The sequence below is a fragment of the Globicephala melas genome, chromosome 9 (assembly GCF_963455315.2).
Source record: "Globicephala melas chromosome 9, mGloMel1.2, whole genome shotgun sequence".
Classification (NCBI taxonomy): Eukaryota; Metazoa; Chordata; class Mammalia; order Artiodactyla; family Delphinidae; genus Globicephala; species Globicephala melas.
The window spans coordinates 1,662,205-1,734,123 of NC_083322.1; the positions used below are offsets into that span (position 1 = coordinate 1,662,205).

The following is a 71,919-nucleotide window of genomic DNA, read 5'->3' on the forward strand; positions in this document are numbered from 1 at the left end:
AATAAGCTATGGTAGGAAGTATTATGTAATCATACTTCTCTGACAGTTTATGTGTATATAATTCAATATTACCTCTCATAACATAGTTGCCAGTGTTGAATACACTTGTAACTTAGATTTTGCCTTATAGGCTATATGTACACTCAGTTTTTTTTAAACATTTTTTTCAGAAATCCCTTAATTCCCTGTGTCCATTATGAACTATAAATGCTCTGTGGTAGACACCCCTTCTGTCGCCACAGTCTTCAGGCTTTGATCACTTCTGTACATGCCAATTTAAACATCAGACTTACGAATGTTACCATTTAACACCCAAAACACACAGCATCAGCATTCATGATGTAAGAAAAGTTTTGCCGTGTATCATGGTCTGATGATCATTCAGTTATTAAATTGTAAATAATTCTTGGGATGGGTTCTTGACTTAAGTCCACTGAATAAAAGCTATAACATTATACTCCGTGTTACCATCCACTAGGATCAAGTACCAGAAATTGTGCATGCAAAAATAGCAGATGGGTCCACTTGCACACAGTTCATATCATGCAGCCTCTATAAACACATATGTTCATATGCGCTGTGTGTTTGGCAACAGGTTGTGTTCAGACAAAAGGAAAAGAACAGTTTTCTCAAATTGTTGAATTTAAAGGGTTTTTTTGGGAGAAATTTATGAAAAACAGGCTATATATATTTTGACATCAAAAATTTCCACTTAGATCCAATATAATAAGAGAAAGTAACCCAAAGCTCCATTGTGTATACTTCTCCTTTATTTATACCTCTGCATTTCCTTCTGAGCTTCTCTTCCTGTTAAAATGCAGCTTAGTTTTAAAATAAAAGAACATTTTGTGATTCTAAACAACACTCAGTAAATACCACCAGTCTAGTATGGGTGAATTTCTCAGCATAAGATCCACATACTGAGAAAATGAATAAAAATTGGCTGCTTTCTAATTTTACTGGTAATTATACCTATTTAAGTGTTAATTGCAAGTTTTGATTTTTACTGAAACTTGCTTGCTTTGAGCAGACCAGGTCAAGGGGAGAAGAGAAAAGAATTCCTTTAAATAAAAGAATATCACTTTTAACTGACACCAATTTCAGGGCAGACATCCAGAGGAAGAGCTTCTGGGTATTTGTAAGATGTCTGAAAATTTTTGAGTAAAATATTAAACTTTTCAATGTCTATATCAACTCTTTGTTCATTTGAAAGTTTCTTTTCATCAGAGGACTTAAGCCAGGTTTGGATTAGTAAGGAGTGAAATGTATTATAAATTCCTGAAGCTCTTAGTGGATGCTTCTTCACTGCTGTGTGGAGCAGAGGGACGGTTTTGAACCTTGGGTGCCAGATGCCTTCTGTGGAAGCAAATATAGGTTGTCACATCCTCGGTCTGCACGTAATGACAACCACCTGAGGCTCTAGCAACACCTGGTGCATTCCTGGTCACAAGCGCAGTCTTCCTCTTGAGTGAGACACTTACTCTAAATGCAGGCGCTTCTCCTGCATGCACGCTGGAGGCTGGCATGTGCACCTGTGGCAGAAGTGGCTGCGGCGCACTGAGGCCGAGCACTGGAGGACCGGTAAGGACAGACAGGCACCCGTGAGCTTACTGTTACTGCAGTTGTGCGTGCAGTGGAGGGCGAGCACGAGGCCTCAGGTCCGAGGTCCCGGTGCCGGCGGTCGGACGGGCCTGAAACTGCCTTCCTTCTAAGTGGGTGGGGTACATCACTGACTGCATTAAATCAAATGCTCCTTTTATTTTTTCTCACCACTAGGATCTATTTTAAAAGGGCATTAGGCACTGCAATCACAGAGTTTCTTGAGGAGACTGAGCCAATTCTTATCATTCATTGGTTCTACAGTATGTAAATAAATTATTTTGAAGTTATAAATTTTACAGATTATAATGTTTGTAATGATTTTTACTGATTTTCCAAGATATTTCTTAGATTTAAAATCTGTTTAGCTTTATATACATTCTGTGTAAAAATAGACCTGCTGTAAATATGAGACTTTATGTGAAAATTACACACACACACACACACACAGGTGGCACCTTCAGTGCCACGCTGAGGGGTTGACAGTGGATGAGAATGAAAGCTTCCTGGTGGTTCTCAGTCTCGGGTGCGTCAAAGGTGCATATATACCTGACCTTCGGGGCACCGGCTTCTGCCTGGTTTTCTGGAGCAGTCGGCCTCCCTGTGGCCTCTGTAACCGCCTTATTTGCCAGCAACACAGGCTTACGTCGCGTGAAAGCCCTAGGTGGCTTTCTATGTTGTTAGCAGTATTTAGTATATAAAGGCAGAGTTCTTAAAATAATTTTTTTTAAGTATGAGGATACATGCAGTACTGACTTCTTAAACTTTTAAAAAATTGGTATGATGTTACTTTAAAAATAATGTTTGGATGCACTGGCAAATTATTTTTGTTTACAGAGTGTTTTGTTTACAGGTTATCAGGCTTGTTTCTGTGAGATACTTTTAGTGTGACTTTTTAAATGTCTCAGAAATTAAAGTTTTACAAAAAGTGATTTCATATTTTGGTTTACAAGTACTCAAATGTGTTTTTTATTTTTAATCTTAAATACCATCATGGCTAAAACTTAAGAGTGTATGTAGGTTATTTTCATTTCAGTTTTATAAAGGGCAATAACTATTCTTATGGAATGTTGAACTGAGGGAGGAGTGGATATTTTCTCTCCTTTTTGTTGGGGAGTTTTTGATCAATTTCTTGCAACCTAAAATGTAGCATCAATAATTGAAATCATGTATGTTATTTCTTTGACTTATTTAGGTTTGATGTCTCTAATTTCTTCCATTGAAGGACTGAGCCATATACCTGATTGTGGTGTGAGCAGCTTAATCCAGAGTGCTTGGAAGGCAAAGGCCTTTAGCATGTGGTTCATTCACTGACAAACAGAAGCCTCTACGGCAGTGGCTTTCAGACTTCTGACCAGAGTAAGAAATCCAGTCTACATTGTAACTCACACACACATACATACTGCTATACACAAACAAAAATTTAACAAAACAGTACCTACTTTTACTGTGTGTGATGCATGCTGGCTTTTTCTATTCTGTTTTATTGGTTTTTAAAAAAAAATACTTGACACAAACCACCAAGTCATTTCCTGGCTGAAAGAATACAAAGCATTTTTTTGGCTTTTGAATATTGTTCAGGTAAAATTCATTATTGCAAATACCACTGAAACAAAAGGATTGCATATGCAAATTACTTGTTCCACTGAAAAGAATGTAATAAAAATCAGTAGAAATCGCTCAGACTCTAAAAAGTGGATTATAAAATTTCAAAACTAAGTGATTGATCCGTATGTCTTAAAGGAGTAGTGCTGGGAGCTAGTTTTCAAGATAAGTTATTTAACTTCCAATTCTTTGCAGTTCAATTAGGAAACATTTTTTCAAATGTAATCAAACAAGAAATTCACACAAAACCCAGTCATCCTGGATATGACTTTGGTGCTGTGCTCTTCTAAAGGTGTGAAGAAGTCAGGTTCTCACAAGCGTGGATTACAGAAAGCAGGGCAGCAGCAGCTGCTGTGCATGTCTTCTGAGGACCAGAGAGAAACAAGGATCTTCAGTGTCTCAGTGTGAGGACGCTGAGATTCAAATGTGGGCTGTGAATCTGAGGAAGAAAGTTTTTTCAGTTTCTAAGAATACTATGTGAAGGATGTAATGTCTTTCCCTTTGAAAAGCTATTATTAAAAGAATGTACTGCTTACAAACAGTGACACTGAGGAGCGAGGATTTGGGACCCTTCTGGAGCTAGCGTATTGGTTCTGCAGCCTTCCCTTCACAGCCCTCTGGAAATCTTCTAGTTTTTCTCTGTCGGCTTAACAGTGGGCTTGAGGACGGGGCGACAGAGGTATTATTGCTGATGCTAGCACCTGTCCCTCCCCGGCCTGTGCCTGTTCAGAGAGTTTCTCATCACCTCCACTCTCATCCTCTCTCGACTTCAGTCTCAGCAGTGATTCACTTCTTTTCTCTTTTTAGTCCTCACTGTGGCATCTCATCAGACCTCGAGGTCAAGGAGGCGAAGGGGGCATCGGGGGAGGGGGGAGGCGGTGTGGTGTTCTTGCTGTCAGCAGCCCGGAGACCTGGGAAATGGGGAAATGCACGCCTCCATTCTACAGAGAAGGGGCCCAAACACACGAAGGGTGAGGTTTGCTGAAGTCACACAACTAGGGAGTTGAAGAGCTGTCTGTGAACGCAGGTCGGTATCACTGAGTCTCACCTCTTCCTGGTTTGGGGGTTTTGATCTCATAGTGACTCCAGTCGGGTGGTTCAGAATTTTCCAACGCCAGGATATTGAGTCAAGTGTTTGAACATTGTCTGTCTTTCTGCTTGTCTTAGTGCTGGTGGGGAGTTGCAGAAGTGTGGCAGAGTCCCAGGGTCCATATTTCTAGGCCTTAGAAACTCAAGCAGACTGGATTCTTTCTCAGTTATGCAGCTAAACATTTAGTAATGCAGATAACATAAGCAGATATCTAAGATGTGGTTCTAAAATGAGACCAATTTTATGTATATAGCTTGCAAAAGGGACTTAACTACTTTAAATTGGTAATAACAGCAATAATAATAATAGCAGTAGCCACTTCAATAGTGCTTTCCTGTGCCAGGTATTGTTCTAAGCATTTTATATGTGTGTGTATGTGCATGTTTATTTAAATATGTAACTTACTTAATCCTCCTGACAATCCTGTGAAGTGGGTACTGTTAATATTCCCACTTTGCAGATGAGGAAGCTAAAGCACAGAGAGGTTAAGTAACCTGCCCGGGGACCCACAGGACAAAGGATTCGAATCCCGTGCCAGCTGGCTCCTGAGTCCTTACGCTTAACCACTTTATAAACATTGCTTCTCAGATAGACTTTACTTACCACTTACAGCCGATGGAAAGAAGGCACCTGTTTTCACACAGGAGGCCCTGAGCCTAGTTGACAGAGCTCTGTCTAAGATCAGAGCCTCTGAGACCGAACAAAGGGACTTGTTTAAAATTGTTACCTCTCTTCGTGGTGCTTGGTGAGGACACTGAACCAGGTAGGGAGCGCGTGTGAGACACTTGGGCTTTAAGAATGCGGCTTGATTGCCTTGGAAGGAAGAAAACGGTTCGGGAAAAGTTTTTTAAAGATGATGGCTCTGCTCCACGTGTCACAGATCGCAGCCCTGCAGGTTTCCCGCAGTCCAGCGAGCTCTGCATTTGGGAGGGGTTTAGGCAGAGCCGCTGTGAGCCACTGGTGCTCAGCGAGCACAAGCCTGGAACTGGCGGCCTTGAGCCCCAGTGTGGGCCGACCAGAGCTTCGGTTTCCTCATGATTTCTGCATTCCTTTCCTCAACAGGTAAAAGGGGCAGGACCTGCGGTTGTGAAAAAGCGCGAGGAAACAGTAGCCATAGTTATCTACCAATCTGAAAGGGGGGGAATCACACCTGTGTACCATGTAGTGGAAAACGCCAGGTGGCTTCTGTATCTGTGTATGTGTTATCTGTGTATGTGTATCTGTGTATCAGTGTATGTGTGTCTGTGCATGTGTATCAGTGCATGTGTATCTGTGTATCAGTGCGTGTGTATCTGTGTATATGTATCTGTATGTGTATCAGTGCATGTGTATCTGTGCATGTGTATCAGTGCATGTGTATCTGTGCATGTGTATCTGTGTGTATCTGTGCATGTTTATCTGTGTATGTGTATCAGTGCATGTGTATCTGTGCATGTGTATCAGTGTATGTGTATCGGTGCACGTGTATCAATGCATGTGTATCTGTGCATGTGTATCTGTGTATCTGTGCGTGTGTATCTGTGCATGTGTATCTGTGCATGTTTATCTGTGCATGTATATCAGTGCATGTGTATCTGTGCATATGTATCTGTGTATGTGTATCTATGTATGTGTTACATGTGCACCAGGCTGTGGCCGACATGCCACAGCCACTGACACAGGGCCTGAAATGTTAGGTACTTGATAAGTATTAGCTGTTATTTTAAATAATTTATTTAAATGTTCTCTTATAGTCGCTTGACACTTTTAAGATAATGTCACAATTAGTTGTAGCAGATCCTATAAAGGAGTAAAATAAGATTTTAAAATTTTTGCTAGTGGGGGCTGTATGGGAACAACTGAGACCAGCTCCGTAAAGGCCATTCAGCATTTATCTGGTCCATATGGGGCTTTTCTAAGTGAGTCCTCACTTATCCTTGTGGAAATTTTTCATCTACTGGAGTTGCCTAAAATCATCATTTCTTAAATTATGATGAGGATTTTGGAATCGTACAGGCTATGTTAAAAACTTGTAACAAACAAGAAAGCATTTTTGAGTCTCCACATCCTCATGTTTATTTGGATAAGCTTGAAAGTCTAGATGTATCAAACATTAAATTAATTACAGTTTCCTTATGAGGCTTTGTCTTTGAAATAGAAGCCAAGTCTGTCTACAAAAGGCAGTGAGGAATTCCCTGGCGGTCCAGTGGTTAGGACACAGTGCTTTCCCTGCCGAGGCCTGGTGGGTTCAATCCCTGGTCGGGGATCTGAGGTCCCACAAGCCTCGCAGCTCAGCCAGAAAAGGTGGGGAGTTGCGCAATGATATTGGACCGTTACGGTGTTTCTGCTGATTTGCCTGATAGAAGTCAAGTTCCAGCGTTTAAATTGTCACTGTAATTCCATGTGGTTGCTCTGTGACGAACCATATGCCACCACAGGATTGTCGTATGTATATGGAAACACCTTTGTTCATGAGCATTTTTTCCTACCAATAGATGTAGGTTTACGTCATTCCATTGAATGGCTATATAGTATTCCTCTTGATGTGTATGACCATATATATATATATTTTTGCGGTACGCGGGCCTGTCACTGTTGTGGCCTCTCCCGTTGCAGAGCACAGCCTCCGGACGCGCAGGCTCAGCGGCCGTGGCTCACGGGCCCAGCCGCTCCGCGGCATGTGGGATCTTCCCGGACCGGGGCACGAACCCGTGTCCCCTGCCTCGGCAGGCGGACTCTCCACCACTGCACCACCAGGGAAGCCCCATGGACCATATTTTAATCAACTCCTTAGGGATGGGTGTCTAGATTATTTCCAATTTCTAACTACTGTAAATACTAACAAATAGCTTTCTACATGTATCTTAGCACACTGTTTTATTATCTTCTTAGACGTTTCTAATGAAAAACTCCTCCTCCTCGTACTCGCCCTGTTTGGCCACCAAATGTGGGCCCACACCAAGTATTTCTGCAGTTCTCTGTGGGCAGCTACGTGGGTGCCCTACAGTTCAATTCAGTTCTGACACTGTCTTCAGGAGATTAGTGCACACCCACATGTTAGGGCCTCAGTCCCAATAAGACTGGCTGCCTGCCCGCCCCGTCCCCCCACTTCAGATGCTGATCCCAAGCCCAGGCTGCCCCGGTGCTTCTGAACAACCCGCTTTACATCAGAGGGTCCCAGGACCCCCTCCTCCAGTTCGGTAGTTTGCTAGAGCAGGTCACAGAATGCTGGAAAACAGTTGACTTGCTAGATTACCTGTTTCCCATAAAGGATACAAGTCAGGAACAGCCGGATGGAAGAGAGGCACAGGCCAGATTCGGGGAAGGGGCACTGAGCTTCCCCACCCTGTCGGGGTGCCCCACTCTCCTAGAGCCTCCATGCGTTCACCGACCCGTAAGCTCTCGGAGTCCCTTCAATTAGCGGTTTTCGTGTGTATGGAGGCTTCACTATATAGGTGTGATGGATTAAATGATTGGCCACTAGCGATGAGCTCACCCTCCAGCCCCTTTCCACTCCCCAGAGGTCAGGAGGGTGGGTCTGACCCCTAATTAGTTGGTTGGTTCCCCTGACCATCCTTGGGGAGTTTCCAGAAGTCACCTCATTCAGTGTGGAGAAAAGGGAACCCTCCTACACAGTGGTGGGAATTGGTGCAGCCACTGTGGAAAACAGTGTGGAGGTTCCTTAAAAAATCTAAAGATAGAGTTACCGTATGATCCTGCAATCCCACTCCTGGGCATGTATGTGGAGAAAACTCTAATTAGAAAATTTACATGCACCCCAATGTTCATAGCAGCACTAGTTACAATAGCCAAGACATGGAAACAACCTAAATGTCCATTGACAGATGAATGCATAAAGAACATGTACACAACGGAATGTTACTCAGCCATAAAAAAGAATGAAATAATGCAGTAAGTCAGACAGAGAAAGGCAAGTATCATATGATACCACTTATATGTGGAATCTAAAAAGTGGTACAAATGAACTTATTTATAAAACAAATTCAGACATAGAAAACAAACTTATGGGTACCAAAGAGGAAGAGTGGGGAGACAAATTGGGAGTATGGGATTAACAGATACACACTACCATATATAAAATAAATAAACAGCAAGGATCTACTGTACAGCACAGAGAAGTATATTCAATATCTTGTAGCAAACTATAATGGAAAAGAATCAGAAAAAAAAGAATATAGATAAATACATACATGTATAACCGAATCACTGTACACCTGAAACTAACACAATATTGTAAATGAACTCTACTTCAATTAGAAAAAAAAGTCACCTCATTCACATAAGCCCAGGTGTGGTTGAAAGGGGCTTGTTACGAATATAAAAAGATACCCTTATCCTCTTATCACTTAGGAAATTCCAAGGGTCTTCAGAGCTCTGTTCCAGAAATGGAGGAGGACCACATGTGTATTTTTTATTATAAGTCACAATGTCACATAGTTCCTAGAAATGAAAGTGGATCAAAGGGAATGCACACTTCCAAGAGAAAGACCACATCAACATGCTCTCAGCAGCAGCCTGTGTGTGTCTAGCTAACACTGGATTTTGCCGGTCTTTTACATTAGTGGCAACTTGATGGGGAAATACCGTTTTTCTCACACTTTTAATAACTAGTGGGGGAAACTTTAAGAAGAATTTTAGCAACTATTTGTATTTCTGCTTTTATGAGTTACTAAATATACTTAGCCCACTTTTGGTATTTCTTATTGTTTTATAAAACCTTTCCATTACAGCAGTAAATATTTGTCTTTCTGTTGTGTTGTAAATATTTTTCCAAGTTATTTGTTTTTTTTAACTTGTTCACATTGTTTTCTGCTACATGGAAATCTAAAATTTTGAAGTAGTCAAAATTGACAATTTCCCATAAGTTTTTTGATATCGTACTTAGGACTTCCCTACTCCAAGAGTCCCTACTCCAAGGGAAAAAAATTTACCCGTTTTTGTCTCTAACTCCTTTAATTAAGATGTAGCTCACATATCACGTGTTGGGCTGCATCCTACAGGCCTGCAAGCCCTGTAATTGCCCAGTCGCGAGACCAAAGAAAGAGCCTGGTGGTGGCAAGAGAGACATCAGTGGTTTATTGGACCCAGGATCTTACCTCTGAAGCAAAGTCCTGCAGCGGCACCTCTGGCTGTGGGGCGGGGCAGGGGTGATGGTTACGGGGGATGGACGTCAGGTTGGCTGGTTACCAGGGAGACTATCCTAGTGGAAGGTCCACTATCCTAGTGGACGGGAAGATTAGGACGGTCAGTAGCTAGGGCCAGGGACAAGCGTGTAGGCAGTTACTGATCAGGTTCTGTGATGAAGAGGGTAGATCAGCCAGGTGAGTAGGGTGTAGGTGAGGCAGGGACTGGTCCAGCAGGGGATGTCCAGAGAGCAAGAGTGCAGCCATCCTGGGGGACTTGACCATGCACCATAAAATTCACTCTCAGTATACAGTTCACTGGTGCTAGTGTTCAAAACACAAAATTCAACCAAGTAATTGAGGATCTACTTGGCCTTATTAGGTGGCTTATGATAGGGCAGCATCCCATCTAGCACCTAGAAGGAGCTCCCAGGGGTTGTACAAAGCAGAAGGTTTTTACAGGGAGGAGGGTGGGACAAGGGAGCTATTAGCCAAAGAAAAGGAAGGAACATTTTTAGTTCAAGACATCATTTGGGGGGAAGGGAACAGCAAGGGTTTCATCATGCAGATTGCCTCTTCTTCTTCTGGGGGTGGAGAGGGCCCACGTGGCAGACTACCTCCTTGGTGAAGACTAGAAGATTCCAGACTGGTTGATCAAGATTACATTTCTGGTGAAGGCTGAAACTGCAGTTAGGTCAGGTATCATGGGCTTTAGCACAAGTGACACAAGTGACCATTCTGGGCCTGTGGTTTTTCTCTTTTAACATTAAGTATATTCACAAACATCACCACCATCTAATTCCAGAACATTTTCATCACCTCAAACATAACTACTTTTAAGCCTTTGTTTTTTGATAATCAGGCATTCCTTTATCTGGAGTTTATTTTGATGAAAGGAATGAGATAGTGGCTGTGCAGACTGTCACTGGCACACAACTGTTCTCCTTCATGCTAAGCAACACAAGTCCGGTTTTCTGTAAGGTGGCAGTGCACCCAGCCCCCCACGGCAGGTAGCTGTGGCCACATGGCTCAGGGGTGATTAGGGAGATTGCTGTGTAGGGCCCCCGGAAAGGTGACTCCAAGAAGTGAGTCCACCAGGAGAAGCACCGTGGATGTGACAGGGAATTATGACTGGGACTCTGAGCCACTTCCCACCATGAACTTACTTCCCTGGAAGATGGGCAGTCACAAGAGCTTGGGTGCCCGTGGGGTGCACAGCTGCCCTGCCTGCCCTCCTGGGGCTCCCTAGGAGGTGGCAACTCGTCTTGCACTCAGGCCACCGCAGTCAGGTCCGCCGTGAGCACCTGAATGCAGTTCCAGCTGATCCTTGAGCAGCTGTATTGTTTCCCCAGATGACGAGTCAGTTGTGGCAATACAGTGAACATGTGTGATTTCAGTGCCTTTTCTATAAACCAGTGTCCATAAAATCAAGCTTATTTCTAAATTCTGTAACCTGAAACTAATTAGTATGTCGCATAAACTGTTTTGAAGATTATTCCCCTCTTTTAATGTAGCAAACACTAACCTTGTGTTCGGAATTATGAATACTTAGACGTACTCTTCATTTCATGGGGCTCTTGTATACACTTGGCTTATACTTTGGAAGGTACATTCTTTTAGACATTAGCATTCTTGTTGGCAAAGAAAATTCTTGTTCACAAAACAACTCAGAGACGATCAAGTTTGTAGATTAGTTGACACTGTTGTATCAATGTTAGTTTCTGGTTTAGACAATTTTACTATGGCATGTTAACACGAGGGGAAGCTGGGTGAAGGCTACATGGGAATTCTATTGTTATAACTTTTTTGTACATCTAGATTATTTCAAAATTTCAGAAATATCATGTAACAAAGAATTTTGCCAAAGTGTAATCTTTAATCTTCTTAGGCCTTTCACTCTCTGGGCAGAGATAGGTTATTGGCCTGGGCTCATGAATTCAATATTACAACTGGGTATTGGGGCTTACAGAAAACTTCATCCCCTAACACTACCATGAGAACCAGGGATAAAGTTTTTAAAAAGTCTTACACCATTTTAGGTAAGTTAGATGTACATCCACACTCCCTGCAGAAAGCATAAAGTAAGCATTTGATGGTTCCAGTAGAGTGTTGTTAACCCTCGTCCCCATGCTGCACGTTACATCCCCAGGACTTATTTTATAACTGTGAGTTTGTACCTTTTGACCCCCTTCACCCATTTTGCTCACCACCTCCACCCCCCTTCCACTGGCCACCGCCAATTTGTCCTCTGTATCTATGAGTTCGGTTTTTGGTTTTTTAGATTCCACATACGAGTGAGATCATATGGTATTTGTCTTTCTCTTATTTCACTTAGTGTGATGGCTTTAAGTTCCATCCATGTTGTCACAAATGGCAGAATTTCCTTTTTACAGAGGAATAATATTTTACATACCACATGTTCTCTAACCATCCAGTGATGGACGCTTAAAATTGTCTTCATGACTTGGTTATTGGAAATAATGCTGCAGTGAATATGGGGATGCAGACATCTCTTGGAGATCCTGATTTCATTTCTTCTGGATACATACCCGGAAGTGGAATTGCTAAATCATTTGGTAGTTCTATTTTTAGTTTTTTGAGGAACCATCATACTGCTCTCCATGGTGGCTATGCCAATTTACATTCCCACCAACAGTGCAGGAGGGCTCCCTTTTCTCCACCCCCTCACCAGCACTTGTTTCTTGTCTTTTTGATAGTAGTCGTTCTAGCAGTTGTGAGGTGATATCTCATTGTGGTTTTGATTTGTATTTTCCTGTTGATTACTGATGTTGAGCATCTTTTCACGTACCTGTTGGCCACCTGTATGTCTTATTTGGAAAAATGTTTATTCAGATCTTCTGTCTGTTTTCTAATCAGATTATTTGGGATTTTTTTTTGCTATTGAGCTGTATAAGTTCTTTGTGTATTTTTGGATATTAACCCCTTAACAGATATATGATTTGCAGATATTTTCTCCCATTCTGTAGGTTGTTGCCTTTTCATTTTGTTGATTATTTGTTTTGCAGAAGCTTGTTTATTTTATATTTTTTGTTTATTTATTTTTGCTTTTGTTGTATTGCTTTTGGTGTCAGATCCAAAAAATAATTTATGTCAAGGAGCTTACCACCTGTGTATTCTACAAGTTTTATGGTTTCAGGTCTTACGTTCAAGTCCTTAAGTACATTTTGAGTTGATTTTTGTATATAGTTTAAGACTGGGGTCCAGCATCACTCTTTTGCGTGTAGCTGTCCAGTTTTCCCAGCACCATTTATTAAAGAGACTTTCCTTTCTTCACTGTATATCCTTCGCTCTCCATCATATATGCGTGGGTTTATTGCTGGGCTCTCTGTTCTGCTCCACTGATCTATTTGTCTTTTTATGCCAGTACCATATTGTCATCAGAGTCAAAAGCCTCAATGTCTTTTGAGTGAGAGATAGTGTCTTTAAAAATGAGATAATCTGGCAACGTTAAGTCCCATGTTTCAGGATCATGGATCCTAATCAATAACCAGCTGCTTTCCCGCTTATCTGTCATCGCTTGGCCGCAGAAGGCATCTGAGTTTGCGCCACTAGAATAAGAGCTGAGATCCCCATGGCACTCTGGAGCTGTTAGTGCTCACTTCAGGGCAGACTCGGGGCCTCGTCTTCGCGTGTCCTCTGCAGGCTCTCAGCTTCCCCGGGAGGAAGTTACCTGTCCACACCCTGTTGTCCGTTGAGGTGTATCAGTACACGTTGACCTCGGTGTGAGGTCATCAGCCTGTATGAGGAATACTTTACAAGATCTGTCCCATGAAACTCACCACCGCATCTTGGGACCTCAAAGTGAACACCATCTGTTTATGATGTCATACAGCCGCCTTTTTGTGGGACAAGTCCTGTCTGAGGCGAGCATGGGGAGTGGTGGTCTGTGAGATGGGAGGACTGTTGGTGTGGGTTGTCTGGACCCCAAGTGCTCGGGAGCAGCCTGGGGGGCGGCGTGGCCTTGGCTTGAGCTCCGAGTCTGACGTCGAGGGGCAGTGGCTGGAGAACGTCAGCCAGCTGGCTCCCCACGGCCGGTGTTCTTGAAAGGAGCTCCGAGCCGTACTCCACAGCCACCCCAGTTACCAAGTCAAAAAATGAGAGAGAGGAGGCATTTTTCCTAAAGAGAGAGAGAGGGCAGCCATTTTCTGGCTGAACTCTCTTGAACTCCCGGATGGGAGGAATCGCATAACACATGGTTTTTCTGTTTGGGGCCACTGCTAGCTCAGGTGTGCGGGGTGCTCCTCCAGTGGAGCTCACCCTCCTTCTTGCCTTCTTTTGCTACCGCTCGTTTCTTTCTTTCTTTTTTTTTTGGCTGCACCACGCGGCATGCAGGACGCTAGCTCCCCGACCAGGGATCGAACCTGTGCCCCCTGCAGTGGAAGCAAGGAGTCTCGAGCACTGGACCGCCAGGGAAGTCCTCTTGTTTCCTTCTCTTCTCTGGTTCCACCTTAGTTTGTGCTATCTTGTGCTCATCAGAGCTCTTTGGTTGCAGGTACCAGAAGCCAAGTTCACCAAGCTCAGGGAACACATCTGGATCTAGGGCCCAGTTTGCAGCCAAGCCCAGCTGAGCCACCACAGAGCAGGCGGCCCCCATCCAACAGATAAGTAATAAACGCTGCTTGTCCTAAGCATTTTTACAGCAGTGGGACGATAAAATCATACTCCCTGATAAAATGTGCTGTCGTCTTCAAACCGTCCAGAGAAGCAGCTACTCCACTGAAGTGCTTTTTTTTTTTTTTTTTTTTTTTTTACTGTTCTGTGCTTGTAACTTGGTCTCCCCAAGGCTTTGTTGGGCATGCTGTTCCAGAAGACTTGTCAATAAGAGAATTACCTGATGTGCCATTGACTTTCGCAGCTGTGTGAGACTCACCCCTGAACACTCATGGGGTTTTCACTGCCATGTTCCCCAGTGTTGACCAATCCCAGATTTCCATCCTCACTGATTTTCCCTGTGCGCCCGCTTTCTACAGTTAACTAAGGCCTAGTCAGTAGAGTACTTGCTTGCAAAGAGCAGAGACGGGCTGTGCTCACTTAAGCAGGAAAAGAGTTTGCTGGAAGGACTTTTGACAGCTCACAGATTCAGTGGGAAGGCTTGAGAAATGGGTTCCGAAAGCAGGCAGGACTGCCGGGCGTCTGGGCAGCCACACCCAGCCATCGTGCCCAGGGACAGGAGTGCAGGGACATGGTCACACATGGCCCTGAGGGGCCTCTTACTATCACTGAGTGACCTGGGCATCCCTGGGCTCTCCCCACAGATTCCAGTTTGGGGCCTGGAATCAGCCTGACCCAGCCTTCACCGCATGGCTGTGCTCTGCCTCGTGGGCCTTCTGAACGGAAAAGTGAGGTCTGGGATCCAGCCTCCCTCTGCTGTCTCACAACAGAAGTGTTTGCTCACTCTTTAAATCATTCTCCAAGTTAGTCTCCAAATTTTGTAAAAGTCACATCAGATCAGAACAGCTCCTCTGTGATAGTTTCCCTGATAACCAGCCAGCCTGACGTCCATGCCCCCTATAACTCCACCGTTGAAAAGTGAGCACACGCCAATATATGTGGATTTACTCATTTCAATGATGTACATGTGTATGGCTATATATAAGTAAAACATATCAGATGAGTGTTTTAAAAGGATGGGGTAAAAAATAAATAGGAACATACATTTAGTATTTCCTCCCACACGACACTGGGGCTGTTCTGCACCCTTGGCAGGCCTGCTCCTGGCCTTGGCAACCTGTCTGTCTTTTCCCTCCCAGGCCGGGCTTCCTGTCTCCTTGCCTGCAGTTAGCTGTGGCTGCAGTCTTGTGTGCCAGGTGCCCCGGCGTGGCCACAAACGTCTCTGCCTCAGCACATGGGAGAGTCACTGGGGAGCCCGGGCAGAGCCACAAGCCATGGGCCACGAGCCAGGGTCCACTTAGAGAAGCCCCTCAGCCCTCACCCGCTGCCGAAGGGCTGCGGTTCAAAAGAACAGGCCGCTTTGTCCGTCCCTGAGGCTTGGGCCTCATCTGTTCCAGCAGCTGGGGCACCTCACCATCACAGCTGCGCTTCATTCTTGTAAGTGACCAGGCTCCCAGGAAGATTTCGTGGATTTCTTCACGTATGAACTAAAACAGTGTATGTGGCTCTAAGTCATTACTATGTGATTTACTATTTTCTCATGTTGAAACCACTGAATATTTTATTTTCATATCTTGGGTTTATATATTCAAAGTGCTGAAGTACAACAGTAAAGCAAGAGTTAGGAGCGGCAGAGGACCTTTAGGTTACTAGCTTGTGGTCGACACTAGCTGTAGGTAAGTACCCAGCCGCGTGTGGGCCAGGCCTGGGAAGACAGAGTATTGTAACCCTACCGGCAGCCCCCCTGCGGGCCAATCAGAACCGCTGTGGAAATGGGCCAGTGAGCCAGGCTACTGTGTCAGAAGGGAGTCCCTTTACTGTTACGAGCAATTCCAGCTGGCCCACTAGACGCAGAGCAAATCAGCAAATTACAGAACCTCTGAGACAGAAGGTTTTAGTCCGTGCCTCACTTACTTCAACTGATTAAACTCATGAATCTGAAGTTTTCTTTTTATAAAGACTAAAATTGGATGGGTTGTCAGCTTTTAAAATATCGTTAGCTTTCCTAAGTACAACCACCAAAATTAAGGTAAACCTTTCCCCCCGAATTATATAATTTTATTCCTGTGAATTCAACATTCAGGAATTTTCTTTGGATAGCAAGAGTGGCAGAGAGGACACACGTGGAACGGAGAACTGTCCCCCAAGGAGAACTCCTCCAGAGCAAGGAGACACGTGTGGTGAAACACGTGTGAGCAGGACAGGAGGACTGTGTGCTGTGACGAGGGCGCCGGGTGAGCCTGGCTGCCCACGGAGAGCGGGCTGAGGCAGACGAGCGCTCGGGGCTGTCCCCGGCAGGGCCTGCAACACAGAAGGACGCGGGAGTTGGTCACGCAGGTTGTTAGTTTCATCATAATAGGAAGTTCCGGAAATTTGAGTGAGAGCTGTATACTGACAGACGTGGATCTTCTAAAAATGAAGACACTTCATTCTGTGTTAAAATGGCATTGATTATATACGTACTCTGCTAGTCTTATGAAAAATGGAAAGGGTAGAAACCCACCTGGGATAACCCATTTTGAAACACAAATAGTTTATAAAATGCTGAACATTAATAATATAGATTTTTCTTTTAATTAGGCAAGGAAGAGTAGTCTTTTTCAAAATTCTTGATACTGTGTAGCTGCTAAACTTCTTTATACATTTTCCTCTTTTTGTGATTTTCTAAGCAAGTGTTTCCTCTGTGGGATTTGGAGTGTCGTTCTTTCACGGCTCCTACAGATGCAAGAGGAGGGCAGGCTGGGACCTGCGGGGAAGCTCCGGGGGGCGGGGGAGGAGCATGTGGGGAGGCCTTTTCCCTCGGCGCTTTCACAAAATGCCATCATCAAAGCGGAATTTCACACTCAAGGGCCTTGGCGCTCACCCCAGAGTGGGTGGTGAAGGTCCTGGGGCCCCACTGCCCCACGTGCTGTGGGCACAGGCCGGGCCCCCCCCCCGGTGGGTGCCCCCCCAAGCAGCACTGCAGAGCCGCTGGCTGCCCTGTCCCGGGCACAGCCTACCTGTGTCTGGATCTTCCCCCAGTCCTCTTCCATGAGCTCGTGGCCACATGTGTACTCCAGCTGCTGCAGCACGCTGTGGTTGAGGGCCAGGCAGCGGTCGATCTCTGAGAAGAGCTCGTCTATGTCCGTGTGGTAAGAGCACAGCAGGCGGTGGCTGATTTCTGTGAACTGGGGACACGGCGGGGGCACACTTACTCACAGGCAGTGAGAAGTTCTGGAGGTAGGTTGAAGGGAAGCCCCTTCTTGAGTCCCGACCACCTTCCTGCTAATTTCCCTAAGGCCCTGCCTCTGAATAGTATTTCTTGGGGAAATAGACACACGGCGATTTCCTTAATCACTCCAAGTCCAGAGAATTGGTGCAGAGATTTTACCAGAACGGGGCACCTGGTTGTAAGCCTTGCTTGTTAGCAGGGAATACATTGATGAGAAGTTGAGAGGAGAAAGGATTAGAATTTTGCACAAGTAGTCACATGGCCATCCTGGTCTGGTACCAGTTACTCTAGTCTTCACAGGGATGGTCACTGCACAGTGCCGCTTTCCTGGGGCCACCACCAGGCCATCGCTAATGAGAGCTGCTTCGCTTCCCCTTGCTCCACAGCATCTTCCCCTGTGGTTGCAGATTGTGAATGATCATTTTAGTGTGAACGTTTGAAAATATGTTTTTTAAAAAACATTTAGAAAGTTAGAAAAAAAAAGTTTTAAAAAACTTTAAAAAAAGTTTTAAAAAACATTTAGAAAATCTTTCCAAGAGAAAGATTATCTCTTTCTTTCAAACCGGTTACTCATTCTGCTTTTCTCACCAAGCTCTAAAATCATAACTTTGAACCCCACCCCTTGCCTAAGGACCTTAAAAAATAAGCTGAGTTAATCAGTTTGTGGACAATTGTTTGTCCCCTTGCTACAGAACACGCCTTCAGGATTTACCTTAAAATCCTGTTTTCACTGCGAGCGTCAATATGGAGACGGCGCGTTACATTTTATCTCAAACTTCGGTTCTGCTTTAGAAGTATTAGCCTTAAATACAGTCTCCAATGTTCCAAGCTCAGTCCTTTTATAAAAGTCTGTATTTTGATACAAAACGATTTAGAAAAGCACAGTGCTCGCAGGACAAATGAGTGAGTTGCTGGCTGCGGCCTCCCGACGGCAGCGAACCAGAGTGGCCAGGGGGATGCACGCATTCGCAGTGCAAGTTCCCTCACCTGTGATTCGTAAAATGCAACACGCCTAGATCACGTGGGAGGCACGTGGACTCGCGTGACTTCCCCCAGATGGACCAAAGTGTGTGCATTTTTGGTCCGTTCAGTGGTAACAGTTGCTCACTGCAAAGTAGTGAAACTGTGATAGCCTCCAGCCTCCCTACTCTGGACTCAGTCTGGCCTTTGGAAATATTTACTGTGTGAGTCTCTCTGATCTCTGTGAATTGTAATCTCCCAAATTAGGAATCTTTAAGTCTTCTGTGTATACCCTTCCATCAAGATGCCATCCACTCCTTTTTAAAAGAGACAAGGTCGTATAGTTATTGGTTTATTAGAAATTTAACGTCTTAAACCTTTTAGGGTTTTTGTTAGTGTTTTGGTTACAGTTGCGCAGGTTTTAGATGGCTTGCCCATTTTCGCATAAGTCCTGCATGATTTTTCAGGAACATACACATTAGCAGGGATGCCTAGATGGGTGAGTGATATTGTGATTCCAAAGGGCTTCAAGATTCCAGAAGTTGGTCTCCTTAGATGGGCTGGGAAGGAAAAAGAGTTTCATGGATTTCAGTTACATTGTAAAGACCTGGATTATCACTGTGGGTTCAAATCCAGATTCTCAGTTACTAGCTGAGTGACCTTGGGCAAGTTACGTTCGCTGTTGAGGGAATCTTATGAGAAAAGACTGGGCAAGTTCATTTGTACCCCCTCCCTTTTCTTTTTAATTCCACATACAAGCGCTATCATATGATATTTGTCTTTCTCTGCCTGACTTACTTCACTCAGTATGAATTTATCTACAAAACGGAAATAGTCACAGATTTAGAAAACAAACTTACGGTTACCGGGGGTGAGGGGAGAGGGATAAATTGGAAGACTGGGATTGACATATACACACTACTACATATAAAATAGGTAACTAATAAGGACCTACTGTATAGCAAGGGAACTCTACTCAGTACTCTGTAATGACCCATATGGGAGAAGAACCTAAAAAAGAGTGGATGTATGTATATGTATAACTGATTCACTTTGCTTTACACCTGAAACTAACACAACATTGTAAATCAACTATACTCCAATAAAAAGTTAAAGAAAAGAAAAAGGCCTGTGAACAGCTGGGGCACCAGAGTAAATGGTTTTTATTAAAGAGATTTGGGGATAGGGATGTATTTGGTCTTATTTTTTTTCTCTCCCTGGTCTTCTCAAAGTGCTGTATGATATACTTGGAAAAAACCCTTTTAGTATAATCGTTTTTAGAACTTTCTGAAATGTAAGACTTCACCAGCTAGTCTAGATCAACACCGTCCGCAAGAAATGTCACGTGAGCCATGTCTAATCTTAAAATTTATAGGAGCCACATTAAGAAAAGTTTCTAAATAGGTGGAATTAAATTTAATATTTTACGTAACCCAACGTATCCAAAATATTTATCACTTCAAAATGTATCAGTTGAATAAGCTACTGAGATCTTTATATTCTTTCCTTCCTGAAAGGCTTTGAAATCCGAGCGTGTTGTGCACGCGCATCACATCTCCATCTGGACTGGTCGGCCACAGGTGGCTTGTGGCTCCCTGCACTGGACGGCGTGGCCTGGTGGCTCAGAAAGACATACACTAGAAAGGAGTGACCGTCATGTCTGGGCACGGAGAGGTAGCCAAGCCAGGGCCACTCCGATAGCTCCTTTGTTAAACGTTTGAAGACTGATGTAAGTGGTAGGGGTGATCTGTTGTTTAAAGGGTGTGGCAGTGGTGGCTGTCACCTGATGGCTGTCTTGCTCGTCCTTCCCCAGCACAGAGCAGTCTGCAGAAGTTGGCGTCCCATCCAGAAACCACATTCCCCATTCCCCCTGTGCTAGGTGGGGCCACGTGACACAGCGTTTCCAATGGGAATGGGGTCTCTGGGCTGGACACACAGGTCTCTGAGGCCCAGGGGATGGTAGGGCGAAAGGATGGTGGGGGGACAGTATCTGTGTCTCACAGGGTGGCATGCTGTGACTCAGGTCACTGAAGCTCTATTTTCAGTCGCTGAAATTAGGGGTTTATTTGTTGCAGCAATTAGCAGTGTCCTGGTTGAGAGATTGTGGCTCTTTCACGGAACTGGGCGGGATGAAAGGAACTCAGCCCATCGAACCTCGCAGTCATTTAGGAGCGTGATGCGTGGAACGTGTTCTCCGTGGACGTGGGGGACTTTCCCATTTCAAGTATCCTACTCTATTGGACATCCCGTGTGCGTGGTTTGTCTGTTCATTTGTTTTTATGTGGATAACCTGGCGGGATGCCATGTCTGTGTAAGTCACCTCCATTAGAAGTTGCCTTCACGGCCCTGGTATTCCCTTCCAATTCCCATCTGTCCTGCAAGAAGACTCGAGCCTGCGCGGGCAGCGGCTGTGGTGAGTGAGCCTGCCCAGCCTTGGTCCCTGGGTGTTAACCAGGATGCGTGCTGGGTTTCAGGGAAAGGCCGTGCTGTAACACGGCAGGCGGCCCACGGGCTTTGAATCCAGGCACCTGTGTTTTGGGGTTTTGCATGCAGTTGATTTTCAGCCATACCTGGAGGTCTGGAGGAAGAAGCTTTTCCATCTATGAATCCAGTTCTGTTTCTTACTGATTCTAATTACGCTTGCCTGGCAGCTGGACCCTAGCTTATGGGCTCCAGCTGGCAGTGTTTCATTTTCTCTGTTCCTCAGCCTTTCAAATACCTGATAATCTCCAAATAAATTATTGAAAGTAGAAGAGTTCCCTATACTTTATAAAAGGAAGAATTACTTGGAAATGCATACAGCTGCCTTCCAATTAATGTTTTATAACTCAGGTTTTCTGTAAATTGGGTTTTCTTGAAGTGTGAGATATTTCCCATTTAGACCTGTAAGGTGAGGTCTTTTCTTCCTCCAAAATGATACCTCAGAATAAAAAGGATCACGTTCTGTTCCAGAGTGTCTCAGATTATGAGGTATGTTCTCAAATTAGTTCTGAACAGAAGTGCTACTTGGAGCAGACAGGTTGGTGTGAAAGGATCGCAATGCTGCTTCTCAGGTGAGCTCCCTGGACCCGCAGCATCTGCATCACCTGGTAACTTGTTAGCAATGCCAACTCCCGGGCCAGCCCAGCCCTCCTGGGTCAGAACCTGCAGATAGGAAGCAGCCGTCTGTGGTTTAACAACACCCACGGGGTTCTGATGCTCACTCATGCTTGAGAACTGCCATCATAGAAGTTTCCCAATTAATTTTTGAGTCAAAGTTATTTAACACAGCTTTAGTCATCATTCCTGGAGACGTAACCACCCAACTCCCAAGTGTGAGGTGTCCCCGTGAGCTTTCAAAGGTCACTTAAGAGAGCAACGGAGTAAATGTGGAGGCCACGAGTATTTATATATCCCTCTCTGTATATATATGTTAATGTTGTCACGTGTGTGGTGAGGTATCTCTGTGGTGCTCTTCCTACACGTTGAGTGAGTTCTCACGGCTTGAGTTGGAGCTGGTGTGCACGCCGCTGGGTCCCACGTGGCCCCAGTGGGGACAGTCCCTGTTGTCGCCTCCCTGCGCTGCAGGCCGCCTCCATTCCTTCTCACTGTCAGCTCAGGCGATGGGAGTGCTGCGCTCAACGCTAGCCCACCGTGCAGAATTCTCCCTGGGTCCCCGGGTTCCCGCCTCTGTTTGTCTGTGGGTCGGTCTGTGGGTCAGTCTGCAGAATTCTCCCTGGGTCCCCGGGTTCCCGCCTCTGTTTGTCTGTGGGTCGGTCTGTGGGTCGGTCTGTATGCCAACTACGGGGGACACAGCAGAAACACTTGCTGAAGAAACGGGCTCGTCAGTTTCGCAGATGCAGCTAGTGCCTCTGTGGAGGGCGGGTCTTAATGCGCCCGGCCGGCCACGCTGGCCTCCGACCTTAGTCTGCTCCCTGCCCCTTCGTCTCTTCGGGGTTTCTCCATGACACGGCTGGTTGAAACTGATACCGTTGTCAAAGTGTTTCCTGCCTCTTTCCCTCCAGGAAGGTGGGGCGCACCCAGAGGAGGCCGTGAGTCTGGTGGGGAAGCAGGCAGGGGCTCCGGGATGATGCTCGGGTCTGCAGAGGCCGCTTGAAAACAGCCGCTCCCCACCTGGAACCACGTTCTGAACGGGCGAGGTGCAGGGTCAGTGCCGGACGCAGGTGTGCTCGTTTGTATTTTCCTGTCCGCCACACCTGGCATCACTTTCACACTCGTTAACGACCATGCTTTCTTCCTCGGCTTAAATGGAAAGCATGTCGTAAATGAGAAAAATAACAATCCCCTTTATATGCAGTGGTGGTTAAAGACTTAAAATGCAGGTTATTCAACCTAAGCTAAGTAATTTTGCCTTTACCCTGCCGTTTAGCTGTGGCAGGGTGAGGGATAGAAAGCATAGATGGGTCCCAGAGGAGCCTGGGCCGGGCCGGGCTGGGGCACATCTTGTTCCTTTAACGACAGGGCGCCCAACCCAGCAGGAAGGCGGGGTGGGGCCGGGAGAGGGTGCGGAAGAGAGGGTCTGACAGCGAGGTGCAGGGGCAGAGGAGGAGCGGGCAGGCGTAGGCCAGGCGCCCCCAGCTGCTGCCTCACCCTCACCGCCTGCAGGGGACACTGCCGTCCCCACCTCGCCCTCCATCGCTGATGCCAGCTTCTCCCCAGCCTCGCCCCCGCCTCTCCTCAGGAAAGGCACTACTTTGCCGTAGGGATCTTCCGGTCTGGCGAGACTCACTCAGCCCACGAATGACCGTCATGCTCCTCCGTCTCTGCGACCTCTGCACGGCCGTGCGTCCCCCGCGCCTGGGCTGGACGTGCGCTCTCTCCGGACGCCCAGAGAGCACTTTTGGCCCCTTCGCTTGACACTTGTCACCGGCTGGATGCTCATACCTTTTTCCTGTGTGTATTTCTTATCTCCTCGTTCCTTAGATTCATCTTGGCGAGGCCCTTAGCGTTCAATAAAAAATGTCGACTTTAAGTTTGCAATAGATTAGAAATGGAGACACATACATGCCCTAATGTGCATATTCTAAAGGACTGCAGTACAGGTTCCTTTGTGGGGATTAAAAAAAAGGACAGTGTCTGCGTGGAATGATGCTGAAGGAACCTGCCGTGTCAAGATTCAGTGAGGCATCAACGTTTGGCTTCTAATTATAACATTGACGTTAGCTTGTTAATAAACATACCGAAAATCCTTCAGTTTATATTTATGGCAAATTTCTAAAAGTGAACTGATGTGACTGTCTTTATTCTTGTGCTTCAAGTATTGGAAAGTTAGCAAGGGTAATATTTTAAAAACTTAAATCATTATATATTTACGGACTACCTATCGTGGCCAGGTCAGAGCAGTGTCCTAAGTGTAGCTATTATGAAATATTTCTTAAATGTCGAATTCCTGTGTGATTAGCATCCTTCTTCTCCTGTTTACTGCCTCACTGTCACACGGGTCAGAGGCCTTCCCTGATTGAAAAGGCAAGCACCACACATGCAAAGACGATCGAGGTCTAGTTTTCAAACTAGGGGTTAATATTAATTCTATGGACAAAATACATACATTTTTCAATTAAAAAAATGAATATCTTCTTATATTTTTCTTTTTAAGTCTCACATTTCAGATATTTGATAAATTAAGTCATTACAAATTCAGGTTATTGATATATAAAGCAATTACTGGTCATTTACAAGTACATCCTGGCTAAACAGTAAAAAAAAAATCCTAACAAAAGTGCCCAGGTGAACTCTGTCTGCCCAGGAGGCCCCTCTCAGCATCCATCTTGATGTCAGCAATTGCTTACTAATGTGTTGACTTACGGCCGCCCTCAAAAGCCAAGTGAAAAGCCTGGAATTTACAGCATATCAATGAATCAGTTGATAAGCTTTTACTGGTTTAATATCCTCCCCGTCTTGCTGCTTGGAGCCACTTCAAGTTAGCAACAGAATGTTTGCCATCTCTATGTGATAAAGGAAGCCAAAGGACTAAACAAACTTTAAGACCATTATGCTGTTTGGCGAGATGTAAATGAAAAAAAGTAAGAGAAATCTCCTGCGGGAGGGTGTGGGAGCGGCAGCCCCTAAAGTCAACCACAGCATCTGACAAATCCCTAACCTCACTTTTTAAACAATGGTCAGGACTTTTAGCTTGGGTTGAGATAGTATAATGCATTTGAAAAGTTTTAATTGCAGCAATAAAAGGCCATACCTCAATTATATGACATATGCTAGCAGAATTTCTAGATAAGGATCAAAGGCATTCAAGGACCAACCACTGCATTCTGGGCAACACTTGGGCTTTCTGTACACACTGGTGACAGGTATGAGCACAGCAGCTCTAGTGACCTCTCCAGGCGGCTTTGATCTGAGTTCACCAGACGACGCAAGAGCGCACCAGGCCTCCTGGATCATCCCTACGGCCCCAGCGCCCTCCATGACAAAGGCGCTGCTGACTCAAGGTTACTTTCTGACACTTACTTGTGGGTACAAAACGCAACATTTGACCCGCACAGTTCTTACCACGGGACTGCCATCTATTTAAAAGAACCTACAGTGTGACACAACTTCACTTTGCTCTGTTTCAGTCTTGTTAGGAATGTGCCAGTGATATTTCAGAGCAAGGCAGATCTGCGGAGAGAAATCCTCAGCATATGGAAGCATGACTATTTGTAGAAAGATGACCTCTGTATTCTACTAATTAGTTAAGACCCAGTAGATGCAGGAAGACTAAGGTAAAAAAAGACTTCATTAATCCCCTCTGCAACAGAAGAGTGAAAATGCAAGGCCACAGTTCTTTTGCAAGTAAGATAGATTAATTTATAAAAATAGAATGGCCTGAGCTAATCTAATCTAGAGTATTAAAAACATATCCATCTTGGTGAGATCTTGAAACTTTAAAGGAAACAAGCACTTCCTCATTCATTGTGCCTAAAAATATCACATTATTATCCCTCTTTGCCTTTCTTTTCTGTTGATTAGACTTCTTTTCCCTGAAGGTAATTAAACCAGTGGTTCCCAAGTATGACAAAGAAGTTTTCACCCATCTGCCAGAAAAGAAAATAAGTGAATTCAGTGGAGTGAAATTTCTTAAAGCTAAACGGTTCAGTGTAAAGGCATATCCTTTAGTGTGTGGTCAAGTATTTCCAACTTTCCTGGTGTTGAAAAATAGTCCTCCTTTTATGAGATGATTCTGATGGTGTATGATGCTTGGTTTTAACTCTTACTTGGCAAAATAGAAAGGTTTTGAAAGTTGGCAGTGACCTTGTTGGAGCCCCGAGTCTCTCTTTGACCATCGGTAGACTCCAAAGGTCTGGAGACCGCTGGGGTACAGAATTGCAGCAGGCTGCGGGGGGAGAAGGCAGAAGCTGCTGCAGTGTCTTGGTCTCACTGACCAATGAGGTGGTAGACCCGACATTTATCTGTCTGCCTTGGGCAGCGGGATGTATCGCATGAAATTTGCAATTTCAATTGTGTAGAGTAAACATAAGACGAATTTGCATTACTGTAACTGTCACCAGTGGTGAGTATGGAAATTCAGCTTAGAAATGTGGCTGTTGGTTGCACGACACCCCAGATTCAAGAACTGTTGTTCCACAGGTAATGAAGAATTTTACCGTATCTGATCCTGTGGTCACTGCACATTTTGCTTTGTAAACGCTCCAATTTCTAAAATTCAAACACTGGATCCCTCATAGCACACTGATCTAAAGTTCTGTGCACATTTAGGTTGTGAGGAGGGTGACGGGGTGAAGACACGGATGTCAAACTGCAGAGCTGAAAGGCAGGCCTGTGCAGGAAACCTGGCACTCCTGGAATGTCCCTGTCACAGAGCTAGTCTCCGGCCCCAAGGAGCCTTGATGAACTCACTGTTCACTTTGGCTTTGGAATTTATCTTTCACTGCATCTATTACTAGGAAACCTACAGACCCCAATTCTTCTGAGGCTGGGCTTCAGGGTACATGTTTAGCTCTGAAAAACTGTAAAGATGAATATAATGAGAATCCAGGACCAAGAGTTATATTTTTATTTTAAATATCTTCACCTGTGATTTCTAGACTTTAAAGCCTCATTATACTGACAAGCTTAAGTTAAAGTATTTTTACAGGTATTTAAAGGAAAATGATCAGTTCAAACTTATTTTGTTACTGAAACACACGTTTGTTCCTTGATGAACTGAATAAATTTAGTTTCTATCATTAGAAAAATGCTATTTAATTCTTTTGTAAAATGGGGTACACTATTAAACTAAGATAAAAGTCTTTCCTAAAGGCACCTCTGGATGATGATTTCTCTCTTTACTAACTCAGGGTGCATGGTTGTTTCATGTCTAACATTCTTTGTCATCAGGCTGTTCTAGTATTGCACTGTGAAATACTTATTCTACTCACAGGATTACATCTTTTAAAAACCACAAGAAAATAGCCGAAACCCCTAAAGAATATATGTGTCTTAATGTATGTATAAGCCAATGCTCCACTGTTACTAAAAATCCAAGTGAAGGCGGTCACTTTGCCTTGTCGACTGTCAGTGTGTCCAGTGCTTTTCTGCACAGCGGCCTGGCGAGGTGGGGGCCGCTGACCTCTCGCTCCACCTGCAGCGTCAGCGTCGAAGCTTCTACCTCACACTGGGGTCACCAGGCCGTTCCCCCTGCCAGAGTGCGGGCAGAGCTCAGTGCCCAGTATGACATCTATGTTGTATTCTACTAATTTTATTTATTCACTTAAAAAGTATTTACATAATTAATCCATGTGGAACTTTTTTGAGGATAAGGTATGAAGTAATGTCTATTTTTCTCCTTCACATGAATGCATAAATTAATTGATTTTCTCAATCTTTTTCTTCACTGATCTCATATGTGTCCTTTACTGTAGACTTAGAATCCCTGTGCACTGAGGTGGGTGACTTTCTGCTGGTTCATCACCTGTTCATCTAACATTTCACAAGAATCTTAGTTACCAAAATTTTATATATCTTTTGATATTTAACAAGGATGTTCTACCTCATTACAGCCTTATTGGGATATAACTGATGTACAGCATGGTGTAAGTTTAAGGTGTACAGTGTGATGATGTGATGCATTTATATGTTGGGAAGCGATGACCACCGGAAGGTCAGTTAACACCCCCATCATCTCACACAGTTACCATTTCTTTTTTGTGGTGAGAACGTTTCAGATCTCTTGGCAACTTTCAAGGCTCTAATACCATACTGGCAACTGTAGGCACCATGCTGTGCATTAGGACATCTAACTGGAAGCTTGCTCTCTGACCGGCATCTCCCCATTCCCCCCACCCCTCTCCCCAAGCCCCTGGCCACCACCATCTGCACTGTTTCTTTGAGTTCGACTTTTTTAGATTCTACACATAAGCGGAATCATACCATATTTGTCTTTCTCTGCCTGATTTATTTCATTTAGCATAACGTCCTCAAGGTTCATTCATGTTGTTGCAAATGGTAGGATTTCTTTCTTTCTCCTGGCTGAATTCCATTGTAGATGTACCACATCTTCTTATCCATTTATCTGTTGACGGACACTTAGGTTGTTTCTGTGTCTTGGCTGCTGTGCCTAATGCTGCCATGAACAGGGAAGTGCAGAGATCTCTGTGAGATCTCGGTTTCATCTCCTTTGGAAGGACAGATGCCCAGGAGTGGGATTGCTGGGTCATATGGTAGTCCTACTTTTAATTTTTTGAGGAACCTCCATACTGTTCTCCATAGAGGCTGCACCAATTTACATTCCCACCAACAGTGCAGGAGGGCTCCCTTTTCTCCACATCACCAACACTTGGTATTTGTTGTCTTTTTGATGACAGTCATTCTAAGAGGTGTGAGGTGATATCTCATTGTGGTGTTGATTTGCATTTCCCTGATGATTAGTGATACTGAAGACCTTTTTCATGTACCTGTTGGCCATTTGTTATGTCTTCAGAAAAATGCCTATTCACCTCCTCTGCCCAGTTTTTTAATCAGACATTTGGGTTTTTTGGCTATTGAGTTGTATGTGTTCTTTATATATTTTGGATAAAAACCCCTTATGAGATATATGATTTGCAAATATTTTCTCCCAATTTGTAAGTTGTCTTTTTTCATTTTGTAGACTGTTTCCAGTGATGTGCAGAAGCTATTAAGTTTGATGTAGTCCCTTTATTTATTTTTGCTTTTGTTGCTTGTGTTTTTGGTGTTATATCCAAAAAATCATTGCCGAGACCATTGTCAAGATTTTCCCCTGTGCTTTCTTTCTTTTTTTGAATATTTATTTAATTTAATTAATTTATTTTTCTTTTTTTGGCTGCATCGGGTCTTAGTTGTAGCACGGAGGCTCTTAGTTGTGGTGCGCAAGTTTCTCTCTAGTTGTGGCACGAGGGCTCCAGAGCACGTGGGCTCTGTAGTTTGCGGCACACGGGCTCTCTCGTTGAGGCGTGTGAGCTCAGCAGTTGTGGCACGTGGGCTTATTTGCCCCGTGGTGTGGGATCTTAGTTCCCTGACCAGGAATCGAACCCACGGCCCCTGCACTGGAAGGCGAAGTCTTAACCACTGGACTGGCAGGGAATTCCCTGCCCCTGTGCTTTCTTCTAGGAGTTTTGTGGTTTCAGGCTTTAGGTTTAAGTCTTTAATGCATTTTGAGTTAATTTTTGTTATATCCTCTTGATGAATTAATCACTTTATAATTATATAATGACCTTTTCTGTCTGTTACAGCTTTAAAGTCCATTTTGTCTAACAGAAGCATAGCTACCCCTGCTCTCTTTTGGGTTCCACGTGAGTAGAATATCTTTTTCTGTCCCTGCACTTTGAGCCTATTTGTGCCCTTAATGGTGGAGTGAGTCTCTTGTCGGCAGCATATGAGTTTTGTTTTTTATCTATCCAGTCATTCTATGCCTTTTGATTGGAGAAATTAATTCATTTGCATTAAGAGTAATTACTGATAGGTGAGGACTTACTAATGCCACCTGATTGTCTTCTGGCTGTTTTGTAGTTCCCTTGTTCCTTTCTTCCTCACTTGCTGCATTCCACTGTGAACTGATGACTTTCCAGGGTGGTACACACTCATCCTTTCTCTTGATCTTAGCGTATCTACTGTAGGGTTTTGCTTTGTGGTTACCGTGAGGCTTATATAAAACATCGTACAGGTATAAGTGTATTTCACACTGATAACTCTGATTGCATACAAAAACTTTACCCTCTTACTCCCCCCTTTTGTGTTTTTGATGTCACAATTTACATCTTTTTTATAGTGTATATTCATTAACGAATTATTGTAGCTGTAGTTATTTTTAATACTTTTGTCCTTTAACCTTTATAAGAGAGTTAAGTGGTTAATACACCATAATACTACAATATTAGAATATTCTGAATTTGACTATGTACTTTCTTTTACAAGTGTGATATATATATTCATATGTTTTCATGTTACTAATTAGCCTCCTTTCTTTTAAGCTTGAAAAACTCCTTTCAGCGTTTCTCGTGAGGCAGGTCTAGTGATGAACTCCCTCAGCTTTTGTTTGTCTGTGAAAGTCTTTAATCTCTCCTTCATTTCTGAAGGACATCTTTGCCAGATAGAGTATTCTTGGTTGGCAGTGTTTTCCTTTTAGCACTTGGGCATCTTCTGAGGTTTCTGCTGAGAAATCCAGTTAGCCTATGGGCATTTTCTTGTTAAGTTAGTTACAAGCTTATTGTCTCTTGCTGCTTTTAAGATTCTCTCTTTGTCTTTGATTTTTGAGTTTTATTGTAATGTGTCTTGGAGAAGATCTCTTTAAGTTGAGTTTGTTTGGTGACCTATGAGCTTCATACACTTGGATATCTAAATCTCTCCCCCATCTGGGAAGTTCTCAGCCATTATTTCTTTATATCCTTTCTGCCTCCTTCTTCCTCTCTTCTCCTGGGACTCTAATAATTTACAAATTGTTTCTTCTGCTGTATCCCAAAGATCACATATGCTTTCTTCACTCTTTTTCTTTCTTTTTTCTTTGTTCTCCTCCTACTGAATAATTTCAAAGGTTTTGTCTTCTAATTCACAGGCTTATTCTTCTGGTTGATCCCTTCTAATGTTGATGCTTTCTACTGAATTTTCCATTTCATTCATTGTATACTTCAGCTCCAGAATTTGCTTGGTTCTTTTTAATTTTTTTCTGTCCCTCTGTTAAACTTCTCATTTTGTTCCTGTATTGTTTTCCTGATTTCGTTGAGTGGTTTTTCTGTATTTTCTTGTAGCTCATCGAGCTTCCTCAAAACATTTATTTTGAATTCTTTATCACGTAAATCACAGATCTCCATGTCTTTGAAGTCAGTTATTGGAAGATTAGTGTGATCCTTTGGTGTGGTCATATTTCCTTGATTTTCATGTTCCTTGAAGTCTTGTGTTGCTGTCTTTGCATCTGAGGAAGCAGTCACCTCCCCCAGTCGTTACTGACTGGCTTCAGGAGAGAAATCCCTTCCACCAGCCCTGCTGGGATACTGAGGCTTCTCAGACGGTCTGTGGATATGCCTGCTCCACGCTCCTTGCTCCCTCTGTGGCAGAATTCCAAGCATGTGTGCCTTCTCTCAATCCTGCAACACATCAGGCTAGGTGCTGACAGCCTCCTTTGCTTTCCCAAGGTGAGGCTGGAGCTCGAGTCGGTGGTGCCTCCCTGCCTGCAGACCCGGGCTGGCTTTCTGCACATGCTCACTAGCTATCTGCCAAAGCTGGCTCTCACTATCAGGGGTGCACCCAGGGAGCCAGCCACGTGGTGTGGGCGAGGCATGTGGAGTGCTGGGGCCAGGAGAGGGAGCTACAGGAGAGGCATCCCCAGTGGCTCCTGAGGGGGCTTCTTGATGGAGTCCTCAACACTGTTGGTAGGATCCATATCCCTTTAATGTCCTCTGAGAGTCCTATTTACTGCTTCCCCAGTCTTTTCCATCCCCAGTCATGTGGCTCATAATTCAGTACTCTGGATGGGGTGAGGGAAAGATGAGCCTCTTTGGCAGTGTCCCACATGGCTGGGGAAGCCAGGCACTTACTCACATGCCCTCATTTTCCCCTGTGGGGGAAATCACTTGGCCCTGAGCTGTGCTTCCTTGGGGGGAGGGTGACGTGGGTAAAGTCAGGCTATTCTTTCCCTCTCCAATGTGTCCAAACTTGTATTTCTTTTTGTTGTTCCAACAGTGTGCTGGAACTTTGCCTTTGGAAACGTGGGCTTCCACAAAGGCTTTCTTGTTGGTAGGTGATTGTCTAAGGCAGTGCTCTCCAGGGGCACCCAGGCTGCAGGTGAGAGGGGCTGCGGCAGCCTGGAGCAGGTTCAAGGGCCACTTCAGGGTCCACAGCCTGGACCAAGGTGTGTGTGCCTGTGACTCGACGCTTGGGTGGGTGAGACTCCTCCCGGGTCCCTTGGCTTATGGAGCTGGATCCCACAGCTCCCATTAAGGCAGTTTTGTCCGTGGATGAATGCCAAGCTATGTTGCTGGTTAGGGGGAATACAAGTGAGGGACAACTTATTTGGCCATATTGCCAATGTCATCCTCAGAAAACTTTTCCTTATCAGTATTTATATATTTCTTGTAAGTTTATTTTTAGGTATTAACTATTATGAAAGGGATCCTTTTCCATTGCATTTTATATCTGATTATTGTTGCTATACAGGATGCAATTATTATTGCATATTTATCTTGAATTTGAACATCTAATGGTTTAGTTCTAATAATTTTTCAAATGATTTTATAGATTTAAAATCCATGTGTATAGACAGTAAATATGGATTATATAATGCACACACATTGTATTTTTGTTTTCTTGTATTATTGCATTGGCAAGGAATGGCCAAAGTGTGATTGTGGGTAACCTATTTAGCATCTTTAGGGTTTCACTATCTAAAATAATGTGTTTTTAGTTTCTGATATATAGTCTTTATTGAGACAAGGAAATTTCATTTAGTTCTAGTTCGCTGTCATTATTAGGAATGGCTGTTAAATTTAATATATTTTCAGTAAAGATTGAGATGCTTTAGTATCATTTTTCTGTCATTTTCTTAAAATTTATTTTATTTTTGGCTGCATTAGGTCTTCATTGCTGCGCACGGGCTTTCTCTAGTTGCAGCGAGCAGGGGCTGCTCTTCGTTGCGGTGCATGGACTTCTCATTGTGGTGGCTTCTCTTGTTGTGGAGCATGAGCTCTAGGTGTGTGAGCTTCAGTAGTTGTGGGTCACAGGCTCTAGAGTGTAGGCTCAGTAGTTGTGGCTCACAGGCTTAGGTGCTCCAAGGCATGGGGGATCTTCCTGGACCAGGGCTCGTACCCACCAGAGTCCCCTGCATTGGCAGGTGGACTCATAACCACTGCGCCACCAGGGAAGCCCCTTTCTCAGTCATTTTTATATTTTATATTTCTTTCTATGTTTGCTATTTTTATAGGAGGTAATTTCAATTATATTTTCAGATTTAACAGCACAAAGTTGTATACAATAGTCTTTTATAATTTAGAGATAATTTCCACATATGTGATTATGCCTCCCATTCTGTGTATCTGCATTCTGCTTTATCTAATTTGTTTTAACCCTGGTGAGACTTTACCTCGTAGTTGTACCTGTTTTTTTTTTTTTTTTGGAAGAGCTTTTTTTTCTTTTTTAACAGCTTTATTGGAGTGTAATTGCTTTACAATGTTGTGTTAGTTTCTGCTGTATAACAAAGTGAATCAGCTATACGTATACATATATCCCCATATCCCCTCTCTCTTGCCTCTCCCTCCCACCCTCCCTATCCCACCCCTCTAGGTGGTCACAAAGCACCGAGCTGATCTCCCTGTGCTATGTGGCTGCTTCCCACTAGCTATCTATTTTACATTTGGTAGTGTATATATGTCAATGCCACTCTCTCACTTCGTCCCAGCTTACCCTTCCGCCTCCCCGTGTCCTCAAGTCCATTCTCTACATCTGCGTCTTTATTCCTGTCCTGCTCCTAGGTTCATCAGAACCACTTTTTCTTTTTTTTAGATTCCATATATATGTGTTAGCACACGGCATTTGTTTTTCTCTTTCTGGCTTACTTCACTCTGTATGACAGATTCTAGGTCCATCCACCTCACTGTTAATGTTTTTTAAACTCTGATGAGCTGTTTATCTTATAGTTTCTCTTTTCCAAAGTACCAGCTATTGGCTTCATTTACCAGTTTTACTTTTATCCTAATAAATTACTTATTTTATTTTTATACTTTCTACTTCCTACATTTAAAGATTTGAATGGTTGGTTCATTATTCTTTCATCTTTCTTGTTCAATAATAAATGTATTTGACACTACTGTCCTCTAAGTAAAGCTTTAGCTATGTACCACAGAATAGCAGTGTCATGAACACCAGAATAGTGTATGTTAGATTCCCAAATACACTTTAAAATTCATTTATTTTATTGTGATTTTCTATTTTATTTCTTTTGTTTGTGCATTCCTCATTTATTCTTGAGCATGTCTTTGTGTAGAACATTTTTGTTTCATTTGGTTCAAATCTCCCATAAGCAGCTACTAGCAGATTTTTTTCAATGTAATTCAAGAATCTGTTAATACAGAAATTTATCTCAATTGTTGTTTGTTGTAACTGTTATCCTATCATCTTACGTTTTCTACACATTATCCTTTCTTGTTGCCTTTTCCTGACTTGTACGGAATCTTTTTTTTTTTTTATTTTTTGGCCATGCTGCGTGGCATTCGAGATTTTATTTCCCTGACCAGGGATCGAACCCGTGCCCCCTGCAGTGGAAACGTGGAGCCCTAACCACTGGACCACAAGGGAAGTCCCTGTAGGAAATCTTTTTATATCACCACATATATATCCACTTTGGTCTTCATAATTGCTATGAAGAAATCATTGTATGCATGCTTCCTTGGTGGCAGGGTCTTGGGTTGTTTATCGTTCTTCCTCTTTTATAATCATTGCTATAGTTAACATACTCATGAATGTATCTTAGAAAACATTATGAGCATATCTGGGGGGTAAATTTCTAGAGAAGGGATCAAAGGGAACTGTCAGCCAGCAGGATGGTACATTCTTAGTTCTACCAATGGCTTATAAGACTATTTCCCCCTCCTTCTTATCAGCTCTAGATAATTATCAAAATTTTCAATTCTTGCCAATCTAATAGGTGAAATAGGTTCTTATTCTTGCTTTAGTTTAGTTTTCTCTAATTATGAGTAAGGTTGAGCGTCTTTTTATATAGTAATCACGTATCCGTAGTCCTGTAAACTGCTTGTCACATATTAAGGAAATTTGCTTCTAGTCCTTTGAATTGCAAATATGTTTTCCTGATTTGTCATTGGTCTTTCAATTTTTTCTCCCTATACATATGTTTTGAAGTTTTATGTAGTTACCAATCCTTTCTGTTATGGTTTGTGTGTGTTTATCGTTTTACAGATCCTACCAGAGAGGTCCTTCTCACTCCCACATGAGGAATTTATTTTTAATGCCTTCTTCTAAAATTACTCTGTTTAAGTTTTCATGTTTAACTCTTTGTTCTGTATGGAATATATTCTGGTGTAAGGAGTGAATTCCATTTTTGTTTATACCCTCTCCTCCTCCCCTCCAACCCCCCCGCTTCCTTCTCATGTCTGACTCAAGCCCAACTCCTTGGGATTTAGAAACTGTACACTAGTTCTACATTTCATATAGAGTTTATCTTTACATTTTTTTTTTTTTTTTTTTTGCGGTATGTGGGCCTCTCACTGTTGTGGCCTCTCCTGTTGTGGAGCACAGGCTCCGGATGCGCAGGGTCAATGGCCATGGCTCATGGGCCTAGCCGCTCCGCAGAATGTGGGATCTTCCCGGACCAGGGCACGAACCCGTGTCCCCTGCATCGGCAGGTGGACTCTCAACCACTGCGCCACCAGGGAAGCCCTATCTTTACATTTTAATTGTTAACATTTCACTGCATTTGTATTCTCTCTTCGGATGTACATGTGTATATGTGGGTGTGTGATCTATTTAAGGGTTAGATGCAGACATCACAATACTTCACCCCTAAATCCTTCAGCATGTGACTCCTGAGAACCAGGACACTGTACCTGACAGTGACACTGCAGTGAACACACAACTGACACATGACTACTGTATAATATATGGTCCATGTTCATATCCCCACATATCCCAATTATAGCACTGGTTTTACATTTAGTTTTGATCCAGGATCCAAACAAAGACCTCTCATTACATTTAAATGTTATATCTCTCAGACATCTTTGTTCTAGAACATTCCTCTTCTTTTCTTTATAACACTTTACAATTGAAGTCAGCTGTTTTGCAGAATATTCCTCACTTCGGATTTGCCTGGTTGCATGTGTCCTCACGACTGGGTTCAGGTGAAGCAGCTTTGGTATGAAAGTGCAAAGGCAGTGTTCGGTCCCGGTGCTCCCCGTGCACATTAGGGACCCGTGGGTCACTCTGTGCAGCTAGTGGCGGTCACTGGGCTGCAAAGATGTCTACCAGACCTTTCCAGTGTACAGACTTCTCATTCTTTGTATAAATTCTCACTGATGTGTGGGATGATTCTTTGAGATTGTGTGAAAATCCAGTTCCTCGACAGTTGTTCACCCAATAGCTTATAGTAATTTACTGACATAGTTCTCAAACTATCATTTGTGTGCATCTATACAGTCTGGATATATCTGTAGAATCCTGGGTAAAATGAAATTCGGTGACCTAGTTCAATCACCTTTCAAATTCCATTGAAGCACACTGGCATTTTAAAGTTGTGGATTAACGCTTCCTAGATCATGCCTATAGCTCAGCATGTGAGTTCCATCAAGTAGGAAAAGGTAGGAAAAATCATCAGATTGCAAGAGTCATTTCCTAAACAGAAGTGCAACAGAACAGGACCCCATCCCCTGTCCCAGATGTCCTCCGCACCCTGTCCTGCTGGAAGGGGTGTGAATGACTAGGAGAAAACAAGGTAGAATCCCAGATTCTCGATCACAGCCTCTCACCCCCCTGCTTCTGCCCCCGACTTCTCCAAAGGCCAGAGCGGCTGCAGGAACTGCCCACCCTGCCAGAGGGGCGCCTCCTAGAGCCAGGACAGGGGACAGCATCGTGGGCATCTCCAGCCGGCCGGCGCCACAGAAGCCACTGTTCAACCTCCGTCATCGAGATCCACAATATTTTAAGGCCATTTGCTCACATACTGCCTTTAATGGTCTCCTACTCCTGAGGGCAAATCAAGTATATTTTCTTGGTAAGTCTGAGGCACAGACATCACATAAGCCATGATTCTGATTTTTTGCACATACTGATAGCCACCTTGCTTGGAACAGTTACCTAAGCGATCAGGAAGGGTATTAGAAAAAAAAATCTATTATCGCACTGCTTTAGAGTCGAGCCTAAATCCTCTTATTCTTCCGATTCCCGCGCAGTCCTGGGACGCTGTGAAGAAGCCCCTCACACCTCCCACCCCGGCACACAGAAGGTGGGCGAAGTTGCAAGACGCCAGAGAAGGAGACGCACAGACAGCAGCCCGGCGGCCTGAGGTCAGGCCGGGGGTCGGACGACAGCACGGGGTTGACGTGTTGATGGCAGCTGCACGGGGCCAAGGTCCTTACGCTTCACACGCCCACGGAAGTCATACAGCGGAAGAAAGGGGATCCCGCACACAGTGAAGGGTAATTTTCTATCACTCATTGTTCCACGTGGGAGTGCAGCCCCCAAAATAGGTACGTTTAGAAAAGATCGAAATAAATGTGTGAGTGATGCTTCCACAAGTAAGTGTAACAGGGAAGTGTGACCGTGAGTTTTATCTTAGTGATTTGAGGGTCACATCGTCAGAATAGCATACTCTCTTACAGTGCTGTCCTAAAGAAACGTGGCCTATAGCACTAAATCTAAAACAGCATAAAGACTAACTTGAACAGTACGTTAACATTAGTAATAAATACAAAATCTCCGGTGCCTACTGTGTGGTATGGGTCAGGGCTGGAGCAGCTCTGCAGGGAGGGGTTACTGCCTTCACAGCACAGGCGCGGACTCTGAGGCCACAGCTGCAGCTGTTGGCCTGAAGCCGCTGAGCTGGGGAGGGAAGACCGGGGACTGCGGCCCGGGTAGCCGCTCCTTCCTCTGGGCCCGGCCATTTTGTATGAGGCACATAACGGAAAGTTGTCAAACAAGCCGAAAAGTACAGATAAAATGGTTAAAAGAAAGGGTAGAAACTGAACTTATTTATTTCTAAAACGCTCGCATTTTGGTGACCCCAGGAGGTCCTCAATAAAATGGTAGCACTGTGGGCCTTTCTTTTTTTTTTTTAAGTTCGCTTCCATTTCTCAGGGGATGTTTATTTAAACAACTGTCATAAAATGGCCAAACAGAAGTTGCTTTGAATTTAACCTTATTCCAATTTTATGAATTTATGATTTGACTAGAAGAGGAAATCTGAAAGTATGGACCGACTGGGTTAGAAAGCCAGTTTAAGGTGCCCGCATCTCAACCATTTGTAAAAAGCCCCAAACTGAAGTAAGGCTCAGGGTTTCACGGCCTCGCTGGCCTCCATGACCCATGAGTCACTGGCAGGGACCCGGCCCGGAGCGTCGAGGGTCACACCCACCTTTGCTTCAAAGAACTTTCTCCTCAACTTGGCGTCCGTGGGCGGCACCGTCCTCCTCAGCTCCCGGTACCACTTCCTGACCACGTGTCCCCTCCAGAAGGCCTGGATCCTGGAGCAGAGAACCCCATCAGCCCTGCCGTGCCAGCCCCGGGACGCGGCCAGGCCACAGGGAAGACCCCCCAGCAGCTTCCAAAGGCCTCCGAGCACCCTCTCAGATGGGCAGGCACGTTCCTGCGGCTCGGGGACCCCTCACCTGGTCGCACACTTTATTCTGAAGAGTCGGGCCCCGTCGTGAATCACTCTGGTTTGATACTGGTTCTTTCTACAGAGAGGACAGGTTTTTTTATTTCCGAACTTTTCAAAAGCCTGAAGGCATGCCTGAAGAAAAACATTTCGCTTAAAATTTTACGAGTAATTACTTATAAACAACATTTTTACTTCTAATGTAATTATAGTGTTCTTTTCTCTCGTAATTATGAGACAGTCCAATTCAGATTATGAAGGGAAGAGGTTTCATCAGATGTTAACACCTTCCTCCTGAAACTTGCTCCAAAAATGGTATTTTATAAGAATATACATGCAGATACATCAAAAACTTCTGGGAACACCTCACGTGACGGCGGATGGTCCCTGCATACGGGCGACTGCACAGTGAGCTCCGAGGGCGAGAGCTGTCACCCACTCTGGCGTACCGTACCAGCCATACTCTCTCATACAAACATCGGTGGCTCTTCTGCCACAGAAAATTCACCTTTTTCAAAACAGGATGAATTGTACTCTAGCCTAAAGTCATATTTCTAAGCATAAATGGTGGTTATGGATAAAATAAATGGTTCCTTTGAGGAGCCTTTAAGTGAGAGAGACGAGGCTCCACCCCTCTGAGCTACAAGGATGCTGCGAGCAGTTCAGGATGGGACAGACGCGGGTTACTCACCCTGTGGAACACATGGGAACATGAAAGCAGCACCTGTTCACGAGAAGACAGAGATGTTTGAAGTTTAAATTAGTTTAAAAGAGAAGCAGCATCAATGCATTAATTAAAAGAAAAATTCTGACTATTTAAAAAGTAGGCTGTGTTGTTTCTTTGACAAATTTACAAAGTAGATTAACAACTTTGATATTTACAATATTTAGCGTTTAAGTTTAGCATAGCACAGGTATATAATCTCAACAAGAAAAACTAACTTAACAACAATCTGAAACATCAAACGAACACATGAAGTTTGCTGTAGAATGAGTGTATATTTAAAACGGAAACAATTACAAAAGAGAAGTATTTCTGGGCAGATCCAAAGAGAGAGAGCACGCTGGTGAGGACCCAGGCTGGGGGGCGGGGAGCAGAGAAAGGAAAACAAATATCTTTCCTTAGGGCTTTGTTCAACTCAACTGCACTCTTGAATTTAATTAGCAATACACCCTAGAGACATATGAATCACTTTTTCTTTTTTAAATGCAGGGAAAGTGTGGTCTCCAGAAAATTCCACCTTCCTGTGACCCAAATTCTCCACCAAGTGATGACATTCTGGGCTGTGACAAAGGAGCTTGGACTGAACGAAGAAAAAGGTAGCTGGCTCTTCTGGAAGGAAAGGCCAGGGAGGGGTGAGACCAGGACAGCCAGCACGAAGCGACTCAGGCGCCCGCGGCCTCTCTCCGAATATGTGGGACGGAGACAGGCGGCAGAGGCATTTCACCAGCAGTGCAGGCTTCCACCTTCCCAGGGCCACGTGATCCTGGTGAAACTTTCCAGTTTCAAAGTGACCACCGCCCCCCCCCCCCCACCGTGCCTTCGTCTGGTCTACACTTTTCTTCTTTAATGGGAAGAATGGAAGAAATATCAGAACAAATAGAACTTAGAAAGATCTAAAACCTTTCCTTGAAACTTACTGCATGCCACCAATAACCCTAAATTGGAAAAACTCAGTAATGAAGGTCCTTTTTAATTACCAGCCTTGAATCTAACCGCAGCCTTTCGTGCATTCAATTGCTCATTGTCAATAGAATCATCTTTCAGAGTGTTTCATCTATCAACAGACATTTGATGATCTATATTGAATAATATTTTACTCTGTATATTTAAAATATACTTTCAGGGCTTCCCTGGTGGCGCAGTGGTTGAGAGTCCGCCTGCCGATGCAGGGGACGCGGGTTCGTGCCCCAGTCCGGGAAGATCCCACATGCCGCGGAGCGGCTGGGCCCGTGAGCCATGGCCGCTGAGCCTGCGCGTCTGGAGCCTGTGCTCCGCAGCGGGAGAGGCCGCAGCAGTGAGAGGCCCGCGTACCGCAAAAAACAAACAAAAATATATATTTATATATATATACTTTTAAATGTCCATAAACATTTGTTATTGGCAAACACTCTCTGAGATAACAAAAATAAACGATTCAGCCTTGGTGAATACACTAAAAATGTCCCAGAAGTTCAGATTAGATTCTAGCTGTCCCAAGCACACTTCCTGAGCTGGCCTACTGTGGATCACGTGAATTGTTTATGTCCTCATCTGTTAAAGGGGTATAATGCCTACCTCCGAGACATACGAGATTAACTGAAGCCTTCTCAAATCATTAAATGTCAGGAAAATGCCAACTATTGTTTATAACTAAGGAAAAAGCTAAACATGAGAACAATAAATAGAAATGCAAAATAAACACGTGTCTATATCTATAACCAAAAATGCTATAGTGAGAAATTTATAAAAAACAACATGGAAGAAATGGTGGGCATGTTGCATCCTGATTCCCCCTTAAGATATTCAACTTCAAACTTTCATTCTTCATACCACAGTCAGGCTAGATATTTATAGCATAATTACGAAAGAGGTTGCTGGGGCCAGAAAGATTCCTTGTGGCTTTATTAGCTCTTTTGCTACTAAAATGCTAAATCATCCTAGAGGTATTTCTGTGCTTTAAGGGCTAATATCTTTCTGAAATATCCAACTTTCATATATGTAAGATTAGGTTCTGATAGAGAACTAGAACATAATAAGTATGTTTAAAATAACGTGTGAGTTCAAATTAGTAAAGAACAAAATTGTATGACTGTGAACTAACTCATTAACAGTGAAACTTATTAAAGCAAATTAAGTTTGAGGGTTTACGTGCCAGTATAGTAAGTAAAGCTGGGGTTCCTAGGCTGTGAATTTTAAGCCTGCCTTTAACTGTATTTGCTGTATTTTTTAAAGCAAATTTCCAAGTGCCTCTGTGTAGGAAGCATAATGCTATGCATGTGAGAAATCACTACACGGTGGCCATTAGCTCAAAAAAAAAAAAAAAAAATCTAAGAATAGCAAAGTCCCTAACTTTCAGGAGATTAAAATTTAATTAGGCAGACAAAGTATGTATAGAAAAAACCCCTATGACATAGATTGATTGTATATTATGCATATTATCATCAATCTTACTATGGTAAACTTTCATGAATAAAGATTGTTAAAAGATTTTACTTAAAGATCCTTCCACAGGTTCTTTGGAGAGATTCAGTCTTCGTTTTTCTTTTATGGTTTCAAGTCACAAAACAACTTAAAAGTTCCCCACCCTTCTGCCCTCGGTGCCCTCCCGGCAGCGTCCCCGCTCACCCCCAGCTGCTCACAGCCAGCGGAATGGGAACATTCCTTTTGTACAAACTCTGTACTTGAGAACTAACAGTATTCAGTAAATAAGTCTGTTTAATGAGGGTGTTTAGCTCTTTCTCACACACATACTTTAATTAATGGAAACAAAATGTAAGTCTTTGAGGGTCACATAGGAGGAAGAGACTGGAAAATGAAGCATGGACTCCCTTAGCCCCAGTTCAGAGTCCAGTCACTAGAGAATGCCCCACGGGCCTGCTTATCTAAGCTCACGCTAAACACCTGCGGGCGAAGTTCGAATTCTTCTTTGCATATTGGGCACGGCTGCATGGACTCCCCTTGCAGGATGGATCTTTGCTTCACTTTTTCCCATTCGTCTGATGACAGTGGCAATGGGGGAGGCTCAAAGAGGCCCAGCTTCTGTGCTGAAGTTAAAACAATATGAAATATGAGTTAAATCTCTTCTAGAATATGGTAACTCATGCATAATTTTAATGACATTATTTTGCAAATATTAAAGCAAAACACTTCCATTGCATACTTTATTCCACCATATTTAGAATGCTGCTTTTTTACGGGTGCACAGAAGTCAAGGAGAATACTATCTTACATTTATGCTTTAGGCTTTTATTTACAAAGAATTCCCCATATCTATTTCATTTTCATGATTCTATAAGGTAGGCTGGACTGATATCACTTTTTTTTTTGCGGTACGCGGGCCTCTCACTGTTGTGGCCCCTCCCGTTGCGGAGCACAGGCTCCAGACGCACAGGCCCCAGACGCACAGGCCCAGCGGCCATGGCTCACGGGCCCAGCCGCTCCACGGCATGTGGGATCCTCCCGGACCGGGGCACGAACCCGTGTCCCCTACATCGGCAGGCGGACTCTCAACCACTGCGCCACCAAGGAAGGCGTTTAGTATAGTTTATAGTGCTTGTTATCATTGGTGGATTTGCTTTGGCTGCTCTCTTCTTTCTTTCTTTTTTTTTCTTTTCAAAATTACTTTGTAATTTTTTTATTTTTAAGAATTATTTTTTATTTTGATAACTTTCTTTTTTTTTTTCTCCGTTTTCTTCTGAGCCATGTGGCTGACAGGGTCTTGGTGATCTGGCCAGGTGTCAGGCCTGAGCCTCTGAGGTGGGAGAGCTGAGTTCAGGACATTGGTCCACCAGAGACCTCCCAGCTTCACGTAATATCAAATGATGAAAACCTCCCAGAGATCTCCATCTCAACGCTAAGACCTAGCTCCACTGAATGACCAGCAAGCTACAGTGCTGGACACCCTATGTCAAACAACTAGCAAGACAGGAACACAACCCCACCCATTAGCAGAGAGGCTGCCAAAAATCATAAGAAGTTCACAGACACCCCAAAACACACCACCAGACACAGTCCTGCCCACCTGAAAGATAAGATCCAGCCTCATCCACCAGAACACAGGCACCGGTCCCCTCCATCAGGAAGCCTCCACAAGCCACTGAACCAACCTTAGCCACTGGAGGCAGACACCGAAAACAATAGGAACTACGAAACTGCAGCCTGTGAAAAGGAGACCCCAAACACAGTAAGTTAAGCAAAATGAGAAGACAAAGAAACACACAGCAGATGAAGGAGCAAGGTAAAAACCCACCAGACCAAACAAATGAAGAGGAAATAGGCAGTCTACCTGAAAAAGAATTCAGAATAATGATAGTAAAGATGATCCAAAATCTTGGAAATAGAATAGACAAAATGCAAGAAATATTTAACAAGGACCTAGAAGAACTAAAGAGCAAACAAACAATGATGAACACCACAATAAATGAAATTAAAAATTCTCTAGAAAGAATCAATAGCAGAATAACTGAGGCAGGAGAATGGACAAGTGATGGGGAAGATAAAATAGTGGAAATAACTACTGCAGAGCAGAATAAAGAAAAAAGAATGAAAAGAATTGAGGGCAATCTTACAGACCTCTGGGACAACATTAAACGCACCAACATTCGAATTATGGGGGTCCCAGAAGAAGAAGAGAAAAAGCAAGGGACTGAGAAAATATTTGAAGAGATTATAGTTGAAAACTTCCCTAATATGGGAAAGAAAATAGTTAATCAAGTCCAGGAAGCAGAGAGTCCCGTACAGGATAAATCCAAGGAGAAACATGCCAAGACACATATTAATAAAACTATCAAAAATTAAACACAAAGAAAAAAATATTAAAAGCAGCAAGGGAAAAACAACAAATAACATACAAGGGAATCCCCATAAGGTTAACAGCTGATCTTTCAACAGAAACTCTGCAAGCCAGAAGGGAGTGGCAGGACATATTTAAAGTGATGAAAGGGAAAAACCTACAACCAAGATTACTCTACCCAGCAAGGATCTCATTCAGATTCGACACAGAAATCAAAACCTTTACAGACAAGCAAAAGCTAAGGGAATTCAGCACCACCAAACCAGCTTTACAACAAATGCAAAAGGAACTTTTCTAGGCAGGAAACACAAGAGAAGGAAAAGATCTACAATAACAAACCCAAAACAATTAAGAAAATGGTAATAGGAACATACATATCAATAACTACCTTAAATGTAAATGGATTAAATGCTCCAACCAAAAGACATAGACTGGCTGAATGCATACAAAAACAAGACCCGTATATATGCTGTCTACAAGAGACCCACTTCAGACCGAGGGACAGATACAGACTGAAAGTGAGGGGATGGAAAAAGATATTCCATGCAAATGGAAATCAAAAGAATGCTGGGGTAGCAATTCTCATATCAGACAAAATAGCCTTTAAAATAAAGACTATTACAAGAGACAAAGAAGGACACTACATAATGATCAAGGGAATCCAAGAAGAAGATATAACAATTGTAAATATTTATGTACCCAACATAGAAGCACCTCAATACATAAGGCAAATGGTAACAGCTATAAAAGGGGAAATCGGCAGTAACACAATCACAGTAGGGGACTTTAACACCCCACTTTCACCAAAGGACAGATCATGCAAAATGAAAATAAATAAGGAAACACAAGCTTTAAATGAGACATGATACATCATTCTCAATGGTGAAAAACTGAAACCATTTCCTCTAAGATCAGGAACAGGACAAGGCTGTCCACTCTCACCACTATTATTTGACATAATTTTGTAAGTTTTAGCCACAGGAATCAGAAAAGAAAAAAGAACTAAAAGGAATCTATATCGGAAAAGAAGAAGTAAAGCTGTCACTGTTAGCAGATGACATGACACTATACATAGAGAATCCTAAAGATGCTACCAGAAAAATACTAGAGCTAATCAATGAATTTGGTAAAGTAGCAGGATACAAAATTAATGCACAGAAATCTCTTGCATTCCTCTACACTAATGATGAAAAATCTGAAAGAGAAATTAAGGAAACACTCCCATTTACCATGCAACAAAAACAATAAAATACCTAGGAATAAACCTACCTAAGGAGACAAAAGACCTGTATACAGAAAACTATTAGACACTGATAAAATAAAGATGATACAAGCAGATGGAGAGATATACCATGTTTTTGGATTGGAAGAATCAACATTGTGAAAATGACTATACTACCCAATGCAATCTACAGATTCAATGAAATCCCTATCAAATTACCAATGGCATTTTTCACAGAACTAGAACAAAACATTTCATGATTTGTATGGAAACACAGAAGACCCTGAATAGCCAAAGCAATCTTGAGAAAGAAAAACAGAGCTGGAGGGATCAAGCTCCTGGACTTCAGACTATACTACAAAGCTACAGTCATCAAGACAGTATGGTAGTGGCACAAAAAACAGAAATATAGATCAATGGGACAGGATAGAAAGCCCAGAGATAAACCCACACACATATGGTCACCTTATCTTTGATAAAGGACACAAGAATATACAATGGAAAAAAGACAGCCTCTTCAATAAGTGGTGCTGGGAAGACTGGACAACTACATGTAAAAGAATGATGGTGCAGTGGTTGAGAGTCCGCCTGCCGGTGCAGGGGACATGGGTTCGTGCCTCGGTCCAGAAAGATCCCACATGCCATGGAGCGGGTGGGCCCGTGAGCCATGGCTGCTGAGCCTGCGTGTTCCGAGCCTGTGCTCTGCAACGGGAGAGGCCACCACAGTGAGAGGCCTGCGTACCGCAAAAAGAAAAAAAAAAAAAAAAGAATGAAATTAGAACACTCCCTAACACCATACACAAAAATAAACCCAAAATGGATTAAAGACCTAAATGTAAGGGCAGGCACTATCAAACTCTTAGAGGAAAACATAGGCAGAGCACTCTATGACATAAATCATAGCAAGATCCTTTTTGACCCACCTTCTAGAGTAAGGGAAATAAAAGCAAAAAATGAACAAATGGGACCTAACGAAATTTAAAAGCTTTTGCACAGCAAAGGAAACCAAAAACAAGATGAAAAGACAACCCTCAGAATGGGAGAAAATATTTGCAAATGAAGCAACTGACAAAGGATTAATCTCCAAAATTTATAAGCAGCTCATGCACCTCAATATCAAAAAAACAAACGGCGCAATCCAAAAATGGGCAGAAGACCTAAATAGACATTTCTCCAAAGAAGATATACAGACTGCCAACAAACACATGAAAGAATGCTCAACATCACTAATCATTAGAGAAATGCAAATCAAAACTACAATGAGATATCATCTCACACCAGTCAGAATGGCCATCATCAAAAAATCTACAAACAATAAATGCTGGACAGGGTGTGGAGAAAAGGGAACACTCTTGCACTGTTGGTGGGACTGTAAATTGATACAGCCACTATGGAGAACAGTATGGAGGTTCCTTAAAAAACTAAAAATAGAACTACCATATGACCCAGCAATCCCACTACTGGGCATATACCCTGAGAAAACCATAATTCAAAAAGACACATGTACCAAAATGTTCATTGCAGCTCTGTTTACAATAGCCAGGACATGGAAGCAACCTAAGTGTCCATGACAGATGAATGGATAAAGAAGATGTGGCACATATATACAATGGAATATTACTCAGCCATAAAAAGAAATGAAATTGAGTAATACTGTATGCTAACACATATATATGGAATTAAAAAAAAAAAGGTTCTGAAGAACCTAGGGGCAGGACAGCAATAAAGATGCAGACGTAGAGAATGGACTTGAGGACATGGGGAGGGGGAAAGGTAAGCTGGGACGAAGTGCGAGAGTGGCATGGACATATATACACTACCAAATGTAAAGTGGATAGCTAGTGGGAAGCAGCTGCATAGCACAGGGAGACCATCTCAGTGCTTTGTGACCATGCAAGAGGGAGGATATATGGGGATATATGTATAGCTGATTCACTTTGTTATAAAGCAGAAACTAAGACACCATTGTAAAGCAGTTATACTCCAATAAAGACATTAAAAAAAAAAGAGCATGTGGTCCAACCTCATTAGTAACTAATATGCATAATAATTAGATTTTTAAAATAAGAGCTCCTGAAAGAATGACTCGTTTACTCCAAATTGGGATTCTCTTCCTGATGTCTAATTTGCATCTACCCTGCTCAGGTGACTGTTCCGAGGCTGCTCGATCATTTCTGTAAACTGTACCTGCACATGGAAGACAGTCACTAAATCACTGTCACATTCTCCAAGCCTGTGCCTCTCCTGTGAGATGCCGTGTCTAGGACAGAACTAGCACTGTTAGCAGTTCTGGGGAGAATGATAAAGTGTCCACTGGGCACTGCAGCAACCTCAGGCTCCCTCTTCGTGGTTCAGCTCCTGCCCACAGGCCTTCAGCTCCTCTGCCATCCATCACCTGGCTTCGGACGCAAGTCCCAGCCAAACTTACTTTCCATACCCAGCATCACTGAAAACTTCATGGTGCTTCATCAAAAAATTAAATATAGAATTACCATATGATCCAGCAACTCCTCCTCTTGGTGTATTCGCCAAAGAACTGAAAGCAGGGACTCAAGCAGATATTTCTACACCAATGTTCACAGCAGCCAATTATTCACAGTAACCGAAAGGGAGAAACAAGTGTCCATTGATGGAATGGATAAACCAAATGTGCTATATGCAGGTAATGGAATGGTATTCCATCCTAAACAAGAATGAAATTCTGATAGTACTACAACATGAACGGACCTTGGAGATGTTATGCTAAAAGCAATAAGCACAAAAGCACAAGTATCGTATGACTGCTCTTATACGCGGCTCCTAAAGCAGTCAGATTCGTAGAGACACAAAGTGAATTCACGGTTGCCCAAGGCTGGGGGCGGGGACAGAGTTTGGGAAGATGAAAACGTCCTGGAGCCGGGCAGCGGCGATGGTCGCTCAACAGTGGGAATGCGCTTAATGCTACTCAACTGTGTGCTTAAAAATGGTTGAAATGGTAAATTTGATGTTATGTATATTTTTTTTCCTCTTTTTTTTTTTAACATCTTTATTGGAGTATAATTGCTTTACAATGGTGTGTTAGTTTCTGCTTTATAACAAAGTGAATCAGTTATACATATACGTACATCCCCATATCTCCTCCCTCTTGCACCTCCCTCCCTCCCACCATCCCTATCCCACTCCTCTAGGTGGTCACAAAGCACGGAGCTGGTCTCCCTGTGCTATGCGGCTGCTTCCCACTAGCTATCAGTATTACACTTGGTAGTGTATATATGTCCATGCCACTCTCTCGCTTTGTCACAGCTTACCCTTCCCCCTCCCCATATCCTCAAGTCCATTCTCCAGTAGGTCTGTGTCTTTATTGCTGTCTAACCCCTAGGTTATTCATGACATTTTTTTTCTCTTAAATTCCATATATATGTGTTAGCATATGGTATTTTTCTTTCTCTTTCTGACTTACTTCACTCTGTATGACAGACTCTAGGTCCATCCACCTCATTACAAATAGCTCAATTTCGTTTCTTTTTATGGCTGAGTAATATTCCATTGTATATATGTGCCACATCTTCTTTATCCATTCATCCGATGATGGACACTTAGGTTGTTTCCATCTCCTGGCTATTGTAAATAGAGCTGCAATGAACATTTTGGTACATGACTCTTTTTGAATTATGGTTTTCTCAGGGTATATGCCCAGTAGTGGGATTGCTGGGTCATATGGTAGTTCTATTTTTAGTTTCTTAAGGAACCTCCATACTGTTCTCCATAGTGGCTGTACCAATTCACATTCCCACCAGCAGTGCAAGAGTGTTCCCTTTTCTCCACACCCTGTCCAGCATTTATTGTTTCTAGATTTTTGATGATGGCCATTCTGACTGGTGTGAGATGATATCTCATTGTAGTTTTGATTTGCATTTCTCTAATGATTAGTGATGTTGAGCATTCTTTCATGTGTTTGTTGGCAGTCTGTATATCTTCTTTAGAGAAATGTCTGTTTAGGTCTTCTGCCCATTTTTGGATTGGGTTGTTTGTTTTTTTGTTATTGAGCTGCATGAGCTGCTTATAAATTTTGGAGATTAATCCTTTGTCAGTTGCTTCATTTGCAAATATTTTCTCCCATTCTGAGGGTTGTCTTTTCATCTTGTTTATGGTTCCCTTTTCTGTGCAAAAGCTTTGAAGTTTCATTAGGTCCCATTTGTTTATTTTTGTTTTTATTTCCATTTCTCTAGGAGGTGGGTCAAAAAGGATCTTGTTGTGATTTATGTCATAGAGTGTTCTGCCTATGTTTTCCTCTAAGAGTTTGATAGTGCCTGCCCTTACATTTAGGTCTTTAATCCATTTTGAGTTTATTTTTGTGTATGGTGTTAGGGAGTGTTCTGATTTCATTCTTTTATATGTATCTGTCCAGTTTTCCCAGCACCACTTATTGAAGAGGCTGTCTTTTCTCCACTGTATATTCTTGCCTCTTTTATCAAAGATAAGGTGACCATATGTGCGTGGGTTTATCTCTGGACTTTCTATCCTGTTCCATTGACATATATTTCTGTTTTTGTGCCAGTACCATACTGTCTTGATGACTGTAGCTTTGTAGTATAGTCTGAAGTCCAGGAGCCTGATTCCTCCAGCTCCATTTTTCTTTCTCAAGATTGCTTTGGCTATTCAGGGTCTTTTGTGTTTCCATACAAATTCTGAAATTTTTTGCTCTAGTCTGTGAAAAATGCCATTGGTAATTTGATAGGGGTTGCATTGAATCTGTAGATTGCTTTGGGTAGTATAGTCATTTTCACAATGTTGATTCTTCCAGTCCAAGAACATGGTATATCTCTCCAACTATTTGTATCATCTTTAATGTCTTTCATCAATGTCTTATAATTTTCTGCATACAGATCTTTTGTCTCCTTAGGTAGGTTTATTCCTAGGTATTTTATTATTTTTATTGCAATGGTAAATGGTAGAGTTTCCATAATTTCACTCTCAGATTTTTCATCCTTAGTGTATATGAATGCAAGGGATTTCCGTGCATTAATTTTGTATCCTGCTACTTTACCAAATTCATTGATTAGCTCTAGTTGTTTTCTGGTAGCATCTTTAGGATTCTCTATGTATAGTATCATGTCATCTGCAAACAGTGACAGCTTTACTTCTTCTTTTCCGATTTGGATTCGTTTTATTTTTCTTCTCTGATTGCTGTGGCTAAGACTTCCAAAAATATGTTGAATAATAGTGGTGAGAGTGGGCAGATGTAATGTATATTTTACCACAAGAAAAATTTTAAAACCTCAAGCCCCTCTCCTCATCCGACCCCTCGCGTTTCTTCCCTGCTCTCCCGGTCTCCTCCACCCCGGCTCACCAGGCTCCGCCACTCTGTTCTTATTTCAGTATTTCAGCTCCTCAAATGCCCCAGGTCTCTTGCCTCAGAGCCCTGCCTCTGTCTTCTCCTCCATCAAGAACATTCTTCCTCTGTTCTTCACAGGGATAAACACTTTTTATCCTTTGAATCTATGGCAGAAGCTAGCTCATGTTCACCAGCCTGTTCCCCTCCTCCTGGGCACACAGCTGGACCTTACTTCCCAGCCTCCCTTGCTAAAAATAAAAATAAGAAATAAAAATCAAAACCTTTTCTTTTCCTAACTTTGCAGTTTAAAATAATCTCGGACTTGTAAACGGTTGTAAAACCGTGTAAAGAATCCTCATGTGCCTTGCACTCGGCCTCCCCAGATGTTCACATTTTACACGCCCTGAGTGCAGTGGTCCAATCTAGCAATTTATGTTGATCCAACGCTCTTGGTTAATCTATACTCCCCACAGGATGTCGTTCTTGTCTCACTGACGTCGTTTTGTTCTGACCCTGATCACTCACAGGGCTCAGTTGGCCTGTCCCCTTGGCCTCCCAGGATCTGGGACAGCACCTCAGTCTTTATTTGCTTCTCTTGACGCTTTTGCAGAGCACTGGCCAGGAACTGTGTAGAATGTCCTTCCACCTGGGTCATCTAAGGTTTCCTCAGAGTTACATTTGGAGATGCATCTTTGGCGAGAACGCCCTAGGAGGGATCTGCGTCTTTCTGAGAGCCTGGCGTTGGACTTTGTCACTTGGTAAAGGTGCTGGCGCTTCTCCTGTGGTGAGCTGGTCCCCGGGGTAATGCCATGAGGCTGTGCCCCGACCTGTGTCTCAACGCGACTCCCCTGCTAGTTCCAGCGTCCTCAGATGGTTGTTATCAGTGTGCTCTTTACCACATGGTGATTTTCTATTTCTAGTTCTGGTCTACTATACTTATAGTTGTCATTCTACTGTAAGAAAGAGCCTTTCCCATTATTTATTTCTTCAGTTATTTATTTATGTCACTGTAGATTAATGGATATCTACTTTATTCTGTTTTACTGATTCTTACTCTACTTATCATTACTATCTTCATTTTCTTACTCAAATTGGCCCCATTATCACTTTTAAACTTCAGTACAGACATATCTTTCTGTAAGATCATAAGTTAAAATAATTTCTGTACCAGAGAAAATGGTACTATTAATCTCAACCAGATTCTTTAGGTCTAATAAGTCAAAATATGAATGAAGATTCGCTTACCTAAAGTTAGTGGTGGTGGTTTTGGATCAAGAACGTATTCTTTTTCTGGATCTTCCGCTTTAGGGCCTTGTGTGGTTTTTTTAAGTCCAGTATCTATTGTTGCTTTTGTATTTCTTTTTAGAGACTTGGATCTGTTCTCTGTCCAAGAATGTACATTTGTACATTTGTCCTTTGTCTTAGAATGATCTGCTATTGAAAGATTTCCAAGTTGAAGATCACGTAACATGTGATCTTGTAAAGCCACTGCAGTGACTGCTAAGTTATCCTGTTTAGATGAATGACCCTAGAAAGTGGGGAAAAAAGCCTTACATGCAGAACATTATCGAATGTACCATTTACAGGAAAGCTTATGCTCTAACAGTCAACCTGGATGCCACACCAGACCAAATCCAGTAGTAAAGGATGCTTCACCCAGCATTACCCAGGTCAGGGGAGCAAAGCCCAGTCTCACCATTTATGCTAACGACATAGTAACATCTTTTCACTTAATTACTAAGGCCTTAATCGTAATATGAATAAATGCATTCTGACGTATATAAGCTGTGCGTGCCTGAGCACATTCTGTTTCACTATAATTAGACTCCAGGCAAAGCTTACTTCTGTTACACTAAAGAGAAACTTGCATTTACGTGTATGCTTTTTTAGTGAAAACTTATACAAAATACAATTTCCATGCAGCTAAGAGATGCTTACACCAAGTACTACAGCTGACAGTTCCTCACTGAAGCAAGGTTTGCAAACTATTTTTTATACTTTCAAATAGCTGAATTAAAATATATTCATGAGTGGGGCTTCCCTGGTGGCGCAGTGGTTGAGAGTCCGCCTGCCGATGCAGGGGACGCGGGTTCGTGCCCCGGTCCGGGAAGATCCCACGTGCCGCGGAGCGGCTGGGCCGGTGAGCCTTGGCCGCTGAGCCTGCGCGTCCAGAGCCTGCGCTCCGCAGCACGAGAGGCCACAACAGTGAGAGGCCCGCGTACCACACACACAAAAAAAATCTATCTATCTATCTATCTATCTATATATATTCATGAGTAAAACAATGTGTATGTTTTAAAAAGGATTTTGTACCTTATTTTTTAACATGCTGACCCAGGAGAAGTGCTTTCTTGGCTATATCAAATTATATCATCATGTCATATCCCAGTCTTTTGATTCTTCTACTGTAATAAAGCCAACAGAAAGCCAACGTTAGGGTGTACCTAAAATCTCCGATGAAGTTTACGGGGAAGAGCAATATGGAGAGTCTAACTGATGATGATGAGTGCGCACCAGCACAGCACTCAGCTCTCTGCTCGGATCCCAGAGGAACTCAAGCCGGTCGTGACTCGATTCACCTGTCCTCAAGCAGGTCTCCTGATAGTTGGAGGGAACCTATTAATATGAATGAGAACAATCTGTTGCTAAATATAATGTGACTATACGTGAATACAACAAAATTTCAGACTACAAAGATCAGAGAATGTAAGTGAAATACCTCTTAAAGGGATAAGATTAAAACAGGAATTTGAAGGACAGAGAGCAGGCAATGAACATGCTACCCCACAGGTACGAGAAAAGCACAGGCACTCCAGAACTCAGCAGGTGTTTATGTTTCAGAGAAGGGAACAGTGGACGCTCTGGGATGTAAGAGGAATACTGTCTGACTTCACTCTGTCCACAACAGAGACGTACATGGCTTCTAATCTTGCTCTACCTGTTTATACAAGATACGCAGCATATCTGAGTCTGTTCCCCCACCTCAAGACAGATATAATAACGCTCTCCTTGCAGGGTTACTGCTAGGATTAAATGAGACAACCTTTGTAAAGTATCTAAAATAGGTCCTTCTACACGGAAGACACTCTGTAAACAGTTATGCTTGATCCAGTTCCCTTCAGAGGTGATGGAAAGGCGCTTCCCTGCTGGCGCAGTGGTTAAGAATCCTCCTGCCGATGCAGGGGACACGGGTTCAAGCCCTGGTCTGGGAAGATCCCACATGCAGTGGTGCAACTAAGCCCACGTGCCACAACTACTGAGCCTGCGCTCTAGAGCCCACGAGCCACAACTACTGAGCCCACGTGTCACAACTACTGAAGCCCGCACGCCTAGAGCCTGTGCTCCGCAACAAGAGAAGCCACCGCAATGAGGAGCCCACGCACCGCAACAAAGAGTAGCCCCCGCTCGCCGCAACTAGGGAAAAGCCTGTGCGCAGCAACGGAGACCCAACGCAGCCACACACACACACAAAAAGCTGGTGGAAGAATTTGGAATTGGCCCTTTTAGTTTTTAGACAAGGGTATATCTTATGAAGACAAGAGTACAAAATATATTGGGATAGGGAGGAACAGTAAACTGCTGGAGTAATTAGGGAGTACTGCTGAGGGCTTGATTGTAAGACAAGAGACAAATTAATCCCAAACATGTATCTCAGGATCAACACCTACATTCAGTTAGTCCCACAGAATGAGCTTCCTAAGGGGTGAGTGCAGAATGAGGAAAGCAAGCACAGTGGAAAGGAGTCTGTGAGATCCCCAAGACCCCTTAGCAGTGAGGTGACAGCTTCTACGGCAACCCCGTTCCCCTTCAATTCTGGCATCAAGAGGAGAATGAAGGAGTTTCCATCTAATATTTCATCACAACAGTCTAGGCTGAAGAAATGGTAGAAGGTATTTAAAATGCTGAAAGATCACTAACAGAATCTTCTACTTTCAAAATGCCTACAACCTGGCAGAATATAGTTTGCATCATCCTAAAAATTGTTTAATAATCATAGCTAGCTATCTGCAGTCGACAATTTTATCTCAAGTGTCTACACTGTAAGCCACTGGGCTTAACATCAAGAGCTTTTAAAAACTGTGCCCCTTGTAAGTCCTATAGTGTCGTTAAATTTCAACATTACAAACTATTTTCAACTATTTAGTCCAACTTCATTTTAAAAGGAGAAAACATATCCAGAGATTACTGACTCCTCCAAAATTATATAATTAGTCTGTGGCAGCAGTACGGTTAGAAACTTAATCCTTACCCAGTATTAAGAGCTAAAATTAACAGGAATATTTTTTCTTCGTAAATTCCATTGTTAACAGTTAAAAGAGGTAGTGCTTGGTAAAAAGATACCACTGTGGTGGCAAAATTGTTACCGATTTGTCTAAGTGACTTTAAGCTAATTTATAAACATGCTAGTTAAAAACACAGGAACACCAGAGAAAGTTTTTAAAAGACAATTGGACACACTGTGTTGCCAGGTTTTATAACTTAGGAATTCCTTGTTTTACATTTTTGATGAGATTCCACCCAGGTTGGCCAGAAGCACAGAAACAGTTGTAGAATGACAGTCCTCCTGTCCCTGGGTATCCGTGGGACTGGTTCCAGGACCCGCCGGTTTTCACCAAAACCCCAGGATGCTCAAGTCCCAGAATCAGCCTCCACCCGACCCCCGTCCTCCGCCAGGGAGAGTGTAGCACTGCGGTACGTATTTACTGAAGAAAATCCGGGTATGGCCTGCAGGTGGGCCCCGCAGTTCACATCCTCGTTCAAGGGTCAACTGCATATGTTAACCGTGGGCCCCCTTTCAGTAACGGGCTGGTTGTGGTTCTCAGTGACCGTTCTAGGCCCTCCCAAGGGATGGCCACGGAGTAGGCGGGCTGCCCTGGGGACCCGAGGACCTTTGGGGCTGCACAGGACAGTCCCGGCCGCTCCCGCCTCCAGGGCGCCCCCTCCCCTGCCCTCCCCAACCCATCCCACCCCTCCACCCTACTCCACCCGGGGCCGCACCTGCAGCGGAACCGACCCCGCCCTCTGCACACACACCGCGGCCGACGCCCTCCACCTCTGCGGCTCGCTGTTGCCTAGCAACCGCCGCCGCTCCGGTCACACGCCAGCGCGCATGCTCAATGGCCCAGTCCTGCCCCACGCTGAGCACCATTTTCCGGAAGCCCGCTGCGGCTCTGCCACAGTGCGCATGCTCGCAGGTCCCGCCCTTCGTGCAGCCACACTGCGCATGCTCACCGGCTCTGCCCTGACCATAGTGCAGAAGCCTCTATCGCTTGGGCGGTGCTTTTACACCGCGCATGCTCATCTGCTGCGCCCCGCACAGGGCCGCGCCGCGCATGCTCGCCGCCGCGCATGCTCGCCGCCGCGCGCGCTCGCGCAAGTGTCGGGGGCGGAGTGTGGAGTGCGGGGTGGGACGCACGTGGGGTGCGGACGCACGTGGTGCGCGTCGTCGAGTTCCCCGGCTCCGTGGTTTCCTTCGCTTAGCGCTCGCCAGATTTCGGCGCCCGGAGCGCGCCCTGCTGCGGGTCCTGGAGCCCTGACTGCCCAGAAAGCCAGGCCGCTGGCCCTGCCTCGGGTGTAGCCTGGACACGCCTGGCCCACTTCCTTTCCCTTCTTTAAGCATCACATCCTGCACTGCCCGTTGTCCAGTGTCCGAAAACCATTGTTTCTTATATTTGAATTTTTTAGTTGACGGAGGTAAGCTTAAATCCAGTCGCTAACGCTTCATCGCGGCACAACGCAGAGGCCAATAGAAGTTTGTTGAGACAGTGACTCAGCTGTGCTATTTAAACTTTTATTGAAATGAAGTTCAGCTGAAAGTACAGAGAAAAAATACAAAATGCAAATAGTTCTTTTTTTTTTCACTTCTCTGAAAGTGAGGTCTAAAGAAGTTACCAAGTTGATTGGAAATAGGTCATTGATTGTTAAAGGCCTAGAAGTTAAAGTTTTTGATGTACATTGGAGTAAATGATACACTGATGAAACAAGATAATCTGAAGCTTTATTGAAGATAATTTTTTTCCTAATGGAATTAAATTTTCTAAGATGGCCACTCCTATTTGGAAGTTTGTTGAAACAGACTAAAAACAAGGTAAAATTTTTTGATAAAGCCAAATTAAATTCATAATGAAGTTCATAATCTTTCACATAATATTTCAAACTTTTCCGACAAATATTGTAATCTTGATTTACATTCCAGTTGGTGATGGGTCTAGGAGACAAGTAAGGGTCACTAGTCCTCAGGACCTTTTGTTTTGTGACTCAGCACAGAGGAAAGAGTGGGAAAGCTTTGGATTCAGATAGGTAGATCTTACTTTTGGGTTCTATGTGTAAAGGGGACATTTCTTACTTCTCCCCTCAGTATCCACGAGCCCTTCTCCACCAGTTGTCCTGGGGATGCTTCAGTCCTGGGATGGAACATATGCCCAGCTTCAGCTCATCAGAAAATCTCAGTGCCCTGGCCATAGTGACTCACAGTAAGTCCCCTACATATGAACGAGATCCATTCTGAGAGTGTGTTCATAAGTCCAGTGTGTAAGTCCAACAGAGCTAGCCTAGGTACTCAACTAACACAATCGGCTATATAGTACTGTAATAGGTTTATAATACTTTTCACATAAAGAATACATAAAAAACAAAGAATGAAGAAAATGTTTTCAATCTTATAGTACAATACCTTGAAAAGTACAGTAGTACAGAACAACAGGTGACACACAGGGGCTGGCATCTAGTGAACAGGCAAGAAGAGTTACTGACTGGAGGAGGGAGAGGAGGTGGGAGACGGTAGAGCTGAAGGATCATCAATAGGGGACGGACGGCAGCTGCAGTGTCGCTCACGCCGGATGCTGATGGCACAGGTTCTGGTTCCTTGCTGGATTCAATTCTATCTACCCTCCTGAAAAAACGATCCAGTGATGTCTGGGTAGTAGCTCTGTTTTTCTCGTCATAGGTGACGCGGTAGCACTGGATTGCATTCTGAACGGCTGCTGCAACCTTCGTGTGCCGTTCTACGTTTGGGTCCTGTCCCTCAAAAACTCACAGTGCCTCCTCAAATAAAGAAAATCCCCTTGCCATTTCCTGCGTCGCGAATCTCTTCTTAGCAGTACCAGCTACATCACCGCTGCTTTTACGCTTGCTTCTGGACATCCTGGGCTAGAAATAAAGGTACTGTACTGCTCTACTCTATACAGTACTGTACAGTGACGTACACAAAAGCACAGCCCCTTGTAGAGGATGCACGCATGTGACCACGTCCACCAGACACGTGAACTACCTTACGTGATTGGACGTGTGAACGCACGTTCGCATCTCTGAAAGTTCGAAACTTGAAGGTTCGTATGTAGAGGACTTACTGTAATTGGAATGAGCATAGGACCTAGTGGGGCTGATCAGATGGACTCAGTATATTTGTGGCAGCTACTGGAAAATTCCTTTAATTCTTCCTACTGAATGTAGAAACAAGAAAAGACGTGAAACTGCAGCTGTGCTGGCTATCTTGTCATTACAAGGTGAGAGCCTGAAGCTGTTGGGGGCCATCGTGAACCTCCGAAGGAGGATTATACAGGAAGTGGCAGAGATTTGGACAGAGTCCAAGCCCTGGTGAGATAGTTTAAGCCCTGAAGGTAGCCCAGCTCTGAGTCTTTCCACTTACCTGAGTGAATAAATTCCCTTTATGCTTCAGCCAGTTGAAGTCTGGTTTTCTGTTACTTGTAATGGGAAGAATTCAAATGACAAATAGGTATATTATTACCACCTTAAGGCTCTGGTGGGCTTAAGACGGCATACGCATGTGACCTGCTTAGCCCGGGGCCTGCTAATCTTTGTATCCATTTTAAGGTATTTTTATTGAACGTAAGCATCTAAGAAAAATTCCCATTTTAAAAATTCCTTCCCTCCGTCCACGTGTTTAAAATTTCAGGACAGTTTTACTACCTGCATGTTTTCTATCCTAAAGAAATGGGTCTTTCTTCTTAGCTACACAGAATATTTTTCTGCAGGCATTTGCTTAAAAACTTAGTCTTGCAATTATTACTTTGTAATTCTTGACAGAAAGCATAGCTGACATGATTGTTATTTGAAGATGTTATGAGGACCATGTTCCTCACCCTCCTCCAGATAGAGTGTTCTGTCCATCATCAGAGTGTGACATTCTTGGATGGGAAGGGTTCAATAACTTGTGTAACTCACCTTTCTCACTCCCAAAAGCATGCTGTCAGTGATGTGTAGTTACGCTTCTAGCGTTTTTGTTTGTTTGTTTCAAGATGGGCTTAAGAGATTGCCGTATGTAGAGTGTGTTTGCATCCTCTGAAAATCCCGAGTGCATTTTCCAAAGTACTGTCCAGTGCCCTTTATGGAAGCACTCATGTCACCTGAAAACTGGGTTCACCTCTCGGTGGGTCTTGAGCCAAAAGACACAACCAAGCCAAAGAGCAGGAGAAGAAAGGACTTATTCCAGAAAGTCTCCTGCATACGAATGAGTTCCAATTTGTTTATAAGTCCAACGAAGTTAGCCTAGGTACCCAGCGTTTACAGATAATGCCAGACACGTGAACTAACTTACGTGATTGGACATGTGAACGCATGTCTGCATCTTTGAAAGTTCGCAACTTGAAGTTTCATATATAGGGGACTTCCTGTACTTGCAGCAAGTAAGGAGAACGCTGGGGATCTTTTCCAAAGTGGTGTCTCCCCAAACAGCAAAGTTGGGGAAGCTTTAAGCTAAGGGTACTTGCATATTCATGAAGGGGCTTGAGCAGAGGAGAATTCAGCACTGAATTGGGGCGAAGGTTGACAGAGTCCAAGCTTTAGTTTATCAGAGTCATGCTCTTTGAGCGTCAGTGTCATCATCCCATCCTGTACCTGGTGGGGGCCTTAATTTCTGCAGAACTCGATGACTGTATCACATTGTTATGTACATCCCTCGAGGAGGAGCTCTGTTTTATGGCTGAACTATTGTTTCTTTTTTTAAAAAATTTTTAAACTTTTTTGGCGGTACGCGGGCCTCTCACTGCTGTGGCCTCTCCCGTTGCAGAGCACAGGCTCCGGATGCGCAGGCTCAGCGGCCATGGCTCACGGGCCCAGCCGCTCCGCGGCATGTGGGATCCTCCCAGACCGGGGCACGAACCCGTGTCCCCCGCATCGGCAGGTGGATTCTCAACCACTGCGCCACCAGGGAAGCCGTGAACTATTGTTTCTTGACTGCTTTTCCTTTGGCCCTCACTTCCCTTAAGGTCAGTCATTACTGAGACCTGTTCAAAGGCAAGCATTGTGGCCAGGCTTAGATCACAAAATGGCTCAGGCCCAAAGTGGCTTCTCTTATGTCTAGAAAACCATGCCTGTTCCCTTTCTCTGGGGTCCCCCTACCCTATCTGCTTACACTTGCATGATTAATATATTTTAGAATTTCAGAAACATGCATTGGATGTTCTGGGAATGGTCTGAAGAGAAAGGTGTAAGGTCGGATCTTAACAAACGGCACCGCGAAACAGGAAAGCTTCAAGTGAGCTTTATTAGGGAGCGCTCCCGGGCGAGGTGCACTGGTCCGAGAGAAAGGGGCCAGAGAAGTCGCGCCCGGGCGAGGGTTGGGCAAGATTTTATAGGGGAAGAAGGGAAAGGGGTGTGGGTGAATCTGGGAGGGCGCAGGGTATTCCTTATTTGGTGGTCTTTTCGGGTATCCTGGGGGACCGTTAGTCCCGCCCCTCGAAAGGCGGGAAGGCTGGGCTGGGTTCAAAGTCCCCAGGTCAGTTCCTGGAACTGGGTGGTCCGGAATGTCTCCAGGGCAGTTTCTGGAACTGGGTGGTCCGGAGAATTTCGGTCTGATGCAACCTGTGAATCTGATTGTGTTCCCCTGCCTCGGGCCAGTTGGCCTTACAAAAGGAACTGAGAGGAAATTAGATGCACATGGAGAGGACAAGCTGGGTCTGGCTGCTTTGCCGAGTTGCACAGAGGACACAGGTGTGCCTGGAACTAGCACGCCGTGTTCTGTTCTCCACGGTGCTGAAGAAAGAAGCCTCCTGTGTGGTGCTATAGTTTAGAGATCCAGGCATCAACATTGTGACAAGGAGGGTGATGGTGCCCACACATCTCAAAGGAGGGGCAGCCAAAGACAGGAAGGGCCGGCTATTTAACGGGAAACACTTATATGGGGGGGAAATCTTATACTCTATTTTGTCTGTGTAGGAGCAATGCAGGTGCTACTGAGTCCAAGCACATACTGCTCCCCGCACAGCAGACCAATAAATCCAGAGACAAGGTCTTGGGGCCAGGAATGGTGACTATTCAGAAAGCCAGCAGACTGAGAAGATGGCGGACTCGTGTCCCAAGAACCATTGTACCCAAGTTAGCATTCAGGCTTCGGTTTTGCTAAAAGAGGAGGGGTTGTTGTAGACTTCTTGGTGCCAGAATCCTTTGTTCACAGGGTTCCTTTAAACCTCCAGCAAGAGAATTGTTATTTTCCGTTCTGACACTTTTTACCTCTACATAAATGGAAAGTGTTACACCTTTAAAGGTCAAGCCTGGGAGGCAGAGCATTGAGAAAGGGCTATTATGTACAATATATATTTCAGGCTCTAGGCAACCTTCTTTTACAAAAGGTGCAGAGCCAGCATGACCGAGCACAGGGCACTGGGCGCAAGGTTTAGATTCAATATGGAGTCAGGTGTGTTCTTCTTTGCTGCACAGGGAAAGTGTCCAAAACCTAGAACTGGTAGTTGGAGTTTGTCTCCTGGTTGAGGAGGAGTTTTTTCCACTATTACAGCAGAGACAAATTCTTGGAGACTAGCGGTGGGAAAGTATGGCTTCTTAATACATTTGGTCCACACAGATTGAGTTTGCCCATCGGCCAAGGCTCTGAGCTCTGTGCTGATAGGCTGGAGGCAGGGTCAGAGTGGTTCTTCCTAGTTTAACCTCCTCTACTTCCTCCTCACATATTCAATATGTTAATTTACCTGGAGAATATTCTGAGTCCTACTCGATGCACATTTTACTCCTGCCTGTCTCACCACGGTCCTTGACGCTGAATATATTATAAGCGCGTAATACAGAGCATTTCTGTACAGCTTCCCGTTATTAACATCTTGCATTTGTAATGCTGTATTTGTCCCAATCAACCAACCAGGGTTGATACATTCTGATTAACTGAAGTGTATAGTTTAAGAAATCACTCCTCTTTTTGTACAGTCGTAAATGTTTTGACAATCGCATAACATCAGGTGTCCACGATCACAGTATCATTCACAGAATTTCCCTGCCCTAAAAATCTCTCCCTTCCTTCCCCCAGAACCTCGGGCAACCACTGATCTTTGTACTGTCTACGGTTTTGCCTTTTCCAGAATTTCACAGAGTTGGAATCATACAGTATGTAGCCTGTTCAGATTGGCTTCTTTCACTACTAGCAATATGCATTTAAGTTTCCTTCATGTCTTTTTATAGCTTGATAGCTCATCTCTTTTTATTGCCGAGTAATATTCCATTGTTTGGATGTACCAAGTTTGTTTACCGCTCGCCTACTGAAGGACACTGTGGTAGCTTCCAGGTTTTGGCGATTGTGAGTAAAGCTGATGTAAACATTTCTGTGCAAGTTTTCGTGTGGACCTAAGTTTTCAACTCATTTGGGTTTTGCTGGATTATATGAAGGCTATGTTTAGCTTTGTAAGAAACTGCCAGGTAGTCTTCCAAAGTGGACCTTTTGTTTTTGTGTGTTTTTTTTGCGGTACGCGGGCCTCTCACGGCTGTGGCCTCTCCCGTTGCGGAGCACAGGCTCCGGACGCGCAGGCTCAGCGGCCATGGCTCACGGGCCCAGTCGCTCCGCGGCATGTGGGATCCTCCCGGACCGGGGCATGAACCCGTGTCCCCTGCATCGGCAGGCGTACTCTCGACCACTGCGCCGCCAGGGAAGCCCGCAAAGTGTACCTTTTGAATCCCCACCAGCTCCACATGCCCATCAGTACTTGATATTGTAAGTTATTTGAATTTTAGCCTTTTGATAGGTGTGTGGTGGCATCTCATTTTTGTTTTAATTTGCAGTTCTCTTATGACAGGTGATGTTGAGCATCTTTTAGTATTCCTATTTGCTATCTGTACATTTGCCTTGGTGAGGTGTCTGTTCAGATTTTTTGTCCATTTAAAAAAATAGGTTACCTTATTGTTGAGTAGTAAAAGTTCTTTGTATATTTTGAATATAAGTCCATGATTAGATATGTGTTTTGCAAAGATTTCCCCCCAGTCTGTGTCTTGTCTTTTTCATTCCCTTAACAGTGCCTTTGACAGAGCAGAGTTTTGAATTTTAATGAAGTCCATCTTTTACAACTTTTTCCTTTCATGGACTGTGCTTTTGGTGTTGTTATTAAGAAGTCATTGCCAAAGCCAAGCTCACCTAGATTTTCTCACAGGTTATCGTCTACAAATTTTATACTTCTGCACTTTACATTTAGGTGTATTATCCATTTGGAGTTAACTTTTGTGAAAGATACAAGGTCTGTGTCTAGATTCCCTTTTTTTTTTTTTCCCCCTGGGCTCTCTATTCTGTCCCATGCATCTGTCCATTCTTTCACCAGTGCCCCATTGTCTTGATTACTGTAGCTTTATAATATGTCTTTTAAGTTGGGAGGGGTAGTGCTTGAACTTTGTTCTCCTTCTTTAGTACCGTGTGGGCTATTCTGGGTCTTGTGCCTTCTCAAATGAACTGTAGAATCAGTTTGTTGGTTGCCACAAAATAATTTGCTGGGATTTTGATTGTGTTGTATCCATAGATCTAATTGGGGAAGAAATGATATTTTAAACGTACTGTCTTCCTCTCCATGGACATGGAATATCTCTCCATTTGTTTAGATCTTTGATTTCTTTCATCAGAGTCTTGTAATTTTCCATACATAGGTCTTATACATATTTTATTAGATCTATACTTAAGTATATATTTTTATTGGAGCTAATTTAAATGGTTTTCTGTTTTTAATTTCAAATTCCACTGGTTCATTGCTGGTATACAGAAAAGTGATTGACTTTTGTGTATTAACCGTGTATCCTGCAACCTTGCTATAATTGCTTATTAGTTCCAGGACTTTTCTTTTTCTTTTTGCTAGTTCTTTGGGATTTTCTATATAGACAATGATGTCTTCTGAGAACAAATATAGTTTTAGTTCTTCCTTCCCAGTCTGTATACTTTTATTATTTACTTTTATTGTCTTTTTGCATTAGATAGGACTTTCAGTATGATGTTGAACGGGTGTGGAATGAGGAGACATTCTTGCTTTTCTTCCCCATCAGACAGGTAAAGCGTCTAGTTTCTCACAATTAAGTCTGATGTTAGCTGTAGGTTTTACACAGACGTTCTTTATCAAGTTGAGGAAGTTCTCCTCTATCCCTAGTTCCCTAAGAGTTTTTATAATGAATCGGTGTTGAATTTTGTCATATGCTTTATCTGCGTTTATTGATGGGATCATATGATTTTTTTTCTTTTGATGCCTGTTGAGGTGATGGATTACATTAACTGATTTTTAAATGTTGAACCAGCCTTGCCTACCTGGAATAACTTTCACTTGGTCATGTGTGTAATTCTTTTCCTACATTGTTGGATTCTATTGGCTAATAATTTGTTGAGGAACTGGCCTCTGTTTTCAGCAGGGATAGTGGTTTGTAGTCTTCCTTTCTTCTCATGTCTTTACCTAGTTTGGGTATCAGGGTAATGCTTCTGTTTTTCTGGATGAGATTGTGGAGAATTTGTCTGAGTTCTTAAAAGTCTGGTAGTGAAACACTCTGGACCTGCTGCTTGATTGCTTTGGCAGGTTATTAGTTGTTAAGGTACTGTCTTGAATATAGGCCTATTCAGATTATCTATTTCTCTTTTTATGAGTTCTGTTACATTGTATCTTTTAAGGAATTGGTCCATTAGATTTAAGTTATCAAATTTGTGGGTGTAGAGTTGTTCAGAATATTCCTTTACTATTTTTTATGTCCAATGGGTCGTTAGTGATCCATTGGTAATTCCATTTAAATTTCTGATTAGCAATTTCTGTCTTCTCTCTCCTTTCCTTGGTTAGAGGTTTATAAATTTTATTGATCTTTTTGAAGTACCAGCTTTGGTCTTGTTGATTTTTCTCTATTGTTTTCCTGTTTTCAATTTCATTGATTTCTGCTCTAATTTTTTAAAATAAATTTTTTTATGGCTGCGTTGGGTCTTCGTTGCTGCACTCGGGCTTTCTCCAGTTGGGGCGAGTAGGGGCTGCTCCTTGTTGCGGTGCGTGGGCTTCTCACTGCGGTGGCTTCTCTTGCTGCGGAGCATGGGCTCTAGGTGCTCGGGCTTCAGTAGTTGTGGCACGTGGGCTTCAGTAGTTGTGGCTTGTGGGCTCTAGAGCGCAGGCTCAGTAGTTGTGGCGCACGGGCTTAGTTGCTCCATGGCATGTGGTATCTTCCTGGACAAGGGCTCAAACCCGTGTCCCCTGCATTGGCAGGCGGATTCTTAACCACTGCGCCACCAGGGAAGGCCCTCTGCTCTAATTTTTATTATTTCTTTTCTTCTGTTTGCTTTACGTTTCTATTGCTCTTCTTCCTCTAGTTTCCTAATGCAGAAGCTGAGATTACTGATTTAGAATTTTCTTATTTTCTAACATATGCAGTCAATGCTATAAATTTTTCTTTAAGCACTGCTTTTGCTGCATCCCACAATTTTTGATAAATTGTATTTTCATATTCATTTAGTTTAAAATATTTTAAAAAATCTCTTGAGACTTTTTGATTCATGTCTTATGTAGAAATGTGTATTTTATTCCTCAAATATTTTGGCATTTTCCAGCTATGTTTCAGTTATTGATATCTAGTTTCATTCCAGAATGTTGTCTGTCTTGATGAATATTCCATGTGAACTTGAGAATGTACGCTGTGCTGTTGTTGAATGAAGTATTCTTTAAATGTCAGTTAAATCCAGTTGATCGATGATGCTGATCAGCTCAACCATGTCCTTAATGATCTGCTGGCTGGATCTGTCAGTTACTGAGGGCAGGCTGTTGAAGTTTCCACCTATAACAGTGGATTTACCTCTTTCTTCTTGCAGATATGTAAGTTTTTACCTCACATATTTTGACGCTGTTGTTAGGTACATATGCATTAAAGATAGTTATGTCTCCATGTAGAATTGACCCCTTTATCATTATGTAATGCCTGTCTTTCTCTTTGATAATTATCCTTGTTCTTACGTTGGATTTGTCTGAAATTAGTACGGCCTCTCCAGCTTTCTTTTGATTAGTGCTGGTATGGTGTATCTTTCTCCATCCCTTTACTGTTAATCTAGCATTGTCTTTATTATATAAAGTGTGTGTCTTTTAAACAACATGTAGTTGACGCTTGCTTTCTAATCCACTTTGTGAGTCTCTGTGTTTTAATTAATGTATTTAGACCATTCACATATAAAGTGATTCTTATATAGCTGGATTAATATTTATCATGTGTTTTCTATTTTTTGCACTTGTTCTTTATTTCTTTTTTATCTTTTCCTCTTTTTCTGCCTTCTGTGGTTTTACTTGAACATTTTATGTTGTTTCATTTTCTCTCCTTTCTCAGTATATCAATTATGCTGCTTTAAAAAATTATTTTAGTGGTTGCCTTAAAGTTTACCATATACATTTGCAACTAATATAAATCCAATTTCAAATAACACTATACTGCTTCATGGATGGGAGTAGACCCACCCCCTCTCCCATCCCTATAACACTGCTGTCATCCATTTCACATATCTATAAGCTATAAATCACCCAATATATTGCTCTTTGTTGATTATATTGAATGAACAGTAAATCTATTAGATCAGTTAAGAACATGAAAGATTTTGTTTTGCTTTCATCTATTCCTTCTCTAACAATCTTTATTTCTTTAAGTATATTTGAATTTCTGATCTATATCATTTTCTTTCTTTCTGAGGAAATTCTTTCAACATTTCTTGCAAGGCAAATCTACTGGTAGCAAATTCCTTCAGTTCTTTTTTTTTTGTCTGTAAAGGTCTTTATTTCGTCATCATTTAAAAAACTACTTAGGTGAAATTCACATAGAATAAATTAATCACTTTATTTTATTTGTTTTTGGCTGCATTGGGTCTTCGTTGCTGCACGCGGGCTTTCTCTAGTTGCGGCGAGTGGGGGCTACTCTTCGTTGTGGTGCGCAGGCTTCTCATTGTGTTGGCTTCTCGTTGCGGAGCATGGGCTCTAGGCGCATGGGCTTCAGTAGTTGTGGTCCGTGGTCTTAGTTGCTCCGTGGCATATGGTATCTTTCTGAACCAGGGATTGAACCCGTGTCTCCTGCATTGGCAGGCGGATTCTTAACCACTGCACAACCAGGGAAGTCCCAAATTAACCACTTTAAAGTGAACAATTCAGTGGCATTTAATATCTTCAAAATGTTGTGCAACAACCACCTCCATCTAGTTCCAAAACGCTCCTGTAACTCCATGGTGAGAACAAACTCCCACGCCCGTTCCCTCCTCCTCCAGCCCCTGGCGATCACCAGGCTGCATTCTAACTCTGTTCTGGATATTTCATGTACATAGAATCATGCATTGCGTGACTTCTTATGCCTCATCTCTTTCACTTGTCATAATGTTTTCGAGGTTCATCCATGGTGTAGTATGTATCGGTACTTTATTCCTTTCTATGGCTCAATAATATTCTACTGTGTACACGCCACAATTTGTGTACTCATTCATCTGTTGTTAAGACGTTTGGGCTGTTCCCACATTTTGGCTAATGTCACTGACACTATAGTGAACATGCATGTAAATGCATTTGTTCAACTATGTGTTTTCAATTCTTTTGTGTATATACTAGGAGTGAAATTGATGTCATACGGTAAGTCTATGTGATTGCCAAACTGTTTTATATAGCAGCTGCGCCATTTTACTTCCTACCAGCAACATACAAAGGGTCCAGTTTCTCCACATTATCTCCAACACTTGCTGTTTTTGACTTAGAAAAACTATCGCCATCCTAATTGTTGTAAGGTGGTGTCTCGCTGTGTTTTTGATTTGCATTTCCGTAAGGACTAATGACACTGAGCATCTTTTCATGTGCTTGGTGGCCATTTGTGTATCATCTTTGGAGAAATGTCTATTCAAGTCATTTGCTCATTTTTAATTGTCTTGTCTATTTGTTGTTGAGTTTTAGGAGTTCTTTATATATTCTGGAAGTGAAACTTTTATCACGTGTGATATATTGGCAAATATTTTCTCCCATTTTCACTCCCTTGATAGTCTCCTTTGATAGGCAGAATTTTAAATTTTGATGGGGTCCAATTTATCTATGTTTTTTTTTTTGCGGTACGCGGGCCTCTCACTGCTGTGGCCTCTCCCATTGTGGAGCACAGGCTCCAGACGCGCAGGCTCAGCGGCCATGGCTCACGGGCCCAGCTGCTCTGCGGCATGTGGTATCTTCCCGGACCGGGGCACGAACCCACGTCCCCTGCATCGGCAGGTGGACTCCCAACCACTGCGCCACCAGGGAAGCCCAATTTATCTATGTTTTTCTTTGGTTGCTTGTGTTCTTGGTGTCACACCCAAGAAATCATCACCAAATCCAATGTCATGAAGATTGTCCCCTATGTTTTCTTCTCAGAATTTTATAGTTTTAGCTCTTACATTTGGTTATTTGATCTATTTTGACTTAATATTTGTATATGGTGTAAAGCAAGGGCACAACTTCGTTCTTTTGCATGTGGATATCTACTTTTCCCAGCACCATTTTTTGGGAAGACACCATCCTTTCCCCATTGAATGGTCTTGGCATCTTTGTCAAAAATCAATTAACCATAGATGTGAAAGTTTATTTCTGGGATCTCAATTCTATTCCATTGGTCTATGTGTCTGTCCTTATGCTGCTGCCATATTGTTTTGATTACTGTACTTTATAGTAAGTTTTGAAATTGGGAAGTATGAGACTACAACTTTGCTCTTCTTTTTCAAGATTGTTTTAGGTATTCTGGGTCCCTTGATTGAAATTCCATATGAATTTTAGAATTTATTTTTTCATTGCTTCAAAAACGCCATTGGGATTTTGATAGGGGATTCATTGCAATGAATCTGTGTACTGCTTTGGGTAACACTGTCATTTTAACAGTATTAAGCCTTCCAATCCAAGAACACAAGATGATTTCCATTTACTAAGGTCTTTCATTGCTTTCAGCAACATTTTGTAGTTTTCAGTGTAAAAGCCTTACACTTTCTTGGATAAATTTATTCCTAAATACTTTATTCTTTTTGATGCTGTTGTAAATGGAATTGTTTTCTTAATTTCCTTTTCAGATTGTTCATTGCCAGTGTCTTTTTCACTTTGGAAGGATAATTTCACCAGATGCGGAATTCTAGGTGAGTGGGTTGTTTTTTCTTTCAACACATTAAATATTTTACTCCACTCTCTTCTTGCTTGTGTGATTTCTGAGGAGAAGTCTGATGTAAACCTTATCCTTATTCCTTTATAGGTAGGGTGTTTTTCTTCTCTGACTTCTTTCAAGATTTTCTCTTTTTCTTTGGTTTTCTGTAGTTTGTATTTGATATGCCCAGGTGTACACTTTTTGGTATTTATCTTGCATCATGTTCTCTGAGCCTCCTGGATCTGTGGTTTGCTGTCTGTCATTAATTTTGGAAATTCTTATCCATTATTATTTCAAATATTTCTTCTGCTCCTCTCTTTCCTTCTCCTCTGGTATTCTCATTACATGGATGTTAAATCTTCAGTAATTGTCCCACAATTCTTGGATATTCTCTTTGCTTCTTTTCTTTTCTTTTCTTTCATTCTTTTTTCTTTTTGCACTTCAATTTGTTTGCACTTCAAGCTCACTGAGTCTTTCCTTAGTTATATGCAGTTCACTGATGAGCCCTCAAAGGCACTCATTTCTGTACAGCGTTTTTGATTTCTAGCATTTCCTTTTGAATCTTCCTTGGAGTTTCCATCTCTGCTTACATTACCCATCTGTTCCTGCATGTTGTTCACTTTTTCCATTGGCGCTATTACTATATTAATCATAGTTAAAAAAATCCCCATTTGATAATTTCAGATCTCTGCCATATTGGAGTCTGGTTCTCATGCTTGCTTTGTTTCTTCAGACAGCAGTTTTTTAATGCCTTTTGTATGTCTCATTATTTTTGGTGAAAGTCAGGCGTATGTATTGGGTAATAGGAACTGAGGTAAATAGGCCTTTTGTGTAAAGTTTTATGTTTATCTGGCGAGGAGTTGTGCTGTGTTTAATCTTTGCTGCAGCTGGAGGTATCCATTTCCCCTGATGTCTTTGTTTTTCTCTCCTCTACTGCCTTTGGATTTCCCCTGAAACTCTCTCTTAGGTAGATGCTGTGTTTCAGCTCTTAGTTATAACCACTCTGATTCTCCTGGAGCCCTGCTGATGTGTAGCAAGGTATTGGGGAGGAGAAGCATTCTATAATCTTACAATTAAGTGGGCTGGCGTCCTTGGGCTGTGACCTTTAGAAGAGTCCCTCAGCCTTCTCCCCATCCCCTCATGTGAGACAGGAAGACCAGCGGGGGCTCGATTCACCCAGTTGTCCTCTCCCCAGGTCACACTGTCTCCAACAAGAAAGTTTCTCCTGAGGGCTGGTTCTTGGGCAAAGAAGGGAAAGCTCTGAGTATATTTCAAAATACCTCCTCCCTTGCCTGTCTCCTCCCACTGCCACAGACACCGGAGGTCTTCCTGCAAGATTCACCATGAGAACATGCTCAGGCTCCTGTAGGTAAAACGCACAGAAGACCCGCCCCCAGTGGTTTTTAAATCTTAAGCTAGTCCACACCCAGGCTCCAGAGATTCTCCATTACCCTCTAAATGAGCCTGCCAGCTGCTGCTGGAGCAGAGGCTTCCCAGCCAGTGAGCCGGGAGTCTCTGCATTCACTTCTCTCTGGTTTTCTGGTGATGGTTGGCCCTCTGGCCTCAATCTTCTGGTCATTCTAAGAAAAGTTGTTGATTTTTTTCAGCTTTTTTCTTGTTGTGAGGATGGGAGTGATGGCTGCAAGCTATTTATACATCAAAGTAAAAAGCAGAATTTGTGAATCTAGATAAGTTTTTTTTTTCTGTAACTGTCTTCTTGTTGTGTTACTTCCTTTCATTCCCTTTCATTGCATATTTTTTCTTTCTCCCTCATTATCAGTCCTTCTAGTTTTTCAAATTTTTATTTTATATGATCCTAGAATTTTGTTTACTTATTCCTTTAGCTGTCTAGTACCTACTTTTTATTTGGTGCATATATTATTTCTAAACTTTTCCCAGATTTTTTTTACTTTCATAAGTTGTTGGTAAGTTACTGAATGAATAGATTTGGATCTTTATTTGTTTATTTTCAAGTGTTGGGTTTTAAAAAGAAAACCTTTACTGTTTTTTAAAATCATAGAGCCTTGTTATAAAATTTCTACAATATATAACTGTACAAAGAAGAAAGTAAACATATACACACACATATAAACATATTCGGACATACTTAAAATCCCACCACCAAGGAGTAATTATCATGAACATTTGGTGAACATCATTTAGCCATATTTCCAATGCATATATACAGAGAGACAGATTACGAAAGCAAATTTGAGATAAAGAGAATCCCACTATACATGCTTTTTTAAAAATATAAAGTATTGAGGTTATTTTTAGATAAAATATTTTACTACAATAATTTTGTTTCTAAAAGATCTTTCTAAAATATATGAAAACAGTGAAATAGCGCTATCCAGTTTCATGATCAAATTTATCTACCAAAACATTTATAAAATTTGCTCTCTGGAAATATCCCTTCTACCTTCCACTATCAGCTATGCCTCAGCTTCTCTGTCCGTCTCTCACAGACAGAGGACACTCTGAACTTTTAAGAATATGAGACAAAGAAGTCGCAAAGCTAAAATTACAAATCTTGTGAAAGAATCAAGACAATGTTGTTGATGAAAATGACACGGTAGCCTCACAGGTAAAGCTATCACTGATTGAAGATCTGGTAGATTTAGACCAGGTAGTGATTTCAGAGGAGAAAAGGACAAGGATGATGGCCAGGAAGGAGCTTCAAAAGAGAAAGGTTTAGAGGTGGAAGGATTAAGAGAAGCTCTTGGGAACACATTGAAGAATGTCTTGAATCATCTGTGACAAGAGACTCTGCTTTAAAAGGTGAAGTTGAAGTGAAGGGATGTTACAGTGCAGTTTTTAGATCTGGCACTATTTATTCATATTATGACCCATCCATTTGGCTTCTGGTTATACATCTGTCACAGCTTGTAATGATGTCTACAGTTCTCTACTCCCTTCATGTTGTGGAAATAAAGAAAGACCGGCCAAGAACACACAGGCTGTTGATTCAGGGCTTGCTATCGCAAGGGAGTCGGCCACCAGCACTTGTTTTCAGCAGAGCCTTGGAGGCAGGCAGGGGAGTGGGGGGCTGCACAGTGAAAAAGGGGAAGGCTCAGGTGTGCCCTGCTGGAGCCTGTCGGCACAGGGAAGCTGGAGGTGGGCTAAACAGAAGTGGGACATCTTATACGACTGGCTGGTGGCAACTTAGCTCTTCTGCTTTGCCCTGAGTTGACAGTAGGGGTGAAACACACGGAAGCTGGCATGGACCAATCCTGACTGCCTGGCCGATGGCTGCAGTAGGCTGTGGTCTGGCTTCCTGGGCTGGTTGCTGCAGAGACTGTGGGTCAGTGTTCTGTTGTCACGTACGGTCTGGCTGTTGTCCATTTGTATACTTAGTCCCTCCATGTTTCCATGCCGTGTCAGTTGCCTGTTGTCACAATAATGCCCTATTACAGCCCCTCTCCACCCCAGACTCAGGGGGTTGCAAACCATAAGATTCATCTGACTTATGCGTGAGCCTACCTGTTGGCGATTTTGGCTGGGCTTAGCTGGAGGCTATTCTCGCCTCATCTGGGATGACTTCTCACACGAACAGCCAACTCC

General features: G+C 43.0%; 2 protein-coding genes and 1 long non-coding RNA gene across 5 annotated transcripts in view; 2 read left to right on the forward strand and 1 right to left on the reverse strand.

The window, feature by feature from the left end:
• The window catches only part of LMBR1 (limb development membrane protein 1), a 132,108-nt gene extending 128,980 nt beyond the window's left edge, over window positions 1-3,128 (forward strand). Inside the window, exon 16 of one of the 3 annotated variants that reach the window (XM_060305038.1) lies at window positions 1-3,128. This exon is cut by the window's left edge and continues 708 nt beyond it. The gene's annotated coding sequence lies outside the window, so the exon portion shown is untranslated. The other 2 variants (XM_030854334.3, XM_060305039.2) reach the window with 2 other exon arrangements.
• Window positions 3,129-15,819: 12,691 nt separating this feature from the next.
• On the reverse strand, window positions 15,820-55,111 carry RNF32 (ring finger protein 32). Its single transcript, XM_030854347.2, has 9 exons — window positions 55,012-55,111; window positions 52,327-52,418; window positions 51,259-51,541; window positions 41,587-41,729; window positions 38,674-38,706; window positions 37,993-38,117; window positions 37,740-37,848; window positions 17,028-17,216; window positions 15,820-16,334 (listed from the first exon to the last, which is right to left on the reverse strand). Exons 2-9 carry the CDS (start codon window positions 52,339-52,341, stop codon window positions 16,122-16,124), a joined length of 1,110 nt encoding a protein of 369 aa, XP_030710207.2. The 5' UTR covers window positions 52,342-52,418; window positions 55,012-55,111; the 3' UTR covers window positions 15,820-16,121.
• On the forward strand, window positions 35,056-39,905 carry LOC115851897 (uncharacterized). The gene is made up of 3 exons (XR_004038964.2): window positions 35,056-36,380; window positions 36,559-36,804; window positions 39,196-39,905. It is a non-coding gene; the product is annotated as an uncharacterized lncRNA (long non-coding RNA).
• Window positions 55,112-71,919: the final 16,808 nt, after the last annotated feature.

Bases quoted from the DNA above. Each gene is read 5' to 3' on its own strand.
- RNF32 (XM_030854347.2), bottom strand. The intron at 41,730-51,258 runs GTAAGCGAATCT...TTTTAACTTCAG, and splicing joins ACCACCACCACTAACTTTAG to CACAGAAGCTGGGCCTCTTT. The intron at 17,217-37,739 runs GTGGGTGTGACC...CCGTGTCCCCAG, and splicing joins GAAAGTTCTTTGAAGCAAAG to TTCACAGAAATCAGCCACCG.